The sequence below is a fragment of the Citrus clementina genome, unplaced genomic scaffold (assembly GCF_000493195.1).
Source record: "Citrus clementina cultivar Clemenules unplaced genomic scaffold, Citrus_clementina_v1.0 scaffold_3, whole genome shotgun sequence".
Lineage (NCBI taxonomy): Eukaryota > Viridiplantae > Streptophyta > Magnoliopsida > Sapindales > Rutaceae > Citrus > Citrus x clementina.
The window spans coordinates 7,002,110-7,070,308 of record NW_006262339.1 but is presented as its reverse complement, the minus strand read 5'-3'; the positions used below and the strand labels follow the sequence as shown (position 1 = coordinate 7,070,308).

The 68,199-nt window shown below is 34.9% G+C and overlaps 11 protein-coding genes and 1 non-coding gene across 28 annotated transcripts in view; 7 read left to right on the top strand and 5 right to left on the bottom strand.

The window, feature by feature from the left end:
- Positions 1–9,503: 9,503 nt before the first annotated feature.
- LOC18046474 (bifunctional UDP-glucose 4-epimerase and UDP-xylose 4-epimerase 1) lies at positions 9,504–12,354 on the top strand. The gene is made up of 9 exons (XM_006440509.2): positions 9,504–9,900; positions 9,995–10,044; positions 10,257–10,392; positions 10,634–10,735; positions 10,830–11,057; positions 11,151–11,232; positions 11,433–11,515; positions 11,606–11,697; positions 12,023–12,354. The coding sequence occupies exons 1-9, from the start codon at positions 9,709–9,711 to the stop codon at positions 12,108–12,110; spliced, it is 1,053 nt and encodes a 350-aa protein (XP_006440572.1). The 5' UTR covers positions 9,504–9,708; the 3' UTR covers positions 12,111–12,354.
- Positions 12,355–12,455: 101 nt separating this feature from the next.
- LOC18046473 (CASP-like protein 4A4) lies at positions 12,456–14,168 on the top strand. The gene is made up of 3 exons (XM_006440507.2): positions 12,456–13,396; positions 13,520–13,655; positions 13,764–14,168. Exons 1-3 carry the CDS (start codon positions 13,077–13,079, stop codon positions 13,947–13,949), a joined length of 642 nt encoding a protein of 213 aa, XP_006440570.1. The 5' UTR covers positions 12,456–13,076; the 3' UTR covers positions 13,950–14,168.
- An 82-nt stretch (positions 14,169–14,250) lies between these two features.
- LOC18046472 (DEAD-box ATP-dependent RNA helicase 47, mitochondrial) lies at positions 14,251–17,185 on the bottom strand. The gene is made up of 2 exons (XM_006440506.2): positions 16,960–17,185; positions 14,251–16,340 (listed from the first exon to the last, which is right to left on the bottom strand). Exon 2 carries the CDS (start codon positions 16,215–16,217, stop codon positions 14,532–14,534), a length of 1,686 nt encoding a protein of 561 aa, XP_006440569.1. The 5' UTR covers positions 16,218–16,340; positions 16,960–17,185; the 3' UTR covers positions 14,251–14,531.
- Positions 17,186–17,448: 263 nt separating this feature from the next.
- On the top strand, positions 17,449–19,536 carry LOC18047533 (protein phosphatase inhibitor 2). Its single transcript, XM_024189303.1, has 6 exons — positions 17,449–17,519; positions 17,614–17,631; positions 17,720–17,829; positions 18,741–18,853; positions 18,956–19,117; positions 19,197–19,536. The coding sequence occupies exons 3-6, from the start codon at positions 17,822–17,824 to the stop codon at positions 19,436–19,438; spliced, it is 525 nt and encodes a 174-aa protein (XP_024045071.1). The 5' UTR covers positions 17,449–17,519; positions 17,614–17,631; positions 17,720–17,821; the 3' UTR covers positions 19,439–19,536.
- A 1,500-nt stretch (positions 19,537–21,036) lies between these two features.
- Positions 21,037–23,347, top strand: LOC18047532 (heat stress transcription factor B-2b). Its single transcript, XM_006440504.2, has 3 exons — positions 21,037–21,430; positions 21,648–21,972; positions 22,072–23,347. Exons 2-3 carry the CDS (start codon positions 21,724–21,726, stop codon positions 22,750–22,752), a joined length of 930 nt encoding a protein of 309 aa, XP_006440567.1. The 5' UTR covers positions 21,037–21,430; positions 21,648–21,723; the 3' UTR covers positions 22,753–23,347.
- A 7,056-nt stretch (positions 23,348–30,403) lies between these two features.
- On the bottom strand, positions 30,404–45,205 carry LOC18047529. Of its 11 annotated transcripts, XM_024189161.1 has the most exons (27): positions 44,742–45,205; positions 44,380–44,444; positions 43,640–43,910; positions 43,381–43,447; positions 43,045–43,195; positions 42,061–42,228; positions 41,875–41,973; positions 41,582–41,791; positions 41,374–41,475; positions 40,826–41,056; positions 40,151–40,231; positions 39,539–39,625; positions 39,168–39,353; positions 38,893–39,048; positions 38,062–38,154; positions 37,494–37,565; positions 37,005–37,122; positions 36,171–36,194; positions 35,829–36,001; positions 34,218–34,302; positions 33,257–33,394; positions 32,672–32,778; positions 32,484–32,561; positions 32,309–32,404; positions 31,821–31,916; positions 31,557–31,740; positions 30,404–30,843 (listed from the first exon to the last, which is right to left on the bottom strand). In XM_024189161.1, the coding sequence occupies exons 1-27, from the start codon at positions 44,923–44,925 to the stop codon at positions 30,674–30,676; spliced, it is 3,492 nt and encodes a 1,163-aa protein (XP_024044929.1). In that variant the 5' UTR covers positions 44,926–45,205; the 3' UTR covers positions 30,404–30,673. The 11 variants fall into 11 exon arrangements, 7 of the variants coding, with proteins under 7 accessions (XP_024044929.1, XP_024044930.1, XP_024044931.1 ...); XM_024189162.1 differs by lacking the exon at positions 36,171–36,194; XM_024189163.1 differs by lacking the exon at positions 40,826–41,056.
- Positions 45,206–45,771: 566 nt separating this feature from the next.
- Positions 45,772–50,191, bottom strand: LOC18047528 (E3 ubiquitin-protein ligase At1g12760). 7 transcript variants are annotated; one of them, XM_024188444.1, is made up of 6 exons: positions 49,382–50,191; positions 49,180–49,194; positions 48,563–48,685; positions 48,342–48,474; positions 46,686–46,853; positions 45,772–46,433 (listed from the first exon to the last, which is right to left on the bottom strand). In XM_024188444.1, the coding sequence occupies exons 1-6, from the start codon at positions 49,927–49,929 to the stop codon at positions 46,257–46,259; spliced, it is 1,164 nt and encodes a 387-aa protein (XP_024044212.1). In that variant the 5' UTR covers positions 49,930–50,191; the 3' UTR covers positions 45,772–46,256. The 7 variants fall into 7 exon arrangements, with proteins under 7 accessions (XP_024044212.1, XP_024044213.1, XP_006440562.1 ...); XM_024188445.1 differs by having other exon boundaries at positions 48,563–48,682; XM_006440499.2 differs by having other exon boundaries at positions 46,686–46,850; positions 49,382–50,188.
- Positions 50,192–50,613: 422 nt separating this feature from the next.
- LOC18047527 (replication factor C subunit 2) lies at positions 50,614–53,713 on the top strand. Its single transcript, XM_006440496.2, has 7 exons — positions 50,614–50,920; positions 51,466–51,572; positions 51,672–51,773; positions 52,054–52,249; positions 52,806–52,934; positions 53,016–53,210; positions 53,307–53,713. The coding sequence occupies exons 1-7, from the start codon at positions 50,765–50,767 to the stop codon at positions 53,415–53,417; spliced, it is 996 nt and encodes a 331-aa protein (XP_006440559.1). The 5' UTR covers positions 50,614–50,764; the 3' UTR covers positions 53,418–53,713.
- Positions 53,714–56,563: 2,850 nt separating this feature from the next.
- Positions 56,564–58,311, top strand: LOC18047526 (60S ribosomal protein L24). Its single transcript, XM_006440495.2, has 5 exons — positions 56,564–56,668; positions 57,074–57,149; positions 57,308–57,409; positions 57,604–57,752; positions 57,846–58,311. The coding sequence occupies exons 1-5, from the start codon at positions 56,658–56,660 to the stop codon at positions 57,997–57,999; spliced, it is 492 nt and encodes a 163-aa protein (XP_006440558.1). The 5' UTR covers positions 56,564–56,657; the 3' UTR covers positions 58,000–58,311.
- A 4,227-nt stretch (positions 58,312–62,538) lies between these two features.
- Positions 62,539–66,190, top strand: LOC18047525 (RHOMBOID-like protein 2). Its single transcript, XM_006440493.2, has 5 exons — positions 62,539–63,196; positions 64,253–64,416; positions 64,875–65,038; positions 65,414–65,664; positions 65,885–66,190. Exons 1-5 carry the CDS (start codon positions 62,904–62,906, stop codon positions 65,994–65,996), a joined length of 984 nt encoding a protein of 327 aa, XP_006440556.1. The 5' UTR covers positions 62,539–62,903; the 3' UTR covers positions 65,997–66,190.
- A 386-nt stretch (positions 66,191–66,576) lies between these two features.
- On the bottom strand, positions 66,577–66,650 carry TRNAV-AAC. Its single transcript has one exon. It is a non-coding gene; the product is annotated as a tRNA-Val (tRNA).
- A 768-nt stretch (positions 66,651–67,418) lies between these two features.
- LOC18047524 (protein IQ-DOMAIN 14) overlaps positions 67,419–68,199 on the bottom strand; it is a 3,808-nt gene continuing 3,027 nt past the window's right edge. Inside the window, exon 4 of the mRNA XM_006440492.2 lies at positions 67,419–68,199. This exon is cut by the window's right edge and continues 122 nt beyond it. Within this exon, the coding sequence (XP_006440555.1) occupies positions 67,590–68,199 (610 nt within the window). The 3' untranslated portion in view covers positions 67,419–67,589.

Here is a 68,199-nt window from a genome sequence, read left to right as displayed (position 1 = left end):
CCCTACACGAATCGCATTTTGGTCTCACACGTGCACTATTCATGCGAGGAATACCTATCTTACATGCATGTAAGATAGGGATTACCAGTACGTCGCTTTATGTGAAAATTTGAAAATTTGAAGTACGTCGCTTTATTACCATTAATACCATTGAAAAAGTCAAGTAAATGTAAATATGCTGAAAATTTTATGTGAACATGTAGAAATTTTGAATTACATTAGAGATATTATATTCAATTATTACACATATGATATGCATAGTTTAATTCAAAAAAATTACTAATCAAATGTGAAAATTTGAAGTACGTCGCTTTATTACCATTAATACCATTGAAAAGTCAAAGTAAATGTGAATATGCTGAAAATTTTATGTGAACATGTAGAAATTTTGAATTACATTAGAGATATTATATTCAATTATTACACATATGATATGCATAGTTTAATTCAAAAAAATTACTAATTACATAATAATTTTTTTTTAAAAAAATACACACATAATATTTATGTTTATGTATTAATTGGGTGTAATATATGTCACGTACTATGAAATCTCTCCTGCAGCAAAACTATTCCCTCTCTTTATTGCCTGTTGAAAAGTCAATCAAATGTGAAAATTTGAAGCACGTCTCTTTATTGCCAGTAATACCATTAAAAAGTCAAGTAAATGTGAATTGCATAAATTTCAAGTAGGTTGTATATGGCTGATTAATACTAAAAAATGTACGTGTAATAAAGATAAAATTATTAGTAATGAGCTCATTATTTCTAAATTATCTTAATACTCCCCAAATAAATTTTTGTGTTAAATTAATTCGCAATATGTATATATATATTATAATAAAATAAATAAAGATAATGCATTCCTTGCCTATAAAAGGCAAGGAAATGCAGAAGCCGAGGGCTAGAAGCTGGAGAGAGCTATTTTGTGAAAATTTGAAGTACGTCTCTTTATTGCCATTAATACCATTGAAAAGTCAAGTAAATGTGAATTGCATAAGTTTGAAGTAGGTTGCATAAATGGCTCTTTGCCATAATACCTTAATCTTGTATTTACTAACTAGTAATAAGAATGAATGCAAATCGGAATGGGTTGAAATTGAAATGAAGAATGAAAATTAAAATAAATTATTTACTTTAACTGCGGGAATTGGAATTGGAATGAATTGTATTGCTATTAATGTGTTTACCTTATCTCAAAATTGAAATAGATAGTTACAAGTTATTAAACCGACCTTAGTTTATTATTGTTATAATAATAATAATAATAATAATAATAATAATAATAATAATAATAATAATAATAATAATAATAATAATAATAATAATAATAATAATAATAATAGGAGTAAAGATAAATTAAAATTTTCAAGATTTAAGTGGGGGTAATATATTCACATTAGGGAAATCTCCCCCATGATAATGAGAACTCTAATAATCTTTTTCAATTATAAGTTTGAGTATGCTTTTACATCTTGTGGTAATAATCCAATTGAATGGAAGGGTGATGATATGTTACCCATTATGTTTGTAAACCCAATTCATTTAAAAAAATTAATTATAAAAAATTCATATAAATTTTTAATAATTTAAAATAAAGAAGTTTGGACAATTAATTAATTAAATTGTCACCAATTATTTAAATTTATGGAACAAAAGCATATGATTTGGACAATTTGAATATTTGATGTTGTAAAGGTAAAAGAATCAAATTAAATTATGTTGTAACAATTTTGGTGAGGATATTTGAACCTAATAAAATACTTATAAAACCTATATACTCATTAAACCCATCATTAAAATTAAAAATTAAAATTTTACTCAACATACCCACCTGAATAGGAATGTCAAATAAATTTGGATCCGGATATCGAAAAAGCCAAGGCTTAATCCTGGAAACCACGTGAAGAATAAAAGAAAAGAGGGAAAAAGATGCTTAAAGAAGAATAATTGACTTTTTAAGTGTACAACTCATGTGAATAGTTGGAAAGCATTGACCATTGATTCAAGTGGGCTTCAGGTGCATGGGCTTAAAGTGGGTTACGCTTGGCTTGTTTTAAATCCTTTTGATTTAAGGATTTTGTGGTGGCATTACAATTTAAAAAGAAGCATTAGAAGAAAACAGCTGACACATAAAAATTTAAGAGAAGCAGCCACTACAAATCCAGGACCAATAATGTGGAGAAGTCAATTGCAGGGATTTGGGAGAGACAGCCTCTTGAGTTTTCCTCTTTCCTTTCTCTATTATTTTACTTCAATGTTCCCTATAATATTTATGAATCCTCTTAATATTTAAATGAAATAATTTATTTTATTAGGAATATGACATAACCTAACTATGAAGACTTAATTTCATGTTATTTATAATTTATTTTTTCATGATTAAGTGTTCATTATTGTGCTTAATTTAAATATCTAGCCAATATTTGAATGATTTGAGGATACATAATGAGACCAAGAGGAGATTTATGTATTTTTGCTCAGTGTAATGGATGCCATGAATTGAACGAAAAACATAGATGTGTCAACGTGATTCATGCAGTTTTTCTAAGAATTTCCATAGAGCTTAATGAATTTTTGCATATTTAAATTCACATAGAGATATATTGGGCTAATATGTGAAGGTATTTTTGACATTACTCGAAGAGAATATTGAATAGATTAAGGAAATTCACTGTCAACATGAGTAATAAACTTCAATAACATAGATGGAGGATTAAGTTAGATTAGTTATGGTGAAATCGAATGTTCTAGTATCTTAATCTCTTGGTGATTTTTATTACTGCCTGCATATTTATTTATATAATTTTTAGTTATTTTATTTTATTTTTATTTTTAATCTAAATTTGCCTATTCAATTGTTCAAATAAATTAGGGTTAGAATAATTTTGGTAGCTAATAGGATATACAATCTTTATGAGACGATACTCTACTCTTTATTATATTATTTATGCTTACTAGTATACTTGCTAATTTACGCAACATATGCACTTAAAAGAATTTGCTTAGAAATCAAATAAATGGTTAAAACAAATTAGAAAACTCGTTCTAAGAATTCACTTTATTTGTAGACATTCAAAAAAATATTAGAGAAGAGAATTATTTATTTATGATGTCAACAATTCTAGGGTTTTAAGATAATGAATAATCATGGATTGATGATGATGAGGAAAAAAAAAAGAGTTTTGGGATGGTTATATTGAGTAAATTGTTTCTTTTAATTGTATAATTTTATCCCATATTAATGGACATCATGATAATAAGTATTTTTATAAAAATACAAGTTTATAGAGTATTTTGGTGGATTCAAATACAGTAGAACCTCTATAATTAATAGGTTTGGATCATACAATATCTATTAATTAAAAGAGAAATTAAATACTCGATAAATTAATAATTTATTAATTTACAAAGTTATTTGCAATTCAATTAACATACATCAATAACACTTCAAAATTTCTTATTACAATTCGAGAAGTCAACTTCAGAACATCTAAATGCAAGAAAGAAAAAAAAAAAGATGAGATCTAGTTAGATTTAAATTTTTTTTAAAAAGTAACAATAGAATCATATTTTATATACTTAAAATATCCTAGTCAAATACATTTGTAGGGTCCGGCTACGGTGCAACTGTGGCACGGTACTACAGTTGCACCACATGTTTTCTCACATTTGTAAGTAGGGGTGGGCAAAACCGAACTGGAACCCAAAAAAAAATAAGTTCGGTTTGGATTTTTTATGATTTCAATAAATTATTAATTTATTATTTGAATGCGACCCACAAAGTTATATAAGATTATTTTAGAAAAGTATTATCTTATTATTTTATTAAAATTATTAATTTAGTCCATTGACCCAAGTTAGATCGTGAAAACTTATTATATAATAAAGATTATTAATTTATCGAGTATTAATTTATATAGGTTATACTGTAGCCTCACTTAAACAATGTTGATGATTGATAATGGTCAGGAGACTCTAGGTAAAGAAAATGATATAATTGATTACACTTTTTTTTTACTTTAAAATTTAAAAATAACATGAATTTTTTAAAATGAGGTGGATGTACACAAATCATGAAATCATGGGGGAAATATCCCCACCATCAATGAAAATATAAATTTTCTTGTGTGGTGCTTAAATTGTTGTCATAATTTAATTGTTTAGAGATTTCTTGTTTCCTAGCGAGTTTCAGAGAAGTTTATTTGATGGCCCTACCCTACCCAGTACCCACCACGGCAAGTGAGAAACAAAAAATCATTGTGTCTCAAAACAAAATCGAAATGATAGCTCTTACCTCATCAAAGGAAAAGTTTTATTTAAAATTTTTAAGGTTACTACTAAGTATTGCGAAATAACAAGCCATTACAAAAATTATTGAAAGGCAACACTTTATTATAGTAACTTCTTAAAAATAACAATTTACTATATTTCCATTACTTTCGTTAGTTGACCTGTTGATTGATTGATAAAATACTAATTTTACCCTCAATGAATAACTCTTAAAATAAGAAAAAAATTATACAAATCAATGCCATGTGAATTTGCAATTTTGTCCTGCTCTTAGTGCGAAACAGCACATCATTGTTGCTTAAATTTACAATGATAATTAAATGATAACATTGCCCCTACAATTAATCTGCTGCATGATCAATTGTAGATTGATGGAAATATCTTAAACTTTTATTTTAAAAAAATTAATGTAGTAAAAGTGTTACCTTTTAATAATTTGTGTAGTGATATGTTATTTTGGAATATTTACCATAGTTAAAGGATAATAACTCTAAGATTTATTTTTTTTGAATAATAATAATCCTAAGATTTAATTACACATTTAGGTGTCATTTGATAAAAATATGATTTTGCGATATAATGTCAGTGTGATATCACTAATAAACCCACATTAGTGAGGGAAATATAATAAATTATTATTATTTAATAAGCTAATATAGTGAACTATTTAATAATTGATGTAGTGGCTGATGATTTCAGGTGTAGTAAAATGATAATAAGTCAAAAAATTTATAAGTAGCTCACCCAACACTCAGCACGAGTGCAGTGCACACACGCGACTACAGACCAATAACTTAAAAAGTAATTATATTACATTGATAGTACGAATAGAACTCTACTACGATGCCACACAAAAGTTAACTATATATGTAAATGCTACTAAATTTTATTTGCCTTAAGGACAGAACACAACCTTGCAGGCGCTGCCGAATGTGCACTTGGTTCGAGCCCATATGCGAGCTGGCTTATTGCTTCCGGGATTCACATCAGTAGTCCAGGATGATTTCGGTTCCAGCTGCTTGCCCCCGCCGGGTGAGGCTGCGGCCCAGACAGTGTAGGCGCAGTTGTTTTGGATGTTAAAGGTGAATGCATTGATGAAGGTGAAGGAGTAGAGAGCAATCTGGAGAATTATGAAGGGTAATTAAAGGAATGGCTTTAAAGTTGATGAAGCTCATGCTGCTTCAGTTGCTTCTAGGTCTGCGAGAAAATGGGCAGAGGCATTTATAGAGGCAAAGTGCTAGGTTACGTGACCATATTTGCTTGAAGTATAATCATAGTTTTTTTAATATTGACATTTTTGTTTAATATTATATAATTAATATGTGAATAAAGATCTTCTCCTGATATGAGCTTGAGTTTTTAAAAATCTTGTGACATGTGTCTTTAAGTGATAATATATAAATATAATTTTATTTTTTTATTTTTTTATTTATTAACTATCAATCACCCACATGTATTTTTGCATAAGAAGAAATCGGATCATGAGAGAATTCTAATTCTTAATATAAAGTTATGAGACTCTAATTTTTTTTACAATTATAACGTATTTTCTTTTAGAAATAAGTCATAACTTAAAAATATACATCCAGTAAAGGCAAGATGTGCTCCTCAACTAACAGATATAGGGAAAGAGATTTTTATTAATTGAGTCCCGCCGTGAAGGGACTCTAATTGGAGTTAATCAGGCTTTTGTTCAAGTGGCGAAATACGATAGCCATAGCTTTTGTTTTTGTTTTTTTGTTTTTTTCACTTAATTTGAAAATCAATACGATAGCTAGCTTGATATTGACAACGTGTCGTTTAACGGGAGCCACACTTAGTAAGGAAGTTCACTTTCACTATAGCTAATTCTTTTGAACTCTGAATGTCTAGAAAGCTCAATCCCAGCCAGAAGTTCCATTTGTTTTTGCTTTGAAATAAAGGTTCCCAAAAAGAATGAAAAAAAATGTTAATTTGATGTGATTTTTCTATTTCGGCTTCATGCCGTGGCGTCTCGAGTTTCATTCCTTGGTTCCTTGTTTTGATTTGTTTATCTAAAGATCAAACTTCCCGTGTCAAATCGAAAAACGAGATTGTGTTTATCTAATGATGTCCGATGTCTCATCAATCACACCAATCAACGGGCAAAGTTACAAATACAAAAATATATTTACTTTTAATTTCTTACGGAAATTAGAAACTAATGAATTTTTTGAGAACATTTAAAACGTAACTGAGAATTTTATTAATGTTTGCAATGTTACAGCCACCGTGGCGTAAACTGTTCTCATTATCAATAATATACAAAAGGTAAAAGGCCTCTCTCAAATCTGTTTTCCCCATTTTTTCAGGTAACAAAACGAATATGAAATCTTGGGCCCACACTAGTTCAGATATATGGGTACTGGTGGCCCAACCTAAAATTCTTAACTCACTAACCATTCCATTCCATCCAATAGCCCAATTTTTTGGGCTGAAAAAGGCCCAAGTTATTTTAACCTTTTTCACAAGTGGGATTAACAAAAACATCCGGGCAAGCCGGCCTTTTACATAACGACTTAGATAAGGGTTTAAAAAGAAAAAAGAAAAAAGAAAAAATCAAGACCTCTATGTTTTTAAAATATAAATTTAAAAAATAATAAATTTTTTTTTAAAAAACTTAAAATTATAACAACTAAACTCTCTCTTAAACTATAATTAATTAAAAACATCTTCTTGAACTAGAGAATTAGTAAAAAATTAAATTTATAAATTTTTATTTACGTTATTTTATATATTTTTATTTTATTTTAAAGTAATCATTTTTCTAATTCGTTGTCGTCAATGATTAACTCTTTAAAAGTTTACAATAATTTCAAAAAAATAATTAAAAACCTAAACCCAACCCGACAACATAACTCTTTATATTCTTCCTCATATGAACTTTTACGCTTAGAATCGAAAAAGTCCAACCAGACGACCCATCGATTCACTATCGCTGCTGTAACTGTAATCCATCGGAAGGTTTGACGGATAAGAAGAGCCAGCCACTGTTGCTGTAGTTGGGTCCCGCACATTCTTGCGGATGACAGATTAAGGACCATACTCGTTGATAGTTGACGCCGCCGTGGTCCCAAATCCAACTGACGCATGCATATGATTGATGATCAGTTCTGAAACTAAGATCAATTCATTTTGTGCTCACTGCTGCTTCAACGCTTCAGGAACCATCAATCAAATTGTCCGAATTTTTCTTTTTTCATTTTCTTGCCGAGCTATATGCTAATTTAATTAGGCTGCATGTGTTTTAATTATTTTAATAATAAAGTAATACATGTTATATTATCCAGTCCAATTTAATAATACTACTACATCAAATATTCTTCACTCACTCCAAAAATTTATCTTATCTTCAGTCGGAAAAACAAAATAATAAACTAATTAATCTTATCTAATTGAGTATTAATTATCCTGTTATATATTAAGACGGCTTCTATCAGCAATTCAATTATCATTTGTTTGGATGGATTATCGGTAGTTAATAAATATTACATACATTTCCTTAATTCATAAAACAAAAACAAACAAAAAAAAATTGCACCGAATATTACAAATGCAGCCAAAATGTTTTCGAAAGCGGCAAACACTAATTATTGTATATAGCACATGTATGTTCCCCACACGTAACGTAAGCACGAAGAGCCCTTGCCAATTAATAATGAAGGCAAACAAAACAAAATAATAATGAATCATACCTACTACTACTGCCTACTGGTCTACTGCTCTTGAGTCGTGAGAGTGAGGCAACAATTTTTTCCCTTCGACATATATAGATATATAAAAGCCCTTTTTTCATTGGACAAATCTGTGGTACCACTGTTGTATGGTACCACAGATGGATCCAATCATTAGATCTAACCCACAGTTGTCACCAGAGCTAGATCCAATGGTTGGATCCAGCTGTGGTACCATACAACTGTGACACCATAGCTGGATCCTTTTTCATTTCCTACCACTTCTTAAGGAGTGACCGAACAAGAAATTTAATTGTAAATTAAAGTTCGCCATCGATTCCAATTTCATAACAACAGCATCGCATACATATATATATATATATATATATATATATATATATATATGATCATAATGTCAATAGGATTATATAAATTGGAAATTTTACATATATCAATATCATTAAAACGTGCTTTTTGGATAACCTTATCTGGAAAATTTTAATATAATAATTGTTTAAAAAGTTTTTTGAGGAAGGAGATAGGAAAATATCTTGATCTTCCCATTGGTTTCCCACTCGATCTTCTCTTGATCCTAAGCTGTCACGTCACAACTTGGTCAAAAAGTTCACCGACTTGTGTCGTAGAATTATGGATGGGAAGAAAATGAAAAATAATCATGAGCGAGAATGACGTAGTTTTTTCGTATCTTCAAATTTAAGTACATCGTTTTCCTTTTTGTGTCACATGGAACCCTAATTTATTTTGAAATTATCAAATCGTCGAATTTGAACCGAATACAATTTTTATCTTTTAAAGTAAAGATAGTAGTTCACTGTTCACAATATTTTTATCCCAAGTACTAAGGTGCCATTAATTTTTTTTTTTTTTTTTTTGGGGTCATTGGTAGCAGGATTGCAATTAAATCTCTTCTCTATCACGGCACTTGGGTGGAATTCAAACCCCAAATTGCTATAGCATATATATATATATATATTTAAAAAGATATATATATATATATGCTATAATCAACTAGCACCCCACAGGTGGTGTTCGTCCATGAAACAATTTAGTTTGTAAAAAAATAATATTATTTATTGGTACAATACTCTAATGTAGATTACTACTTATTCACTTTAGATGTTGAAAATCGAGATATTATCTGAGACATATAGTATTAATATATAAAACTGATGATTCAATAATTGAACGTCACCTTAATATTTTGAGAAATGTAGCAACCCATTTGATAAAAGCTGCAGTATCCTTATTTTCTGAGATGGTATAAAATTGGGGATCCAAATGTTATTATATTTCAGCCGAATAACTAAATTAAATTAGTAGGCCTACTGGGGCACGGCTAGATTCGCTTTCCCAGCACCAAAACCAAAAAAAACAAAAAACCTTACTGAGAAAATTAACAAGTAACAGAAAAAGCGCGCGAACAAAACGGGAAAGTACAAAACTACCGAAACAGAACAAATTGAATAATTCTTCCCAAGACTCTGTTTTCTCTTTCTTACACTACACAATCCATAGTCAGTGTTATGTGCTTATCCACTTGATAACCCAACTGTCTCCTTGATTTTCTCAAACACGTCACTCCATTTTTCCCATTTTATAAACCCTTTCTGTATTTGTTGCTTCACTTTATTCATTTTCTTCTTTTTAATATAATCGTCGCTCTCACCTTCTTTCCCCTTCTCCTCCAATCCTTTGCCTTGCAATGGCGTCAGAGAAAAATATCCTGGTGACCGGTGGAGCTGGCTTTATTGGAACGCACTGTGCGCTTCAGCTTCTACATGGAGGGTTTAAGGTGGTGCTTATCGATAATTTACATAACTCTGTCCCTGAAGCTGTTGATAGAGTCAAGGACTTGGCGGGTCCTGAGCTCGCTAAGAAGCTCGAGTTCCATGTGGTATGTGTCTGAGATCCCGTCCTTTTTTGTAATTACTGTTTGGTTCTCGAGAAATTAGCAAATGAATGTTGTTGATGGGTTGTTTTGGTTGCAGGGTGATCTTAGGAACAAGGATGACTTGGATAAGCTTTTTTCTAGTCAAAAGTATGTTCGGGTTCATTTGATGATTTTTTTTTTTCATGATTTATATTGATCTGCATTTTGCCTTTAAAGTATATATTTACTTTGACTAGGTTTGTTTGTATTTAATTGTAAAATCAAATGCGAGAGATCAAGCATCAAAGCAAATCTTTGTACCGAGAAGTTGATATCACATTTCATTTGTAATTTTGATTTTGTATTTCGTAATGCGACAGATTTGATGCTGTGATCCATTTTGGTGCCCTTAAGGCTGTGGCAGAGAGTGTTCAACATCCTTTCCGTTATTTTGATAATAATTTGATTGGTACCATCAATCTGTATCAGGCCATGGCAAAATATAACTGTAAGAAGGTCAGCGCCAATTTTTAATATTTTATTTCTGTTTTGTAGTCCGACATTCTACTGCAATATTTTTCACTTAATTTTTTTTTTTTTTTAAAAAAAAGGCTTAAATCCATTTGAATGATTTTTTCCTGTAAGTAGATAGGAATTGACTCTTCATGATCATTTTGTTTGTAAATCCTTAACGGAGAATTCTCAGGTTTGCCGACTACTGACCCAAGGATTTTTCGCTTATTTTTTCTCCCAATAGTTGGTATTTTCATCATCCGCAACTATCTATGGACAGCCTGAAAAAATACCTTGTGTTGAGGACTTCCCGTATGGTGCTATGAATCCTTATGGACGAACTAAGGTACTGCAACTTTACTTGGGATACGCCTTCTGTTATTGAAATTGAGAGTGGTGAAATGTGTTTGCACTTTCGCTTATTCTTTCCATCTTAATAGCAATGGTGCGAAGAAATTGCTTTTGATGTTCAAAAGGCAGACCCAGAATGGAGAATAATATTACTGAGGTACTTCAATCCTGTTGGTGCTCATGAGAGTGGTAAACTCGGTGAAGATCCAAAGGGCATACCAAACAATCTCATGCCTTACATACAGCAAGTCGCCGTCGGCAGACATCCAGAGCTTAATGTTTATGGTCAGGATTATCCAACAAAGGATGGTAGTGCGGTATGTGAAATTATATGTATAATCACTTTCAGTAGTTATGTAATAGTAATTAATCATTAAAAGTTGTTAATTACAATCTGTTTGCACGAACAGGTCCGAGACTACATTCATGTAATGGACTTGGCAGATGGTCACATATGTGCTCTTAAGAAGCTCTTTACATCTGAAAATATAGGTAATCATAATTTAGCATGTCAAAATACTTGGTGCCACCTGTTAATTTTCTTGAATCTCATGTGTGCCTTTAATTTCTAAGAGCTGATTAAACAAATCTTGGGATTTAGTATAACCTTTTTCTGATAATTGGAATCAATCTGTGATTTTGGTAACAATTTGTATTGCATCTCTGTGTTTCAATCACCTATCTTCTAATAGGTTGTATAGCGTACAACCTGGGGAATGGAAAGGGCATATCCGTGCTTGAAATGGTTGCAGCATTTGAAAAGGCTTCTGGAAAGGTGATTTTCTTATCCACGCTTTTTTTAAGTTCTCCCACTCCAGTACATTCATTTGCTCAAATTTCAAGTTTTATTATAAAATAACTGCAGAAAATCCCAATCAAATTCTGTCCAAGACGGGTAGGTGATGCAACAGCTGTTTACGCTGCCACAGACAAAGCCCATAAAGAACTTGGTTGGAAGTAAGTCATTGAACCATTCTGTGTCATCATACAATCAGTAGCATTACATTTTTTTTTTTCTTTTTGTTCCAAATTTGATGATGATACTTCTTTGATATTGATGTTACATTACATTTATGATTGTGTTATCTAAAAGTACATTACGACAGCTCAAAAGCTGATAATTCTCAGTTGATAGTAACAGTGAATTACCTCAAAAATGAATTAGCAGTGGGGTTTCATTTCAGAACCATTAGTCTCTTTTGGCATATTTTTACATGGCTAATATTTGGCATGTCATTAAAATCTAACTCTGGTATTTCTTGCTGGATGACTTATTTTCCAGGCCCAAGTATGGCATTGAGGACATGTGCGCTCACCAATGGAACTGGGCGAAGAACAACCCAATGGGATACCAGACAAAAAGGACTTGAATGATCTGCTTATGAGCAGGAAATAGAAGTTAAAATAACTTCTCAGTTCACACAGAGGTTCAGGACATCTTCAGTGCAGACTCTTTTATTGTTTATGAATTGACTTAAATGACTAGTCATTTTCTTTTATTCTTTTTTTGTCCCACTATTTTTTTTCTTCTATAGGGGTAAGGGCCTATTGGACGATGTACGTATTATCGTTCCCTTTAAATATAAATAAATTAAGCTTCCCATTTCTCACCAAGTAACATGAGTACAAAAATGTTCAAAGAATGCGGTTGGTCAAACACGTAATGTTTGGATGAATTTGAAACTCTAGCTTTCTGTTCTGTTCTGCACTTCAAATGCCTTTTAAACATTAAAGCAGAACACTTTCAGCAGCCTCAGCCATTTGAAGCGTGAGCAAGTGGCATAATATATTTGTATGCGTTTATGTCAGGTCGAAGAAGATGACCTACCTCTAGACATTGTTATCGGACCAAATAAGCCTGAGTATCTTATTGCTGTTGGTTAAATTATTGCTTGCAGCAGACAAATTATATAAAGATTACAAACATTGACTAAAAGAGAGTTGAAATGTCAATTTCTCTTGCCATCACCTTCCTCGTTATTTTAATTAAACAATCAACAAGATGCACAATCTCATCTCTATTTGCTTATGAGAGCTTAACCACCACCAGGCAGAAGAGAAATTGCATGGAAAAGCATCCCTTGGTTTCCATGCTATCGTGGCTTCACATGATTGGACTTTCCGAAGCTTATTTCAGAAATTTTATTAATTTTATAGAGTCAAACTAATTATATTAATAAGAACAGGGCTTGGTTGTAGCTCCACAAGTAATACCAACTATGTTCTGAAGAGGCTCATTGTAGTAAACAAGCAAGTTTTTCTCAAGAGAGGGCCCCAGTTTCATCCGGAGCAGGTTTAGGAGACGTTCATCTGAAGAAGGCAGCAGTTGAGGGAAAATGAAACAAGAAAGAGATGTTTTGGTGATTGCTTGTGCACCAATGGCCAGTGCCTCGCCTGCAGCAGCAGCCGTGTCCACTGTTTCGCCAGTGATAGCTAGTTCTTTGACTCCACAACAAACGTTTCCAACTCCATCACCTTTCTCTTTTTCAGTTGCCTCTACAAGGTGGAGCTCCAGACCTTCCATTCATTTTTCCAATCTTTTTCTTAGGTTCTTGGCACTTGTGTTCTGCTTTGTCTCTGCTCTCTCACTGGCTGCTCCATCGCCCAAGAAAAAAGGCCAGCAACCTTCTAGCTTCACTGGGTATCCAGAATTAGTGTAAGCCTAAGGCTAATTGAGAAGATGTTACAAGTGTTGCATAAAGTTGTTAATTACATGTAAGATTATCACACTAGTTCTTGTAGCTTTTGATTTTTTGATGTCCTGCTTGTCTTCGTGTAGTTACTCCTTCACTGTAGACATCTTGGCTTTTGCATACTCATCTTTCCAGCTCTTTAAAGGTATCTGTGACATTGCTCACAGAGGCATTATTATACCAGACAAGATTTCTGACTACATTAGCTTCATCCTGGATCAGGTGGGCGTGGCTCACCTCCATTTTATCTTATTCTGTGTTCTTTTTACGTTTTGCTTATTTCAGAAAATTCATCTTTGGGAAGGCTAATTGGCTGCTACAATGTGACAGTTGATGGGCTACCTTCTCATTTCGTCTTCTTCAGTGGCAATACCAGTCATTCAGGATATTGACCAAATGCATTCACTCTGGAAGGCAGCTATCGTCTCTACCTGCATGTCCTTTGTAACTTTTGTCGTCATTGTATCTTGTACTCTTCTATCAGGCTACAAGCTCTGCAAGAGAATCATCTGGTGATGCATCACGTTGCTTGTGTGCAAATAGGCGTGTTTGCATACTTTCTGAAACAGCTCTGCTTCAAAAGGCTAATAATAAGAAATGAAGAATATTGGATATCAAATCTTCTTCTTTCCTTTTTAATTCTCCTTGTACAGAGATCTCGTGTAATCTGTATCTAGAATAATTAGGTGTTGGACTCAAACAACTTTGACTGGTATCTTTTGTTCATTGTCACTCCATGCAAGATCAATTTACTTCAGATCAAATATTAAGGTAAATGGCCAAAGGAAAGCGACAGTAGCAGATTTTGGTTCTTTGTAACGTGGTTAAAATTATAAACTCCCATGATAGAACAGCCACATTTACTGTAATCACATTTCAGGCTGCATATGATTGCTACTACTTAGCTTCATAGAGTTTCAAATTTATCGCAGAAAGATGTATCAAATTTTCCTAACAAATGCTTCATCATTACAATCACTAATCGAAGTAGATAATAGGCCCTAATACATTATTTTAACATAAGTTGTGGGAGACATAATCAGGGAACCTGTCTCAGTCAGCTCTTCAACAATAAGATGTAAAAGAAGAGACAAATTATCACCTGACAGCTTCTAATGTTTTTTCTTCTTCTTTGCCTATAACAAGCCTGCCCTCGGTGAACTCACAAGCCTGAATTGGAACCGCAAGCTGCTTTTGCATCTTCTTTACAACAAATACTTCTGGTTCCTCACATATGGATACCACAGTGCCCCTCCTGCCTAGACGACCTGTTCGACCAGCTCGATGAGCATAGTGAATTGAGTCTGTAGGTAAGTCTAAATTTACCACAAGATCACACTCAGCCACATCCAATCCCCTTGCTGAAAGTTCATTTGTCACCAGAACTCTCACCTCCCCATTCTTAAATTTCTTCAAAGTTGTTGATCTAGCTAGCTTACCAAGATCCCCATGCAGCTCAGCTGCTTTCATCCCACGTGCTTCCAGCTTGAACACAGCATCTTTCAGCTGCCTAGTATTGTTCATGAACGCTATCACGGTCTGGGCATCAAGTGCATGAACGCATCTTCTCAATGTATCAACCTTATGTTGCAACTTTGTGACACAATAGTAGTGTTTCAATGCGGGAGGCAGGCTCTGGTCTGCTTGCTTAGCCTGCAAATTTGAGTTTGAGCTTGAACCAGACATAGGCCCCGACAAATTTCCCGGTCCAGTGGCAGGCATCGATTCAAGTGGGATAACATTTTTTGCTTGAACAAGAAGAGGGTCGTGTCCCCAGCTCCTAGCTGCTCTTATCACTGAAAATGGCACTGTGGCAGATACCATAATAGTCTGCCTCTCAGCCCGCGTGGCAAGCGCACTTTTTGGTTCTCGTGGGTTTGCTCCTGATCTCCTCCCTACATGTTCCACTATCCGGTGCATGGCCTCACGGAAATTAAATGAAAGAAGCTCATCAATTTCATCCAAGACCAAGAAACGACAACCATGGGTGTGAAGTTTCCCAGCTGCACTAATCTCAGCAATACGGCCAGGTGTCCCAACAACAATTGCTGGCTTGTTTTTCCTAAGTGCTTCTTCCTGCCTTGATCGATTTGCACCCCCTACTAGTTGCTGAACCGCTTTCTTGTCTGAAGGTCCTAGCAGCTTCTTGATCTCCCTCACAATTTGCATTCCTAGCTCTCTGGAAGGAGCCACAATTACTGCTTCAATATCTGTTTTCTTTCCAGATTCACCATTGCCATTAGAAGATTTATCCTTAAGTGGACCTACTTTGGACAGTATGGGAAGGAGATACGCCAATGTCTTCCCCGAACCTGTGTACGACTGAATCACAACATCATGGTTCTTGAGAATTGAAGGAATAGCTGCAGACTGAACTTCAGTTGGGACATTAAAGCCTTCTCTCTCTAACCTTTCTAACAATAAAGGTGGGAGTCCAAGCTCCAAAAATGAGTTTGCAGCAAAAGGAGCTGACTCAATCTCAAGGGATTTCTTTACCCCAGCGGCTTTGATCCCATCACTTCTAACAGCCTTCACCTTAGCTTTGGGGATTTCAATAGGAGGACTATGTTTCTTAGGTTTGTTTGATTTATTCTTGTTTGTGGACTCAAACTCACTCTTGTATCCAAGGCTTGCAAGAGTAAGGGGTCCATGATGTTGACCAACTTGACTAAGGAAACGTACGCCATTGTGGCACCAAGGCATCCTAGAAACACATGAAAACTTATGCAATGGTAGTGACTCTCCCACAAGTAGGAGCAGCCGTGTTGAAACCAGCGCTGGCATCTTCAGTAGATTTCTTTTGAAATTGATAAGTTTACCTTTTTACAATAGCACACTCTGGTAGAATGGGAAAATCATTGGCAAGTGAAGAGCTATTGAAATATAAAGTGCTATGTTTTTCTCAAGCTGCAATAACGAATGCATTAAAACAATTAGAATTACAGTAATGGAAACTTTGTAGGTATCCTATAGCTTCTATGCTTGTGAAACTAAACAATTGCTAGCAAGTTACAGATTGATAACGGTACAAAGTGACTTTTATTATCAACTTTTAGTAACACTGACCATTTATGGAACAAAAAAGCTCAACCATATTGATAATGTTCATCTGTAATAGAAAATTTCAGCAGCTTTCTTGACATTTTTCAAAAAATTTCAGCACGATGATATAGCGAATCAATACTAATATTTGCAAAACACAACCATATATATGGAAATAGAAACAGAAAGTCATTTCTACACTACTTTGAAATTCCAAAATAAAAATTCATTAGTCTTTATACAATCATATCCTCGCGAAAGACCTTTACTTTCAAATGTTTTATATCATCACATATATCTAAGATATAAACATTGTCAAATTGTCTGAGGCATTTTCGCAAACAGTAGGAGGGCTTCCGCATCGACAAATAAAAACGCCGAATTTGCCTGTTCCTAACTAACACATACAAATTGGAGCGAAAAGAACTCGCAGTTAGAAATGATAAAACTGTTCCACGTTCATAAGAGAAAGAAACAAACGAACCCAATTTATGTCGTTGCTCGTGGTGCCTTATGAACAGGAAACTGAAGTGGGATGAATAGTTTGCTTTTCCTAATTTAAACCCGACGCCAACGGTAGGGATTGATAGAAAACGACATCGTAAATGCTTACTGAATCAACAAAAAACGCAGCGTTTCTTACGAAATATGAAGAGAACAATATGTGGACCCCACTCCCCCCGGGCCCCCTCTCTCTCTTATTCTGTTATCTAATCTCTAGTTCTAAAATCAAAAGGGAAATAAAAAGATACTTAAAATTTTCAGTTTCCTTCAATTATACAAATTACACAAATTGCTTTTTCTAATAAAAACGATCAATAAAAGAGGTTTCAGATATCACTTAATTAATAAAAATATCCAACTAATTTTATGTTCCAGAATTTTGACCTGCCAGCAGATGAGGCCAACTTGCATTGGCATCTATGTACTTGTATTTTGTCAGACGGCACAGTCTCTCGGTTTCTTACAAGAACAAGAAAAGTATATGGTTTGTCTGGATCATATAAAGGAATAAAAACAATGTGCTAATAGCAGTTTGTTACGGTACCCAGTTTTTCTTTTTTATCTCAATTACGTGCTCTGTCCATTTACCGATCGATTACGGGCCACTGAATTTCATTTTCTGCCTATTTTGCAGCTCCCTCTGTTTCCCAAGGTATAATTTCTTTCCAACTGCTATATTCTAATTGAACGTAAAGATTATTAATTAATTTTTCTGTTTCAATTGTTGAGAATTTAACTAGGAGTTCATTCATTCATTTTCTGCCAAATCGGATCAACTTTGGTAAGGTCTCAGCAGCATCTCCTAGTCGTTCAAGGCCAACAACCATCATCACTTGAACAAAATGATCAAGTAATTTTCACATACGTACTACCCTTTTCTTTATTTTTCGATTTATCACTTCTCTTGGCTTCTGCTTGAAGCCGTTGATCAATTATTATCTCTGAGCCCGTTAATTTGTTTCTTCGGCCGCCAAATATATGTGGGAACTGGGTATCTGGGATATCAGAGTAGGGTGATGGGGTGCTGTTATGAACAAATTGTGGTATCAAACAAGCATCGATTTACATTGTTCTTTGACGGTTCATCATGTCCAAAGAGAATTGAGGACACCGATGAAGCAATTTTGATATTCTTTTAAGAAACAAGTGATCGGCGTATGAGCCCGGGGGAATATATGCTTTTGGTATCATTGGTTATTAGACTTTAGTTTTTAGCGATATAATGAAACTGTGAAGTGACCCTCCGTTTAAATTGCTGGTGACGAGAGTCTGACAGTTGCTTTGCTTTTGGTTTGATGTACTATTCCCTTGCATTCAAGATTCCCTTCAAAAAGAAAGAACAATGGTTTAATAATGAATAAAAAAACTAGAACAAATCATGACGAACTGGAATCACTATTCTTTAATCTTTTCATTTTTTTTACTTTAAATGACAAATTTGTACTGAATGAAAATCATAAGGTATCCCATGTGGAAGGTGAGCCGTTAAACCGTTGAAATGTAATGGGGTTAGCAGTGAAGCAAAGATTTCTTCATTCATATTCATAGCTGAGTTTACTAAAAGACACAGTATGAATTTTTCAAAATATTTTTATCTACATTAATGAATGATGAGGTGAGAAGATGGTTAATAAAGTAGCATTTGGTATCATTTTTTTCTTGTTGATTTGATGTTTGATTGCTTGGGAGGCCTAATCGGTAATTAAACACAAGTTAACCAGATTTTAATGTTATCCATTGATACCATTTCTTTGGGTGCAGGGGACGAGTACGTTGGGATGAAGCTAATCTTAATGAGATTGAGGCCGATAAACCTGTTAGGGAAAAAATACTTGAACCCAAGACGCCGTATCACCCTATGGTGGATGATGATGGTAATTAATTAGGAGAAGAACGCATCAGCCACCAGCTGTTTTTTATTCTGAAGTTTGACAAAACAAATTGACTATTATGTCTGTTATTGATGATTGTCTTAGGTTTCCCTTCCCCTGCACTGGATTCATCTGATAGCAGTAGCTACGCCTACGCTGCACATGCCGAAGCCATAAGAAGTGCATTAAACAAAGTGGCTATAAGTGAAAAGCACTCTAGGCCATTTGCGGGATCATCATCATCATCTGAGGATGAGGCCGATGAAGGTTCTAAAACTTCATTATGGTATGCAATGTTCAATCATTTGCGAAGCTAACCATTATCTGTTTTCATTTTAATTTTCAGGGGATGTCAGAGAAAGGCGTGCTGTGAACTTCGAAGACCACAGGAGAGCACATTACGACGAGTTCAGGAGAGTAAAAGAACTGCAGAAAAAGGCTAATAATTCCTTGCTGGGTGACGAAGACGATTACTCCGACAATGAGGCGGGATGTAACTCATCACCTTCTCTTAGCATTGGCATTAGAGATATAGATATCCATAGCGACGATGAAATTTTGAAAACAATATACATCCAGGGAAATTAGTGAAGAGACTCCCCCTCAAAAGCCCATAATAAAATAAGACGAATGTAAAGACAGGGTCACGGCTCTGTGTTGCTGTATATATATAATGACAACGTACGTAATTAAATTAACAGTAACCAACAAAGAATGTGTTGCCAAGGTAGAAAACTTGTTACGCAACATAGAAACTTATGCTTGTCCGGGCTTGTTTGTATATTATTGATACTGTAAAAGCATTTTCTTTATTTCTGAGATATGAATGATTAGATTAGAAACCTTGTGTTTGGTTGCCAACAGTGGGCCCCGGGCAACATGCGCGATTAGTTATTAACTCAAGCCTAAGGCCAAACGAAAAGAAGCAATTTTGGCATATGCTTCAGCCAAATTCAATGCGGTGAGGTGATGTGGTTTATGCAAAAGTCCACCGATTCAATTTTTATTTCAGGATGCTTTCATCATACGTCGGACGGTAGAATATAGGGAGCTGATCAAATCAAAGTCGACATAATTGGATAAATGAATGGATTATGTATGCGGGCAATAAATTCAATTTTTTTTAAAAAAATTTGATTCGTCGTCAACGTGCCGTGTCATTAGTCTTTAGACTGGTCTACAGCAGCAGCCATCGAAAAAAGTTGTAAAATTTTCTAAAATAGGTAGGACTTGGCATGGCTCACACAGTTCATGCGTACATATGGTGGGCTAAAAAAGGGGTAGTGGGCATGATATGAGTGAACTCATTAGATGGACGGAAAAGTTTGAAGGTGAATCATCATGTTTGTTGTGTGTGTGTGTGTGTGGGTGGGTGCGTGTGTTATTATTAGTATTATTATTTGCACTTGCGTGACAAACTATACCGATATAAAAACTTAGATTCATCCTTCTATTTCATTAATTTGTCCATAAATGCAGTCTCTTCATCTGTTTTTAACTCACATAAACTGATAACGTTTTCAATCGAACAAAAATGGATAATTTTATTAGAATCGAATTGTTTCAGTTCAATTAAACAATGAGTGGCACACAATTATTTACATCTTTATATAATATTAATCGTCTCTTTAGATATATTCGATATTCAACATTTGATTTTCATTTATGTAGTTTTGATACGATTCTTATAATTACATTAATCAAATTAAATCCAATCATAAATTGAATTAATAATAAAATATAATTAACAAGAATTTTAACCCATATATATATATATATATTTAATTCATAAAATCTTCTTGCGCCTTCTCGAACTGACTTGCCTCTTTAATCACTCCCACAATCATCCTATCATTTATTTATCCACCATGAATAATATCATAAATTGGTAAAATGAAAAGTCTTAACAACCAAAATTACCACGAGGCAGGAAAAGAGGCCCGAGGAATTACGGCGACGATATCTCCCATGCGGGTGATACAATCACAACCTTAAATCAGTATCGCTGAGAACAATCCCTTATCCTTACTATGGAGCGTGGTCTTCCACATCCGAACCGACACGTGTCGACGGACCCGGATAGACAGAGGTAAATAAAAACTAAAGAAGGGGAGAGGGAGAGAGAGAGAGAGAGAGAAGCTTCTGGAAAAGACCTCGCATTTCTGGCGCCTTCCTATCCTGTTCCAATGTGCAGGGCCCCACCGCTTTTGCCCTTTTTCTCTTTCCCATCCTCTTTTAAATTTCCCTTTCCTTCTCGAACACACGATTTTCTGTTTCTCTTTTTCCCTCGCCTTATCATTTACTCCACACAGAACCTTCTAGAAACAACAAAACCTAACCCAACCCAACCCAACACAACACATGCGAACTCATCTCTCTCTAGCTCCCTCCCTCCCTCCCTCCCTCGCATGCTCACCGTTTGAGGTCATCCATCATTTCTGAACCTCCTGGTTTTCAACTTTCAACGGCGTCTGATCGAGTTCCAACTTTCAACGCTGCACGTTGAACAGTGGTTTATTCTTCGCTTGTTAGGTTTGGTGAGAAAATAATCAAAATTCCTCTTCATTACCCAACGTACAGGTACAATGATTCAGTCCTCGTTTATTTATATCTCATACTGTGCTAACAGATTATAACAGAAAATAACGTTTTCCAAATAATAAATAATAACAATAATTAATAAAAGAACTGTTATTTCATACTAATTTCCATTCGGAATTTAACTTGATTGAAATGGAAGAGGATTATATTGTGTGAAGTTTACGTTATAATTTTATTGTTTTTTTAACTGATTCAGATTGAGCGTTAGCAATTAGCAGAAGCGAAGAGAGAGTTGCAGGATTGATAGGGTTGGGATCTGAGGTATTGACCCGATGGCTCCGGTTGAGCAGACGAGCGAATCTCCTGCAACAGGAGGAGACTCGCAGAGATCTCTTCCGACGCCGTTTTTGACCAAAACTTACCAACTGGTTGACGATCCTTCGGTCGATGATTTAATCGCGTGGAACAGCGACGGATCGACCTTCATAGTCTGGAGACCAGCGGAATTCGCCAGAGATTTGTTGCCGAAATATTTTAAACACAACAATTTCTCTAGCTTCGTCCGCCAGCTCAACACTTACGTAAGCAATTTTTCTTTTCCTTTTACTTTTTATCTCTTACAATTAGTTGTAAAGAAGAAAAAAAAGAAAAATTCTAATTAGTTTCCATTAATTCAATAGGGATTTAGGAAAGTAGTTCCGGATCGTTGGGAATTTGCAAACGATTGTTTCCGAAGAGGTGAGAAAGGTCTTTTACGAGACATTCAGCGTCGTAAAATATCACCATCTCCTGCAGCTGGCACGGCGGGGACTGTGACGGTCGCTGCGGTTGCACGGTCGATTTCGCCGGCGAACTCCGGCGAGGAACAGGTGATATCAGCTAATTCGTCGCCGGTGGCGGTGCCGACTACGACCGTGATTAGAACTACGAGTTGTACGACGATGCCCGAGCTTCTAGAAGAGAACGAAAAGTTGAGAAAAGAAAACGCTCAACTGAATAACGAGTTGAGTCAGTTGAAAGGATTGTGTAATAACATACTCGCTTTAATGACGAATTACGCGTCCGGTCAGCTGGACAACGTAAGTCTGCCGGAGGGGAAGTCGGTGGAGGTACTGCCGGCGAGGAAGGCCGATGAAGGCGGCGCGAAGGTGGAGGAGGCGGAAGAGTTGGATCTGACTCCGAGGTTGTTTGGTGTGTCGATTGGGGCGAAGCGTGCGAGGAGAGAAGAGGAAGAAGAGCAGAATCAACTGCAGCAACAGCAAGGTGAGAATGAGCCGGGGTCAGATGTTAAATCAGAGCCGTTGGATGCCAATAATGATCATCATCAGGAACCTCCTTGGCTGGAACTGGGTAAATCGTGAGAACTGACGACGATATGGATTAATATGGTTGGCGCACGTGGTGACGGGGCCACGTGATGATATGTGCGGATCCGGTCAAATTGTTTGCTTATTAAAAGGCAAGCGCTTTTTGATCCGAGGAAGGTGGGGAATGTGAAAGGAGTGCGGAGAGCAGCAAAGCGGCTGAAAAATGAGAGAAGGCAAACTCGTGAGACGACGACCAAAAGGTAGAAGCAACTGATTCAAGTTATAGGTTGCTCCAGCACAATGTGGATTGGTAACACTAACTCGGACGAAAAAATCAAGGTTTAAGCTTTGTAAATGAAAGCTCGAACGAGCATCTAGTGTTGTTAGATTTCATAAAATAAATATGTAGTCCTTACTAATTATGATTTGTAGTTTTGTAGATCGGTGGGTTTATGGGGAGTAGTATGGTCATGAATTCAGGCGAAGTATCCGCAAAATTATTTTGTACCATTTGGATTTGATCAGCGTACTGTCTAATTAGTCCGTGAAATAATTTTCATCCATGCAAATATGGAGCTGCTGTTGCAATCTAGGAAATAATTCCGACATCAGAGTCAAATGGTGATGAATATCGATATTTCTTAGCCTTTTTTTTTGGCCTTTTTTGGGGGTTTACACGGCTCCAATTTGCATGTGTAGGGGAATTTTTCCAATTTATCACTTGGGACCCTCAAAAAGGATGGTTCGTTGATGTATTATTGGATGGAGAAGGAAACACTAACTTCATCATCATTTCATAATAGTAACTGCTGATGTGTGTCCGTCTTGCTTGTCGACATTGGTCCTTAACCTCTGTTTGGTAATTGCTTTGTAGAATTCTATGGAGAGACCGTATTACGTGTAATTCGCTGTCGGTCTCTCCGTCACAACGTTGGGCTTGCACTATTTTTGACAGTGTCACTTTGCTGCGATTCGTGCAGCCAAATATGACATAAGGTACAAAAATAAGTAGTTGTAAGCATAGATGAAGTCACTCAAGTCTAAAATTGTTGGTGAGTCATGAGCGGTGAATGAATCTTGATCCGCTGTATATTGATTTCATCCACACTGACCACACCACATGCGCTTAATTTTGGCCCAAACATTATAAGATGGGCCAGACGGATAGTATTTGCATTCGGCTTAGTTTTCCAGTGGCGGTGCCGGCCCTACGTAATTGGTTCAACACATTCTATGCTGCTTCTACAAAATCCCCCCGAAAAAAAATGTTTTAGATATCTTGCGCAACCTCGACGAATTGACTGATTTTCGTTTTTTCCATTTCTGTAGAGTAATTCATTACACTATACTAACTAATAAATTTTCAAACATCATCAAGAATGAAGAATCTGAAATAATCATTTGGGAATTGTAAATAGTTTGAAATACAGAGTGTTTTTTTGACGTATTCGAATAGCGACAGGAAAAACGCAGAACTTGGACAAAGAGGAGAGAAAGGAAACAGCTAATCAATCCATTCCATGCATTGGAATTTGCATGAGTGGGGTGGAGGTGTCGTTCAAATAATTAAGTTAGGCCTGTGAAAATGTCAATGAAAGAGGTTCATTTCGTAAATCACGCTGAGGAAAAATAATCCTGAATCACACATTCAGCTCAGCTGGACACAAGTCCAAATGAAGCCTTTGGGCGCAACTTTCAATTACGAGCCGATTTTTTGGACCTTGTCTTGGACATATCTAATTCATATCATTTAACACAGCTTGGCTGCTGTCTCCTGCCCGCAGTATTTTAATGCCACTCATTATAATGAGCTCACCAAGACTTTCCGGGAAATTTTATACAACCCAGAAGGACAGTTTCCAGGAAGGTTAATTAATTAATTAATTAATTAATTAATTATTAAAGCAAATACAAAATATAATCTCCCCTACCCAGATATATCAGTGGTTAAAGAGTCAAATATGAATATTAAAGATAAAGACACATGAGAGAATTTGCATCTTTATGGATCTCCAATTTGTCAAGTGTATCTCCTTTGTTGGGAGAAACAAGCTTTCCTTCCTTTCCTAGTTCTCACTTTTCAGTATGATATAGTGCAATAATTTTACCAACTATCTCTTGCAGTAGATGGATCACATGCTAATCAATCTTGACGAGTATGTAATGTTGGATCTTCAATTGTACAGTAATTTGGATTTGATTGTTATCATCTGATTTGCATACAGACACTCAGTGATGATTCTAAATTTATATATATGCATCTTCCCTGACACTTTTTCAAGAAGAGAAAGCATTTCCTGCACGTAATGTGGCTACCTACCTGTTCAATTAAATATACTTTCCTTGCATAATTTATTCGGGTAATTTTTAAAAACCTCTCCTGAGATTTGGATTTGTTGCAAGTAGATGGCGAGAATTGATTTATTTGTAAAAAACCTCCTACCGTCAGTTAAGTTTAACATTGACCGTTAGTTGACCGTGCAAAGACAATATTACCCTTAACAATAGTTTATAAACGAAAATAACTAAAAAAAAAATTAAAATTATTAGCTATTTTACACTTTTTAAATTATTGATATTTTTTTAAAGTTCTTATAAAAAATTAAAATTAAAAAAATTAAAAAATCCTCTTTAAATTATTGATATTTCCTTAAAATTCCTACAAAAAAGATAAAATTAAAAATTTAAAAATGAAATAGTTATAATCTTTACCTATGATATTGTAAATTTTTAGAATTGACAAGGATAAAATTGTCAAAAAATAGGGTTTGTGCTTTTTGCACCAATAATTTTGGTTTTTTTATAGTTATTTTCGTTTACAAACTATTGTTGAGGGTAATATTGTCTTTGCACGGTCAACTAACGGTCAATGTTAAACTTAACTGACGGTAGGGGGTTTTTTACAAATAAATCAATTCTCGCCATCTACTTGCAACAAGCCCAAACCTCAGGGGAGGTTTTTAAAAATTACCCTAATTTATTCTAACAGGACGAGGACTAAGGACAATGGAAAACTAAAAAATGAAAAAGTAGTTGTTATGATTCGGCCATTGAAGGCGTGTGGCTGCGGTAACGAAGATGCTTTCTGGAAACTTAATAATAATTTTCCTCCACTTTTATTGTTTCCTCGCAATCCACTCTCGCTTACAAGATCATTAGAGAAGCTGAGAAAGATACCTCGCGACTTCCTTTTGCCTTGCTTTGCTTTTTAATTTGACTCGGTAAAAAAGCCTAATTTTCAGCCAATTGCGGTGATAACAAATCTTGAAAACTTTTGGAAAGCAATTGCATAAAGCGATCAGTGGGGGATGATTAAATAAATAAATAATCATTGAAGAGGAAGGTGACAAAGCAACCGGACAATGACTTCCAATCGCACCGTTTATTGACCAGACTCTGGCTGGCCGCTGGCTATCAGTTGCAAAATCCAAGAAATGTCCCAAAAATATTAATCACGCCCGGCTGGCAAGTGGCGACACGCCATCAATTTTTTTTTTGTTACATTACACAAATATTTACAACAATTATCAAATATTACATTGATATTAGATATATATGATTAAGACTTATATATAATTATATTCAATTTTATAGAATACATGTCTAAATAAATTGATTTTATAGACGAAAAATACCCATATTTCACTTGCATTTCGCAAAGAAGAAGAAAATATAAATGTTTAGCCCCCACAAAAATATTGTGGGGGCTTGAACCGCTGCCCTCCTGCTTGTAAGGGCAGCAGCCCACCACTTCGACCAAGGCTGAAATGGCGACACGCCATCAATTTTCTAATGTGTTGCATTGCATTCTTTTTTTTTTTATCCAATTAATTATTTTCAAATTGATTTAACAATTAGCCACGGTTCAAAACATTAGTACGTATGTTGCTGTATTTGATTGAAATAAACAAAAAGTATTTTTCTAAAATTCTAAATTTAATTTGTAGAGTGTTCTTGAGATTAGAAACCTGGATGGATTAGAGAGCCAATCTTTATCACGTTCCATTCACTGACAAATTATTAATTACTTACACCACACTTCTTACGCAAAATTATAATGTTAATTGTATCCAGATTTATATATAACCATGAGAACGTATTAGAATTTAGAAATGATATGATCTCATTAATTTGATTTATTCAAGTAATACGATACCCTCCCAAATTTGTCTTGATGCAAGTCTTTTTCAGGGCCGCCTGACTTCTCTGCAGGATCCTGCTGTCGTTAAGTCTACCTAATTAGCTAGGTGCATCCTGACATCTAGAAACATTTTACAAAAAACACTTTTATTACATAAATAATATGGGATATAATTCTAATTCTTTATTTAGAAAGATAAATTTACTCCGATCATGAGTGAATATAATCAAAATTATTATATTCTTGATAAATTTTGCTTGTGTAATATATGAATAAAAATACTTTATTTGGCCCATCGATATTTTCATGTATTTACTTTTTTTAAGTCCTATCTTGATAAGATTTAAATTTAAATGACCATTCAATCATTATTATTTAAAAATCACTCGATAAAATACTTAAAATCAGTCGTCTACGTTATTTAGGCTTAGTCAAGCAGTATTAATTAATATAAATTGAGATTCTCTCCTGATTTAATTTTCATATGAGTAAATTATGTTGATATGATTGAAAGTTAATAAATTTAAAAAATAAATAAATTTTAATTATTTATTAATATTAAAATATAGATAACACAAGATCGATAAAAGATGCGGACTACTCCCGATCCAATTAATATGGTTAATCACGGTGCCGTCGCGTCACTCACTGGTAGAAATGTAAAATAATAAATGAATGAGGGTGTGATATTCTGATTAGTTGACTTATATTTTTCTATATGGCAGTCGATTTCGTCCCCAGAAGGAAACTGCAGCGAGTGGCCCATGAAACTCCCAAGAAGCCAATAACAACTCTCTTACACTCTTCCTCGCCACCTTCATTCTTTTTACTGACGCTCCTCTCGATACATATATAAAAGCTAACCAAATCTCTCCTCTTATCCCGCTCGATATACTAGCTGCAAAAACATTTCTTTTATAATCCACTGGACAGGCTATATCTACACAAATATCTCCTTTATAATTTTTGAAATATTCCCAAGCTCCATGGAGATCACAATATTATCAGCTCAAGGCCTCAAGAACACTTCTTTCACTCTCTTTTCAAGTCGTATCAGGCCCTTCGTCACCATCACCACATACCCACCGGCCACCACCAGCGGTGATAAACACTGCCATGTGTACAGAACAAGAGTTGATGATCATGGAGGTGTAAACCCTACGTGGGGTGACAAGTTTTATGTTCCCACAGATTGTAATGCGTTCTTTGCTAATAGATACGCTTGCATCTATTTACAATTATACACCAAAACGCTCATATCGGGTCAGACTCTACTGGGTTGGTGTCAGATTCCAGTCAACGACATTGGGTTCCCTCCGGGCGGGTCTGTCAGGAATCTCAGTTACAGGCTACGGGCTAGAGACGGTTCAAGGGGCCATGGAGTTGTTAACTTGGCCATAAAATTAGAACCTGTAGTCCCGGATACTTCTTTGGACGCGTGTCATGTTATTGGCATACCGTTAATCTGCCAAAATCGGTTAGGTGTTAATTGTGAAGAGGAGTCGAGATTGAGAAATGAAAGAGAAGTAAGCCCAACATATGGCCTAAATCTAACTAACAGATGATTTACTTCTTGCTATCGAGTGTGCTCATGGTATTTTGAGGGGAAATTTTTAAATGTATTTAACAGACAAACGGTTGTGGATAAATTACCAAAGAGTACTTCCACTTCTAAAGTTTGCAATATAATGTACAACCAATCCCCAGTTATTCAGGAATGGATAATAGAGAGACCCTTTTTAGTTTGGCAGTCACAGTCAACATCGTTTTATCCCTCGCTCTTTCTGCGAAAAACATTATAAATAAATGAAAAACCCAAAACACTAGGAAATTTATAAAAATAACCTTAAAATTTTTATAATTTTTAAATTTAACCCACCTAATTTTTTTTAATCATAACTAACCAAACACCCTTTTTTGGACTAAATTACCCTCACTACTTTCATCAAATTTACAAAGGTATGCCTCTTGAGAAATTCCAACACAACTAAATGCTCTCGACCTCAACAACTTAACAAACCTTCATCACTTTCAATATACAACAAATTCTATCAAACAAGCATTGCATAATTGAAGATATAATTATTAATTGGAGAGTTTCTTAAAGTTAGTTTATTCTCTTACACAATATAAACCTTTAATCTATTGATTTTATCAACTAAGTTCGAAATTAAAGTGGATTTTATTGTAAATATTGTTATTTTTCATTCATAAAATAATGTGATTTGTTAAAGTACTTAGTTTGAGTTGAGAAATAAAAATAAATCATTGAAAACACTAAAAAATCGAGCAAAAAACAAAGCTTAAAACAAGTGAGACAGACAGTGAGACATGTGTCTGCCTCACATAAACCCACTGCGTTTGTGTGCGACATGCACATGTCCCACTTGTTCAACATGCCTGTCTCACCAAAATATGTGTGACGGGCAATGGGACAGGTGCATGTTGCATATAAACCTACTATGGATGAGATAGAGTATACGATTTTGGATTTGATTTGTCTCATCGTAAGTTTTGAAACGGTATATTATGCGCCTAAAACTGACACATGTAGCCCAAGTTGCGACTTTTGAAAAATATCTAAAATTTAGTGAGACATATTAATTTAGTGAGATAAACAGTGGGACTGGTGCCTATCTCACGTAAAACCAGTGGGTTTATATACGACATGCAAATGTCCTACTGCCTATCTCACTTGTTCTGGACTTCATTTTTTGCTCAATTTTTTAATGTTTTCAATGATTTATCTTCATTTCTCAACTCAAACTAAGTACTTTAACAAATCACATTATTTTATGAATGAAAAATAACAACATTTGCAATAAAACTCACTTTAATCTCGAACTTAGTTGATAAAATCAATAGATTAAAGGTTTATATTGTGTAAGAGCATAAATTAAGTACTTTAACAAGCTCTTCAATTGATGATTATGTCTTCAATTATGCAATGCTTGTTTGATAGAATTTGTTGATTTATTGAGAGTGATGAAGGTTTGTTAAGTTGTTGAGGGTTGAGAGCATTTAGTTGTGTTGGAATCTCTCAAGTGGCATACCTTTGTAAATTTGATGAAAATGGTGAGGATAATTTAGTCCAAAAATAGGGTATTTGGCTAGTTATGATAGAAAAAAAATAGGTGGGTTAAATTTAAAAATTATAAAAATTTAAAGCTATTTTTATAAATTTCCCAAAACAGCTAACAAAAAGGAGTATATATGTCCATTTATAGAAACGCAATTAGTTTACCCATAGTTGAAGACAAGCCATTCGGATAATGCTCGATTGTCCTCGGAATGGCTCGTGGTGCAGATTTGTGTCACAAAGTTGATTAAGATAGTTTTTGTTTGCTTGTGTACGCAACAAATTGACAACCAGCACACCTCATCAAAGTTGATGTTATCTTAAGCTTGGCGAATCATCACTGAACGAAATTGACCGCAAAGCACTTCCCCCCAGCGTGTCAAATGTAACATGCTCCTCTTGTTAACATAACAAATGTAATGTAATTAATCACATTCAGGATAAGTACACAGTATCGTTGCTGCTGACTACGGAGTCTCAGCGGATTTAAGGGGAACAACATGAAATTTTCGTGGCTAGAACATAATGATTCACTGTTGGAGCTACAAATTTCTATTCATTCGTGTAAACATGAATCTGTACAAATTCAAGGTACAGCTGTTGATCCACTTGCTGTGGCGTTAGTTATGACCTTAATGCGAACTAGAGAAAAAAAAAAAATCTGAAAGCCGAGTCCCAAAGACCATTAGATCATGAGGGATACAGGGGAAGAAAAAAAAGAATTGTCTTCACAAAACACCATCTTGATGTACCATTTACCAGGCTGCACTTTTTAGTTCCGATGTTACCCTTTGAAGTCTCTTCTTCATTATTTTTAAACCACTCTGCCCACTCTTGGTCCAATGAATTGAGTTGCTTCTCTTAAGAAGATCAAATGCAAGGGGAGATCTCAAAGTTGAATTGCTTGATGGAGTGTCATCATACTCTGCACAAAGAAGCGGAAAAAGAGATCAAAATAATATCCTGATGGACCACTTATAAGAAACATGAATCAAAAACCTGATCCACAACTAAAATGGCTTACAGTTTATATGGTCAACTCCCACCCAGAGAGGAAACAAACATGGCCAGGATTGACTATCTTGGCCAAATAGCCATCCTAGCAAAAAAGCAGTTCAACTATTTTTTTGTCCCATGTCACCATGGTTGAAAGACTGATAAAAATTATCTGCCCAAATGCAGGTGAGGAAAGGAACAGATTGCTTACAAGATTTCTTTCATTTAATTCTTTTCTTCTGATAAATCTAATAGCATACCTACCGCTATAAAAATTATCTGCCCAAACGCAGGTGAGGAAAGGAACAGATTGCTTACAAGATTTCTTTCATTTAATTCTTTTCTTCTGATAAATCTAATAGCAAACCTACCGCTATAAAAATTATCTGCCCAAACGCAGGTGAGGAAAGAAACAGATTGCTTACAAGATTTCTTTCATTTAATTATTTTCTTCTGATAAATCTATTAGCAAACCTAGCCCTGGTAAAATAACTTTGACAAGTAAATATGAGAATGCATTAGTTATTCTCAGGAATCATACCATTGGCCACAGTACATTCTCACTATGCCCAAAAAAAAAAAACCCGAAAATTTTGTATTTCATATTTTAGCTAAAGTAGTAATATTGGATCAAAATGTCACCTGAAGATATGGGAAGATGATATTGTTGTTTCAAAAACTTGGAGGACTGTCTATCTTTCTTGTGGCATAAGACTCGAACCAAAGTGTTGGCATCTTCCACATGCATGGGACCGTGGTTTTGTGGATCTAAGTCCAGTGAAATATTTTCACTTGCACTCATCAGCATCCTAATTAGAGTTTCACTCTGCCAAAAGAGATATCATCAAACTACTGTTTTAGCCCTTCATTTACAGCAATACAATGTTTCATTATCAGTTACCAAACCTGCAGAGTAAACAAGCCAAGTATTTCTTCAGCATATTTTGCTTCTCGCTCGACTAATGAACGGGGTAGACCTTCTCCACCAGCTATAAAGAATTCCTAAAAAGCAGGCAGCATAGAGCTATCAGTGAGAAAAACACTGTATGATCTAATGACAACAAAAAGCGAAGTACATAAATTTCAAGAAAGATGTTTCCATGCTTTATCACTGTTTCAAACAATATGATGAAAAACTCCACTTACAAGTTTAGGAATGGCATCTAATCATTGCCACCTTATAAATACAGTAATTTGCCAAAATCAAAATTAACTTAAATAATGTATGAGACTTCATGCATGGAAAACCAATAAATGATGTTCATGCAAGCAAGTATATGATACAAAAAGAAATAAGTACAACATCTACCCTTCAGAAGGGGGAAGTTTGATACTCATAAGAAAACACCATGCTGAGATTCCGTAGTTCCTTTTATGTTTGTCTTTCAATATACCTTCAATGTATTAAGGTCATCTTCCATCATGGTGATGTCTGAATTAGAAAAAGCACGAGAAGGACCACCATCCAACAATACCCAAACATAGCCTTCCTGCATAATGGAAGTATATACAATGTAAGCCACTGAAGAAAGGGTTTCAGCAGATTACATAATGGGAAAGAGAACCCACCAATGATGCTCTACAAATACTCAGAACCACAAAATCCCTTAAAGAGTCATCAATCAAACTACAGATATGGTCAAGGACCTGCAATCACTTCCTCGAAATTAGAGAATATATCCTGACAGAGAAAAGCAAACTGAATTGTCTTTTTAAGTTCCTTTCAAAAAAAGAAAAGTGTCTTTTTAAGTACTTACAGTATCAATATGCGTAAGAAAACTCTCCAAACGAGCACTTTCCACGCTACCACGATATAAACAACAGAGAAATGAGTCCCTCAGATCCCAAAACACAACTCTTGCTCCTAGGAATTATAATTGAATGAAATTCAGGTTATTACTGTCTGTGCTAAATGCAAAGTTGAAGGAATGGTGTAAACTTAGAGAAACATAATATGATGCTACAAGACTATTACGTTCTTAATTGGGTAACTGATCCAGTCCTGAAAAGATAAAATAGTAAAAAAGTGAACATTGATATCTAAAAGTTTATTTTCTTGAAAAATAACAATGTTGATTTGTATTCATGATACTTGACAAGTGGGTGACCTATACCAGCTGCTTTTCCACCCCATGAAGAGAGCATAAAAAATTAATAAGAAGCCATGAAACTACATGTGGAAGACTAGTAGCAAGATGATTACGGACACGAAGAACCTTGAATACTAATGTTATCACAAAACTATAAACTAAACATGGTGTTGTTAAGGCAAGCCTAATGGTGGTGACAAAGAATAATTCATAGGTAGAGATTGTGAATGCAGACAAAGTTTATTTGCTCACCTATGAAATCGCATATTTTTCTGATAGCACCAGTTGCAGTATCCCTAATGATGTTTAAGGTGGTGATGAACAGTTCATCCACTGCTTCACTGCTTGTCAGAAAATTCCTCTCCAAAGATTCTTCAGTCTCCCCTTCAGCTGATTGAAAAATAAAATGACTACCAAGACTATAACAGAATCAGGTACTTTGGTGGTTAATAGATTCCATCAAGCAAAGTAGGTGGAAAAAAGGTTATTGATCTCATAAGAGAGGATAAAGCAAAGGAAAAACACAATGCACGTCAATAGTTTCAACTAACCTTCCTCAAAATCTACAGAAGCAGTAGCATAAATATTAATTCAAAAATAAGCAAGGTGATTATCGTCTCCAAACCAGTACAAATTCAAAGTTTATAGCTCTTTATTCCACTCAAAAGAAAAGCTTTTTGTTTTTCTAGCACTTCTCACAACACTCTTATTAATCCTATATTTAAAAATCTTGAGTCTCCTTCACATGCTGATCTAATACATACATATACAGAGTTGTGATGGGGGACCACTGCAACCATGCACAAGCAATTGCACAAACCAATCCTGACCAGTCCGATTATTGGTTGGTACATCTAGCACTTATGGTCTGATTAAGATATTGCTAACAGAAATTACCATGCATAAACTACCCAATGATACTTCAGAGTGTATAACAAGCAGAGGAAAAGTGAAGGAGATTTCCACTGGGACATCATAGTACCAGTTTTAGCCAATCCTTCTCCTCTGTCCTCAGGAGATTCAAATATCATATACCATTGCACCATTTTAGCTCATCCCGTAAAGGAAAGCTCATCCTCCAAACCATAGTTTGTGTCAACTCCCTCAATCCAACAACATTATCTAGACAAATTTCTAGCAACTTAACTAGAAAAAGCCATTAGGAAATTTGAAATGGAGGTTTCTTTTCAAGAATTACATCAAAGAGTCTTACCCCATGCTTGATCAACAGCTGGTCCGACAAGTGCCCAAGATTTTCTAATGCCTTCTTCTAGAACACTAACTTGTTTCTGAATGTACTGCAGAGTGAAAAAAAAGTTACCCCAAAAAAAAAAAAAAATTCTAGTCATGGAGTTAAAAAAAAATTCCAGCCATGGAATTTAAAATCAATTTTGTAAATTTGAGATCAAAAGGTTAGATGAGAGAAACCATAAATTTTTCATATCTTGCAACCACCAATTTCAAGGTTTTTCTTAAAAACAAAAAAAAAAAATTCAGAAATACAAACTTGCTGTACAATGAATGGATTATGGTTCCAGGAACAAATGAACAAGCACAAAGATATCTCTGCAGATATGGCAACAACTTTGGCTGTTTAGCACTGAACTATCGGCATTTGTGGCCCTGGATTTTGAATCTTGGATGGAAATGGGATAAGGTTTCTTTACCAACTCACATTCACTTTAGCTGGGCGAGGTTGTGACATCTACGACTGGAAGAAGAAAGGCTCAACCAATAATTTTTAAATAACGTTCCATAGTAAAACCTGTTCATGACATTCATAAAGATATGTACTTGCTTGGAGTATCAAATTACATTAGGGTATAACATTTATGTTAGAAAAGCTTTCTGGACTACATGGACTATGCTAGATGAAAAATTGCAGTTTAATTAACCAACAGTTATAGGATTATTATTCAGTCAATTCAGAGTAACCTTACACAACTGAACCAAAAATTATCTTAACTAGCCAACCCAAGCCTAAACCAAGTCAGGAGAAAAACAAAAATTAAAAAAAGAAGTGAAAAGCAAAAGCAAAATAGAGAAAGGGGCCATAAGGGCTGGACTAAGTAGCCTAGCATTTAATCTCCTGTAGAGTTGGCTTAGGTACAAACGTCAAGGGTTTAAACCTCTCATTGAGCCTAAGTTGGCCTCTACCTTAACCTAGCCTGCTACAGTCATGTAATCCTGATATTTGAGCAGAAAAGTTGAACTCAGCACAGTTCCAGGGTTTAAAACCTTACACCAAGTTTGACCTCTACCCTTACTTAGACTAGCCTGCCCATGTCAGAATTCTGCAATTCAATTGATAATATACTTCAACAAGAGACTAAATCACACCCCAAAGCATGGATAAGGTAATCACTAATCGTATGTCAAGGATTTGAATATTTTTGTTTGAAAGGGGACTAAATCAAAAAAATACAAATAAAAATAAAAAATTGGTCAAAAATATAAAAGAATTCAGATGAGCTTATTGGAGAGCAAGAATTGTTGCCTCCAAAGAGTGGATTTTTGATCCTTTAGAATCACTTTTAGCTTGTAGAGTTTATCATTTGATCTGTGGGTTATTAGGCTCACTGCCACGAACCAACAATAGTTGGTCTGGCAATATCATCAACTAAACTTTAACTAACAACCACATCCAATCATATGAAACCATCTGTAGGAAGAGAAAATTTGAGCCCATGTCTGAACATTCTTTTTACTCTTTTCCAGTCAAGTCCTTATTGGCGTTACTCATATCGTACTCATACGCATTCCCTATATAATCAACAACAATTATATGATTGAATAACATCAATAACTAGACAGACATACTTACTTGAAGAGTGTTCGACCTGATACAGAGTTTTGGAATAGTCAATTCATTCAACTTCTCACTCACACTTTTGTCTAAAACTGTAAACTCAAGCAGCTTTTTCTTAAGCATTGGAAGAACTGTCTCCTCATACCGAGTCAAAGGAGGTGCTGATGGATAGAGATGCTTTTGCTCAACTGCAATCATAGAATGCATTATGATCAATTAGACAAATTATAAAAGTTATTGAACTGTCCCCTAATACCGAGTTAAAGGAGGTGCTAATGGATAGAGATGATTTTGCTCAACGGCAATCATAGGATGCATTATCATCAATTAGACAAATTATAATATTGAAAGACTTACCATTAAGTCTCTTAATCAACTGCACTGCAAAGCAAAATTAAGATGAAAACAAACAAACAATTATTAAAATGACAGAGACACCCAGATTTCACCTACGGTGAGGAATATTGCGTGAAAATCTGCTTTCCATACTATATCCATATCTGATAAGAGAGCAAATTCCTAGGTAAAGAATGCTAAGAAAGCCTTTTCTGTGTTGCCATTATTCTATTGCTTGTTTAATCTCTTAAATTTGGTAAACTAATATTACAATCCATCATTCTCAGTTTGTCCTGATCTTACAATCTGTCAATTCTTGACTTCTCTTTGTTTGGAGTCAGTGCTCATGTGCTCCCCTCTAGTAAAGTTGGTGCTACATAACTAACCTCATACATGCCACCCAAGCTCAATACTTCAATGGTAAGCAGAAAATCAGCAGAGTCTATTCCAATGCATTTCATGATCATATAAACCTGGAAACTTCTCTCCCATGATTCTTCTACCAGCCAAAAGAATGTTATATTTGGCAAGTTACAGCTGCATGAACTCCATACTTAATCATGTGAAAATATGGACATTCAGCTTTTAAACGGCACACAACTCTCGAATAGTCATCGTAAATGATATTCAGTTTGTTACGGGAAGGCTTGGGGTAGCTACCGGAAACAATTTCTGGAAACCATATGAGCCTTTCATCAGCTACCAATCCCAAGAGACCAAGTCCAATGGCAGCAAAACCTCTTCTGAGTTCTATTCAACCGTACACTAATTTTGTTTCAAGCAAAACTTTAAACTGAAATCACAATTAGCAATGTTTCTAGCCATAAATATGCTAGTAGATAATGAGTACAATACCTAACTGGTTGAGCAACCTCTGCAAATAGGCATCCAAGCTATGGAAAATAATTGATAGAAGCGCTTGTAAATGTATTATATCCAAAGGGAGATTCATGCCAAAGAATTGATCCACAGTCTGCAGGACAAATTGAATACAAAGAAACACAATGAGATAAGAATACAGCTACAGTAAATAATTAGAAAATTCAATGAGTAATTTTAGTAACATTGTAGAAGCAAGAAGTGCATCAATAAACTACAATTGTGATGCAAATACTATTCCTATATTATCATATTGTTTACAGTTACAATAATTAGAAAAAACACAGAGATTGTGATCCTGAAGAGAGAAATTCCCAGTGCAGAAGGAAAGACAATTGTAGCGAGCAACTTCTTTGCAAGCCTCTATTTGAATCATCTTGTGTTCTGAAGTGATGGAAGTCATCTTGCAGATATTTTGAAAATAATTGTTGCCAAGTAACTGTATTAGAATTAAGGAATACGTACCTCCTCTATTATCCTAAAAACTTCAATTATTGATGCTCCCTGTCTTTGCTGAAATGATAAAGGCTCCCAATCCTACACATCCATAAGCATTCAACTTTAATATTCAAAATTTCAATAATAGATAATACTGATAATATTATGATATCCAACCCATTCCTAAAGTTTTCAGTCTTCAGCCATTATAGCACATTTGGTGAAAGATGAAAAGGATTTTTCTCAATCCTTCTCTTGTAACTTGTTCTATTTAGAGCTGGTATTATGTTTTCTCAGCCACTTCAATGTGAATTCAAATGACAAGTTTTTGCTTAAGTGACACATATCTTCCGATATGTTTATCTCATGTATATGCTGTTGAAACCATAAAACAATAGAATACTGCTAGTTAGAGTAATCTTTAGTTTAGTTGATAGTTCTAGACAAGGAAGTTGCACAAATAACGAAGAAAAATCCAGTTTATTTAATATCAACAAAACATTAAGGAAGACAGATGGTTGAAGCCTAAATAGAAAGAAATGGGAAAAGTAGCGCTTGCAATCTGTATTTCTAGCCAATGTAGAATGAAACCAACCTCAAGATCAAAGGCACGTCCGGTCCACTCCAAAATATGAGCATGCTGAGCAATTAACCAATCAAGAATGATTGGTCTGCAAACTTCTCCAATCTGCCCAAAAAGGAACATTCTTACCCACCAAGTTTTGTTAAAACAAACGAAGCATCATATGCAATAGTCAACATTTAACACAATCATTTCCCCCAAGAAATAAAAAAATAAAAATTTACACCCAAAAACAAGTGCATGTGGGAACATTTGACAACCAACATACAGTAACCATGCTATATGTGACAAAGGACTTGGGCCATAAAAAATACAGGACAAATATTATGTCCGATGATATCAGATACAGATTAGACACTTAGCTTTCCAGACAGGAGAATGCTTGACACAACAGTGCACCAAGAATAAATAAGATCCATAAGAATGACAGATGTGCTCTGAGAAGCAGCACCCATTTCAATGATCAATGCCATTTTTTAAGAAAGATCAACAATGCAAAATGCACCATGACTTGCGTCCAACGTTAGTAAATCCTGGGCTTTGGCCTAATTCCCATGAAACAATGATCAGTTCTCATCAACTTATCATGATCTTATTGACAACGCATACAAAGCAAACCGCAGCAAAACAAATATTAAATACCATTTGACTAACAATAAGCAATAGCAATTGGAATTAATCACCAAAGGATTAAAGTATGGGAAACAGCCAAGAGTCACATGAAATGAATAATAAGATATAAAAACCAAGCAAGTCCTATAGACTTATATAGTACATCATCACAAAATGCAACACAAGTAACACTAGTCCCTTATGACATTAAAAAGTCAAAATAGATGTAACCTGATAGTGTTCTAATTGATTCATATGGTGGTGGGACCCTTTTTTTTCACAAGCAGAAGTATATATCTGAGTCAGGTACTGATCCAACTTATTGGCAGCTGAAAGCACCAATCTAGCATCTTCAGACAGAGATGTCACTCCCTGGAGGAATGGCTTCTATATATTTGAGAAAAAACATACAGTTACAGATATTAATACAAGATAGAGGAGTAAATAAATATACCAACAGTGGATAGACTTGAAATAAATCGAATTAAGGAGTTTAAGAAACGAACCAGTATTTCCCTATAAAAATGGTGCAACATTATGGCTGAGATCGTCAATGCTTCAGAGCACCAATGACAAATTACCGGCCAAAACACAGTGAGCTCCCTCTCAGCAATCGATCTTAGTTCATTTGCAAGCAGAGCCAATGGATGACTCCTTTGTACTTTTGATTCAAGATCTATGGTACTTGCGACCTAAGAATAAACCAATTAACCTCATATAAAGTATGAAAAGGGCTACAAAAAATGTGAAATTGGGTCCAAATACTGCATAAATCAATAGTATTTCTACTTAAACAATAAATGATATCTAATTCACTAAAATTATCAACGAAACAAGCAAATATTATATACAAGGTCAAAAAACAAAAGTGGCTCACCTGCCTACATGCAGTTTCAATGGACTTCTCGACATAACCTTTAACTTTTCTTGCAGCATTATCATTTGACGTATGCAATTTGGTTAACTGCATGCACAAAAACATTATACAATAAGATGACAATTAATAGTGGAAGCACTGTCATCTCCACATACTAAACTAGTATGTAAAATAAGGCGCACCATCAAAACAAGAAACTAACAACTTGAACACCAAAAATAAATAATGTCCCTCATGAACCATTGGAATCAAATTTCAGCGCAACTTTCATTCGCCAACAATTCGTACAATTTTGTTTCCCAAAATCAATAAATTTTTTTTTTCAAACACACAAAGAGATTTATTCATGACTGCTGAAAAGAAGCAAGTAATAGCAAGAACGGGGGGAAAAGGAAAAACAATCCTTGAATCAAGGTAAGATTTCTATTATTCTAGAAACAGCAATTAGAATGAACAAACTATCTTGGTCAAGATAATATTGAAACTTTTGCCAAGGATTCCACATTATAACCACATGCAGCAAAGGAACTTAAGACATATCAGCCATGGACCAGATTAACTCATTTAAATTACAATATGTTCATAGAGATAATATACTGCAGCAGACCTAACCTTAATTTCAGCACAATCACCAGGAGTGAATACTCCAACTGTTGATGCCAAGGCCATCACCCTTTTGAAGTTAGAAGGTTCCTGGAAGAATATAATCATTATCAAAAAGAAAACCACCAGGAATTGATGCATAAATATTGTTGAAGCTAACATAGGCAATACTAGATTTCATGAGCTGTAGCCTAGCAACTATAGTTTGACTATGAGTCGTGATTCCTTTCTTATTTTTGTTCTAGTCCTATATATCCTCTACTTTTCTATGTACTAGAAAGACAATTTCAGTCACTCACTTTGTCTCTTGTTTCTTCTTTTCTAGTGCAAGCCAACAAAAATAAATCATATGTTCAAAGGGGATAAGACGATCACACAAAAAAAATACAAACTATCAAAGAGCCCAAATGGGAAAACGGGGAATAAAATACAAGGTATTAAGAATTTCCTACAACAGGAAAAACTTTAAGTTAAAACATTAAATACAATAACTAATCTAAAACTTTATGCCTTTATCGAATTAAAATGAAATTAAGCAGTGGTGATGAAATGACAAAAATGGATTGGCAAAATTTAGCAAATAGGATATTGCTTATATTGATGTAATTAAAAAAAAAAAGGATATTGCTTATATTGGAAAAATAAAAGAGAATACAATAGAACAACTGATTGGCAGCAATTAACCTGACTAAAATGTCGGTGGTAGTCTTGCAGTTTACTGTCGCACCAAATACTTATTGAGACAAAAATAGCCTGCAACAGGCTTAAATTGTCTTTTCTGTCATTTAATTTTCTTGAACAAATAATATTATTAATATATTGCACTTCCTTCCCGTCATCTTCCTCTGTTGGTGAAACTTTTTGCAACTCAAGAACTGCATATTCCAGTAGCATCCCCTCCCCTGTCCCAACAAACTTCAACAAGCACAACTTTCTTAATCCAATGACTAAAAACCACATTAAGTCGTACCTGTTCTAAGCAAGTAATACATCCATCAAAGTAACTTTAACATAATGCATTATTCAATTTCAACATTTCCTAAAATTTTGTGGGCATTTCACTGATCTTATCTGAACACACCACCACTCAATTAACACTGTATATAAACTATCTTGACTACATGAATAGAATAAAGATAAGTGATTAGTTCCATATGTTCAAAGTTGGACAAATATAGTTACATAATACAAACTGTCATATGAATTTAACAATTATGGTAAATAAAATATACCTGCTGGAAAAGGACCCATGCAAATATTCCATAATGCATTTTCTGAGTGATGCCTAAAGTTGGCCAGGTCAATTTGATAAGTGACATGATAGCATCGGCTTCCTAATACAAGTCCGAAGCAAAAAATTTGAGCATCATTCAAAATAAAACTACATGCAAAATATCACAGCAACTGCTAAATTCAAGAACAAGATATGAAAGCTTCAACCTCTATGAGCTGACATTCATCAAGAACATCGAACATGCCAAAAAGTAATTTCTCATAAAGTCTAATGTTCAAATGATAGGCAGCAGTCCAATAGTACGTTTCACTTTGGATACCAAATTGTCCAGGTAGAGATGACAACTTTAATGCCACTTGTCTAATTGATGATAGAACCTCAACACGTCCTGAGGCAGACATTTTAAAGTCCCATTCCTACAAAATTGATATGCAAGTAGTAAAAATCAGAATAAAATATTAGGTTGCCAATTAAATAAAATAACCACAAAGAGGCCTACCGTTGTATCTCTTATCTTTTCAAGACAACTTCTAACATTTAGATGTTCTGTTGTTGTGAAATTAGTAGAACAAGACAGAAGTTCTTCTAATATATTTGCCTACAATTGCAACAGCAATCTGTAAGGTTGGTACTTTAACAAATAACTAATCTATTTGAAATTGACAAAACCTAAAGGAAAGCTCACCTGTCTATTTTTCCATTGAATATAAGCCTTTTCATTAAGAAAATCAGACTTGAAAATGCCAATCAGAAGCCCCAATGAAATTTGAGGAAGATCAACTTGTCCACGTGTTTTGGTTGCAGCCAATTGAATCAAATTTCTCCTAATGCATGCATCCAATGCTTCTGAAATCTAGTAAGAGGGCAATTTGTACAACTGATATCAAGATGAGGTAAAGCAGAGCTCAACCAATTGTGTTGTACATAGCAAATTACAAATGCTAATAATTTCCAAACAAGAAAATTTCTAAAGAAGAAATAAAACAATCACACCCCCCCCCCCCCAAAAAAAAGGAAGGGTGTGGTGTGGAAGAAATAAAAAAACCCTTCATCTCTTCTCAAACAAAATGATTATTATTGTCTTATAGAATGACCAAAGCCAGCTCAACATCAAAATTAGCTGAAAAGTGATATTCAGAACTCAACAGAAATACTAATTTTATCGACCTAACAACAGAGTAGAGCAAATCCCTCGAGTCAGCTAGGTGATTCCCATCCTCTCATGTAACAAATCATACTTACGAAAGTATTCTTTCACCCTTATTGTTTTATTTTTCAAAGGCAAGTGTTCTCGCTGTCATTTACAAATTTAACCATCAATAACTAGGGTATATATTCTTCTTCAGTAGATGATGCCTAGGGTTCACACCCAAAAATAAATAAAAATAAAAAATAAAATAAAATCATCATGTCAAATTCTCCGCCTCAAGTGGAGAAATTTGTTTGTCATTAAATAAACACTCATTATAAATGAGGCCTGTATGATATCCATACCAAATGTCTTTCAGACTTGAAAACCCATAGAGTGATGTACTTAGAAAAGGTTTTATTGCATTTTATTGGAATTATGATGCTATAATAATAATAATGATGCTCAATAACAAAAGTTCAACATGGAGCATATCAGAGTAACAGCTCAGACTAAGAAATGAAAGGATCTATAGCTTGCCTGCATCTGGCCACGGACAATGTCAATGAGCTTGGAATGGTTTCCTGAAGAATGGGTCTGTAAGTGTATCTTTTCCTTTTTACTCTTCAATCCAGTCAAAAATTTAGGACTCTTTTCTCTTTTTTTGTCCTCAGCTGAATAATCTCCAATCCTGATAATGGGAAGAGTGGAAGTAAACAAAATTAGAAGCAAGAAAGAGAAATTGATCCAAGAGATGCACATCAATCAGAAGTATAAAACAAGCAAACCCAGGCTGGCTTCAAGCATGCACACAAATATATAATACAAAAGCACTCATGCACAGATAGATAAATATGTGAGAAAGATAAAAATTACCCAGAAAATAACAGCGATGCAAGAAATAATTCGTAAGCTGTTTCCCGTAAATCATCATCCGACAATCCTTCAGAAATCCTGAAATTATGTATCAGTTTACTTAAAAGATGAAAAATGAACTAAAGATTTAGGCATCCATATAATATATAGGGGCTAACAAAAAATAAAACATAGGCATAAACTTTTCCCCAAATCTTGTCACACCTTATTGCTTCATACTTTTAACGTCCTAAAGAAATGTACGTAAACCAATCAATACCTGTCTTTAGGCTAGGTAATCCTAATGGAGGAATTCCAGAATCTCCTGCAGGCCTCATAGGTGAGGTTGGAGATGCTTTGTATTTAAGGCCATAGTCATTCCTGGATGTTGATAAATTTTCAGCATTTGCAGGATCCCGAAAGCTAGATGAGCATGGTGCATGGTTTGCAGTTTGTTTCACATAAATTGGAGGAGGCACACGTCGAGGAGGAGAGCCAGACAAATCTGGATCAGAAGAAAGAAAATAGGAATCCCCAATTTGAGAATGAACCTGCATTTAATGTAAACAAAAATAAGCACAAATATATATATATATATTAAAAAACATAACAACCCAGACATAAACAAAATCTTAAGAAAACTTTCTTCAATGATTCACAAAATGACTCATTTCAGTAGTTCTATTTTTACTCGATTCTACCAAACTTTATCAGGATTGCATTTTGAAACCATATTATTGATCAGTACTTACATTCCGAACCCAACAGTACACTTCAAACCTTGATAACAATAATTTTACATTATGAAATTGATTTGAAATGGAGGAAAAAATAATAATAAATCTTATATCATAACTTCCAGTTTAGTTCATCTATCTTCCATGGCCGAACGAGAAGTAAACCTATCTATCTTCTGCTGCGTAAAAACAATAAATGCAAAACTACAGCCTTATTCACACACAAAACAAGATGGAAGATAGCACACTCAAGACCTTGCATGTGACAAAAGATTTCACTTACCATTGTCGGATAAGTAGATTCGTCTAAGTACTTCTTACTCGCTTCAGAAACATCAACCACTCCACCTGCTAACAAGAATACATTTGTTCAGCGGAAAAAGAAAATTGTAGATAGACAGTAGAAAAAATCTGAACTCTGTTTGGCTTCTAGAAAACCTTGACAAAATAAAGATTGAAAAAAAGAATAAGAAGAAAAGAAAAGGCTTTCATTTCCCTCTCCAAGTTGTAAGTAATGTCGTTTTTAATTTCTTCCTATATCTTATTGGCAGCCAAGCCAAAGAAAGCACAAATATCTTTAACTTCATATTTTCTCCACTTCTGTTTGTTTCTGACGTTTGCTTAAAAAATTTCATACAGCGTTACCTGATTTCACGCAGTGGATGATATAATCGGCGCTGAGAGAGTCGAAATCAGCGTTGGGGAGAGAAGTAGTGGGACCAGACGGAGTACGAAGCTCTTTGATCAAGCCTGACGATAGTAGAAACTCTATAAGCTGCCGACGATCTCTACGGTACCGTTCTAACAGAGAAACATGCTGCTGATCCATCGTCTATGTCTATGTGAGCTGCTTCCCCACGCACTCAACGTATGAACGGGAAACAGCGAGTCGTCATGCTCCTACGGTAGAATAAATTTAAAACTGTCCGTTTCGAGGAGCGCGAAAAGCCGGACCCAAAGCGACAAGTTGATAGCTCTCACGCTTTGAGAGATGCTTTTTCGTCACTTTTGCCTCCTCTTTTCTTTCTTTTGATTTTTATTTTGTCCCCATCGTCGCCATGAATATGATGATGGCTTCTTTTTTGCCTTTTCATCTCCCGAGTGACAACTTCGACAATGTTTTACTACACTACAGTATTGATTTAAAAATAAAATATTTTATTATATAATTTTTAAAATTTTAAATTTCTTTATTTTTCAAGTTTTATATTATTGCATCTTTTAAGTTGTAGTTTCTGTCGAAAAAATAAATAAATAAAACACCTCGCCGTTGCTAAATAGCAATAATGGACTTACCCTCAGTTTCATGATATATATATATATAAGTTGAATATATTCAAAAGGCTTATGATTATTTGGAAGAAAAACATTTGAGGTATTTTAAACATGGCTACCGAATGGTACCAAATGATCCCTTTTAAGAAACCTTAGTATTGTTTTATTCAGCAGCTGTATTAGACAAAAATATGCTACGTTTCATTGCTTAATTAACCATATAGAATATCCATTAGTCAAATCAAGACTTAGTTAACAACGAAGAATATCCATTACTCAAATCAAGACGACTTGACAAAGAGTATAAGACAATGAAATGCAATTTCTTGAACATACAACATCCAAGAATAGAAAATCATTGAAGCCTACATTATTACACCACCAACTGCATCGATTTTCGATGAGCAAGAAAGATTTATTAACATTATATACTTTGCTAGCCTGAATTATTACACCACCAACTGTATCGATTTTCAATGAGCAAGAAAGATTTATTAACATTATATACTTTGCTTGTAATCACGCTTACAATAGTTTGTTTAATGAGGGGTCATGAAGGAAAGACACTTTACACCGCGAAACTATAGGGACACACAGAAGCCTCTACAACAGGGAAATTACAAGTCTATAGCATTTACCCTAAAATCCGTACAACATAAATAAAAGGTCAAAGCAATGCCTTGGCTGAGTGCTGCTGCGGACACTGTGCAAGGTAAATATACACAAACAACTCTTCTGAAAAGCCAGTGCAAAAGCAAACACAGCACAACTGCCACCACAAGCATCAGAAACTACAACCACTAGGTCCACTACCGCAAAAACAACAGTAAAAAACTTCTCAAGCAATGATGGGATGAATGGCAGGCACAAATATTTGAGATTCTTCTACACCTCCTCCCTATCTTGGTTGCTACTACTCTTCAAAATGTTGTATTTGCAGAGAGGACAGGTAGCGTTTATGTATAACCACTTATCCACACAGGCACAGTGAAAATGATGACCACAAGGAAGCTCCCTTAGCTCAACTCCATCATCATAAGCAGAGAGGCAGATGCAACACTCCTACATGTTACCACAGCACAATATTAGTTTAATACAAGTTATTGACCCAGCACGAGCTTTTGTTAATCCACAAAATTATAATTATTGCAAATAAAAAAACACAAATAAAATCTGTGCCTGTGACATTCATGTATCTAGCTAGTATTATATATGTATTTTTTCTTTCTTCAAGAAATTAATCATAACAAGCAGATATAGAAGAATAAAGGCACCAATCTATTGAAAGAGAAAGGCCAAAGGGTTGAAACTTACTGCATCCTCATTTGAAAGCACGTGCTCATTCGGTGTTTCTGTGCCACATTCAGTCATTATTCCTCCTTGAGAACCTTGTCCATCATCAGAGAGTTTCTCAGTATCCACCATTCTTCGAAATTTGAACTTTGACAGCCGCTCAATATCTTCTTTGGAAGCTCCTTCCTGCTTTAAACAGATCAAATAGGTTGCATCAAGGCGAGGAAAAATAAAAAGACAAACAAAGATTAATTATATGTACACAAATGTACAAGGCAATTACACTACATAAAATAAAATATACAAACCAAGTGAAGACTGTACAAAATATCAAACAATGATCGGCATGAGGTAATAGATCAAACGAACAGGTAGAATGGTAAAAAACCAATCAAGAAACAAAAGTAATTGAAAAGCTTGGAAGCTCCCAGTCACTATTGATGCACAAAGAAAGTGGTTAAAAAAAAAAAGAAAAAAACTCGTCAAAAAGAATATTTTGTTAATAGTAATAAAAAATCGACAATACTAGGGTTTTAACTCTCTTTTATACCTAAACTGTAAATAATGTGAATTTAGCAGTATAGGTAAACCCAAGTTATCTTGCATCACAAATTCTATTTGCTAAAATAAAAATAACCAAAAAAAAAGCACTTAAACCAAACCCCCACCCCCCCCCCCCCAAAAAAAAAGAAGATAAAGTTCCAACAAGTTTCCCAATTTTTTGTTTTAAAAAAAAAAAGAGGGGGACATCAAACAGCCTTTTGAAGCACTAATATTTGGCCAAAAACTGACAAGCCCCGTCAAACAAGTTGGCTATGGCTCTTGTTCCTCTCGATTAGAACTTCAACACAACATATTATATGCCCAATCCAACATCATTTGCCTCATCTAGCTCTTGTCAAAACACGTCATACATCAACTATGAAACAAAGAGTTAAGCATGAAAAATCAAGAAAGGCACATCAGAAACAAATTAGAGGCCCTATGAAGTAAGTTAGTTTGAAATTATAAGAAAGCTTGGATTTCCACTATTGTGAGGTGGACTAAACTCACAGGAAAAGCCTCAAAGATGAACCATTAGCCCGTGCCTAAAAAATGGGAGGATGCCAGCATGCACAACCTAAATAGTAAACATATACCTCATACAGTAATAGCTAAAAAAGATTTGGCAGGTAAAACTAAATTTACAAGGAGTCCTAGTCTATTTTGCATTTATTATAATATTTGATTTAATTCAAGCTGCTCAGCTAGTGGATTGGCATTCGTGAGAGTGACCAGTTAGTGGGCGTGTGCCCAATTAATCATCAGGTCTGCATTCTGGTCGGTATGCTGCACATTCGAGCCATAATTCCATGCATAAACACAAATTATATATGGAGAGAGAGTGTGAGTGAGTGAGAGAGAGAGAGACATTGAAGATTATAATATTTGGACAGTATATTTGAGCCTACAATCCAATGAACATGCATATGGAAAGAGCGAAAGAGAGAGTCATTGAAGACTATAATGTCCGGACAGTATTTTTGAGCCTACAATCCGATGAAAATATTTGAGCCTACAATCCAATGAACATGCATAATCACACACATAAAAATAGAGGGATACAAAGTTGTTAATATTATAAGTTAACAGTATAAATACCACAGGAATAACATGATGGGAGTAAAAGAAAGCTACCTGGTCTGCCACAGCATATAAGATTGCAATAATACATGGAAGGCAGCAGCAAACAGCAATGCCAATTATACAGGCAAGAGCGACACAAAAAACGACGAAGAATACATCAAACCCAAGGAAAATTATACAAAGCCTGCAACAAGTCACATTGCAGAAGTTAGGATTCCATAAAGAAACGCTCATTAGAAACTGCACTAAGAAGGAGAAAGATAAGGACTAACCAGTAAAGCAGAGGAGAATCACGTGCCAAAGCTTGACCACCTGCAGATACCCAGTAGAACCCAATGATCCACCAGATGAATGAAAACATTGTGTTTGCAGACTCCAGATGTTTTGCAACACTGCTGAGAGAATAAAAGCAAAATCAGTGAGCATTGTTACTGATGCTCTGACATATCCATACAGTCTTTCCTATTAAAGGAACAGGTTAAATTTTCCCCTCAGTCATGACCTTCCATGAAGGTTGAGCCACTTTATAGTTTCATGACCAAGGCAAACAGGATATTTAAAGTACAAGTTCAATTCTGCCAAACAATGAAGTTAATAATCTCCACTTCATGAAAAACAACTTAAAAACGAAGGAAAGAGTAATTTGAAATTCATATTGTACAGCACTCATTACTTAAGGAGACAGAGAAAAAAAAGGCCAGATGCCAAATCCAATTAAGCAATAATTTCAAATTGTACCCAGGACACCTGAAAACAAGAAGTGAGCATATGCGTCATGCTCATATATTTCCACATCAAAACCTCTCAAAACCAAGACAATAAGTTGATCACTTCACAGCACAGTCTCAAAGCAAAACACCCTAACAAACTATTTTCATTCGTGACTTACCTCCAGAAGTTTTTCCTGTAAAAATGAAAAGTAAAACTTCAGATCAAATTAAGAAAACACACCAAAACAGAACCAAAAGTACAATCCATTTGATCAACATAAGTACAAGATCCTGAATCCAATCTACTAATTAACTGATAACCAACAAAATTCCATAAACTTGATCAAAGGTGCTCCCATACAATTTGAAAAGTTAAAATACCTCGTTCCCTCTTCCTCCAATTGATTTGCTAAAGAAACATACTCCCCCGAATCGCCTCTGGTTGTCCCCGAATTCAAATTCCCTTCCTCGGCCCCACCAAACGCCGAAACTCTCCGTCTCCTCCTCCGTTTATACTCAACGCACACACAAACCATATGCAAAACGCATTGTATAGCGTACCCAACAATCCACAGCCCGAGCGGCATATTAGGCCGCTCATTTCGGCTCAATACCATAACCGAGAAGGCCACCGCCACGAAAGCCAGATTCCAGATAATGTCGAGAACCACCACGGGCTTCGAATACGCCCAGTCGCTCTGGCGCTCCTCTAACTGCTCCGCCGCCGTTTCCCGCACCATCATCGACGGCTCCCGCATCGTGCGACGGCTGCTGGCGTGCCGAAGGAATCGGGCAGCCTCGCGGAGGCCCTGTCTCCTGATGGATCGGCGGCTCTGACTGTGAGTGCTGTCGTCGTGGGAGCTGTTAGAGGATAGAAACGGCGTCGTGTCGACGATGTCGTCCGTGGATTGGTTTGTCGATGTAGACATTGCGGTAGCAATTTCAGGAATTTTGGAATTTTGGAATTTTTGGTAAATTTAAATTTAAAATTGGGAGCAATTGGTATGGTATGGAATTAGGCTGAAATTTTTTACTGATTGATTTGATTGTATTAGGGCTTGGGGTCCTGCTCTCTCTCTCTCTCTCTCTTTTTAAATTAAAATTATTTCTTTCGGTTCGTGTGTGGAAGGCTTGGGATAAAACGATGAGTCGATGAGGATGAAAAATTCGTTTATTGATTTGTTTTGTTTTTTCTCAGGTAAAGTTTGTACGCTAATTACGGTTAGTAAAATGTAAAAATCGATATGGCACGCCATGATAATGCTACTGTGGGAGTGTGTTTAGTTTATCTTATAATATTATATTATAATTAATTTTAAAGAGAATTAATTAAATATTTTATAAATTTTATTTTTTATTATATATATATTAATTTATAATTAAAATAAATATTTTATATCATTAATTTTATAATAAAATGATCACTCAGCAAACAAACACTAGACTACGTAATTTTATTTTTTTTTATACAGCGTAATAAATACAATGTTCTCAAAGTATAAATAAGCAAAATCGGCTCATTGGTAAATCTGAATTTTAATCAAATAAGTAGAGAAGGGGTATTTAAACAAATATACAAGCAAGAATGTGACTCTTTGCTATTTCTTCATATTGCAGACCCTCAAAGAGAAAGAGAAGTAAAAAAAAAAACACAAAATTGAGGAGAGCAAAGAGGGGGGTAGCCTTTGAGGATTGAAACAGTCCCAATTTCCCTCCATTTTGCAAGAGGGTGCGAGGGTTTCAAAACTTTTATTGGAGAAAACAATGGCTTCGTCTTCATCGAGCAGCAGCGCCTACGATATCCCGTGGGTTGAGAAGTACCGGCCGACCAAGGTATGCGACATCGTCGGCAACTTAGATGCCGTCGCTAGGCTGGGTATCATCGCTCGCGACGGAAACATGCCAAATCTAATCCTGGCTGTACGTTTCCTTTTACTTTTCTTTGTTACCTTTCCTTCTTGCCTTGTTAAATCACTTTGTTTCTTGAGCCATGAGTTTTCTTTCTTTCTTTTTTTATTTAATATTGATTCTATTTGGAATGGGTTTTTGGTGAAATTGTATTTCTGTGATTTTTTAAAATTAATATATCAAACCCTAATATGAGTTTAGAGCGGATAAAATTGAGTACTTTATCAAGAATTGAAGTGTAATACGAATAGTATTTAACTATTTATGCTGTATGTGGTAATGTGAGATTTTGGAAATTGAGTTTTGTATCATTGGAAGACAGTTTCTAGTTTCATTTATTTACAGTGGTTGAAATGCAAGGAAAGAAGTAACTGATGCTTTTGATTTTCATGGTACTATATTTATTAACAAGTTGTATTGTACTTGAGCTTAACTGAGGTTAATAGTCTGGTAAGAATTTTTCAGTTTTGTTGAGTCTATAGTTTTTCTTGATTTCCAAATACAGAAAACATTTTTTTTTTAGTTTATCTGCTTAATTTGCCTCAAAACTTTTTCAGGGTCCACCTGGAACCGGTAAAACAACAAGTATTTTGGCTCTTGCACATGAGCTGCTGGGACCAAATTATAGGGAGGCTGTAATGGAGCTTAATGCATCGGATGACAGGTTGGTAAATATTGGAGAATTATCTTTACGGAATTAAGATGTTTCTGTATTACTTACTGCATTCCTCATGTTTGTAATTGCTCTCATTTTCTTGTACAGGGGTATAGATGTTGTCAGAAACAAAATTAAGATGTTTGCCCAGAAAAAAGTAACGCTGCCTCCAGGAAAACACAAAGTAGTAGTTCTTGATGAGGCTGATAGGTAAGCGCTGATAGCTATGGCTTTCGATGTTGATGGCCTAACTTTTATTTTAAAGATTTTGTTCGCTCTAGCACACAGGCAAGATTTCATTAATTAGTATATTTTAAACCTTTTGGTACAAAGTTGAAAATTAAATATCAGCAAAAGTTAAATTCTACTGTTTTTGCCTCAGGAACATGATTGGATTTTGAGAATTTTTATTTTTTAACATTATTTTTGTTTACAGCTTATTCATTTAATATTCTGTCCCTATTTTGGCTGCATATTCGACTGAATTTAGCATGACAGCTGGTGCACAACAAGCACTGAGGCGTACAATGGAAATTTATTCAAACTCCACTCGGTTTGCTCTTGCCTGCAATATATCTTCTAAAATTATCGAGCCTATTCAGAGTAGATGTGCCATTGTTCGATTTTCGAGATTATCTGACGAAGAGATACTTAGCCGCCTCATGGTGGTGGTTCAAGAAGAAAAGGTACTGATTTCTTCCATTTGTGATGACATTTCCTAATCCACATATATTAGCGCAAGTGTTAATCTTTTTAAAAGCTCAGAACAGCTAGTATTCTGATATAGTGATATAGGTTCATTCTTGTTGACATAGTGTTATGCTTTTAACTCGATTGTTGGGATTAGGAACATAAATCCCTTGCAGCTATTAGTGTCTGTGACAAATTCAGTATTCATTTTAATCAAGAAACTGCATCTGTTTGCCTTTTCAACTTAGAAAGACATGTTTTGTTACTACTAGTAATGGGTAAAAAGGCCAAAAAACCTTTGGGCTGGAGACCACATTTCTTGACAATGGACAAAGCATTGAAACTTCTGTAAATTTTGAGCTCCTCATGTGACATGTTATTAACTGAGACTGGATGATGTTCAAATGGGAGAATGTGCATTGCAGGGTTTCTTCTTGTTCAATTTATATTTCAAAGAAGTAACTTTGTTAGAAATTAGAAATTTTACCTTAGTCCATGGAACATTTAAGTGTTGATATTTGATAACAATGGACCGGTCTTTGTAAATTGAAGGTTCCTTATGTACCTGAAGGTCTTGAAGCAATTATTTTCACCGCTGACGGTGATATGAGGCAGGCATTGAACAACTTGCAAGCTACATACAGTGGTTTTCGGTTTGTTAACCAAGAAAATGTTTTCAAGGTTAGAATTTTGAAAACCCCATGATTTTATAATAAATATGTTATCAAAGGAACTTAATAATATGGTAAATTCGTTTTGTAGGTCTGTGACCAGCCTCATCCATTGCATGTGAAGAATATGGTCCGCAATGTGCTTGAGGGGAAATTTGATGATGCTTGTTCTGGTCTAAAGCAGCTCTATGATTTGGGTTACTCCCCTACCGATATTATCACAACCCTTTTCCGAATCATTAAGAATTACGAAATGGCTGAGCACCTGAAATTGGAATTTATGAAGGTACAAATATCTTACAACACAATTAGAATAATCTACCATTCTCTAAAGCATCCTTTTTTGCCACATTCTTAATTGTTCTTTCATGTGAGCTTGCAGGAAGCTGGGTTTGCCCATATGAGAATCTGTGATGGAGTTGGCTCATATCTACAGCTATGTGGTCTCCTAGCTAAGCTTTCTATAGTTCGTGAAACAGCTAAAGCAGTATAAGTAGTTGCAACTGCAAGTAGAACCCACTATTATCAGGCTTTTGTAATGTTGAGAATCAATGGGTTTTCTATGTAAACATCCCTATGGGCTTGATCTCCAGATGTATTTTCTGCTTTGAAAAAATCTGAGCTGGTTTTAGGGAATTTATTTGGCATGTAACTATACTGCTTTTGTAAGTTATATCCAGAGCATTTTAAGTGATCTCTGAGGTCGAGGGGGCTTTTTTGTTATAATTCACATTGCACTGTTACTCAGATTAATGAAATTTAAACTGTCTGCCGGACTGAATTGCCACAGTTGTGAAGTTTTAGTAATTTGAATTCGGTTTCCAAAGATGTGCAATTGACTTAGGTTTCGTTCGGGGTAGTTGGAACTTATAGTATGTTTACTTTTTATATTAGAGAATTAGAATTATTGACAGCATTTGATTTGCAAAATGGAGGCGGAAATCAGAATCGAAATTATGGGATCCATCACAATTTGAGAGTGGGGAGTGGGAGATTGATTCCTATGGGAGGGTTGGAAATAACTGAATGAGTCTCTCATTTCCTAAGCTTCTAATTTTGTCCTCATTTACATTTTAATATTTTCAAAATACCCCCTTAAATAGTAATATATTATTATTATTACACTAATAATAATGATGATGATGATGGTGTTAGTATCATTATTTTAATATTATTTCATTCAAAATTATTTATTTTAGTATTTTATTAATATTAATGTTGTTAAAATTTATTAATTTAATTATTTTTTATTATTGTCATTAATATTATTAAAATATATTAAGTTTATTAATTTAAGTATTATTAACTATTGTTATTATTATTTTTATTAATATTATCATTATTAAATTTTATTATTATTGTTTTAATTAAAATTATTGTCGTTATTATTAAGGACTTTTTAGTAATTTGTAACAATCTAATTCATTAATATTAATATTAATATTTTTATTAATATTATCATTATTAAAATTTATTTTTATTATTATTGTTGTTGTTGTTGTTGTTTTAATTAAAATTATTGTTGTTATTATTAAGAACTTTTTAGTAATTTGTAACAATCTAATTCATTCCTAATGCAATTCTTATAATTTAAGTAAACAAATTATTTTGATTCTTATTTCATCTCATTCTCATTCTTGTTCATTTTGATTTCATTTTAATAAACACACCATTAGTGTCGCTATAATGTGTTTCTAGCAAAGAAATCGGATGCATGCAAGTCTCTGTATCTTCTTTTCTTTGAGGGCTTCTCAACATATTTGAGGCATTGATGGAGAGTAAAGGGCAAATGGAGGAAAATCTCTCTTGGTGGCTCAATCCTCATTGTAATAATTATGCCAATTTTGCCTTTAAATATCTTCAGTGATCAAGAGGAAGGGAGTAACAATAACAAGTGATTGAGTTCAATAGTTTCTCATTTAAATTTATTTACTTTAGAGATATAACAATAAGAATAAATTTAAGTTATTTCAAACACGGACATAACTAGAAACGCCTTTTATTTTAAATAAAGGACATGAGTTATTCGAAATAGAATGAATTGAGACTGTATTTTGCAAATATGTAATTATTTTGAATATGTTAACTTTTTTTTTTCAATTACTTGGAAGGGACAAAGAAACATCCTCTTTTTTCTTCAACAATTTATGAACTCTAATAGGTCTCTCATTGGAGCATTGATTTTTGCAACCTTAATGCTTTTTGTTGGTTGGTTCCATTATCACAAAGCTGCTTTAGTAATAGGGGAACATGAAATTCATTTTAATTCCCCTACCCCCTAATTAATTCTAAAGAATAGTGCTTTTTTATCTTATTTTATTGAGAGAGAGATGGTACGATTTAAGATTTGTACATGTTATTAATATAGAGATATCCTATAACAATTAGAATTCATATTTAGACCCAGCCAACCTTGACCAGGACTCGAAGGCCGAGCTTTATTTAAGAGAGAATGGGGAGTGAATCAAAAGGTTTTTGTTTTCGTTCTTCAGTTTGGGGGCTGCCTAGTACTGTTTTGGCTAAACTGCCTTTGCCACTAGTGCTAGTCAACTACGAAATGATTATGATATGTCATCTTGATAGAGTGGTTCGATACTTTGACTGGCATTACACACCAAAATGCTATCTCCAATTCCCTGGATATTTAGACTAAACATACCAATAGTCATTATATTCATATGAGCTACTAAAGAGTAAGTGATAATCTTCTTAAGGTTCATCTGTCTTAAAATGGTCAAAGAAGTATATATTATAGTAGTCGTGCTTAAAGTATGAATCAAAGGAGTGAAAAAAGTGTTATTTCAGGAAATATGAATATTGCTCACAGAATATAAGTCCGAAGCAGCTATGCCACCCTTAATTATGAAATTAACATCTAAAATAATTATAAAACATATATTATAACGAGAAAGCCATGTCTTCTGCTGAGATATGTATACCATCTTCCTTTAGATTTTAATAATTTATATGCTCAATTGAATATAATTTAGAAGTATCACATTATGTGTACACCATATAGAGAGCATCTAAGATATTTTTAAAAAATTATAATATAATAATGATATTCTTATAAAATTGGGATATTCAAATGATATGGTATTTGTATTAATATTTAACACATTAATGATATGATAATCAAGTTAGTTATTACTGAACACATGAGAATAAATTATTGACGATGCATCACCAAATTTGTAAGCTTATTATCACTTGTAAAAATATTCTATTGATGATGTGGGTAAATTTCTAGTTACATGATAGACTACAATATTTTTTGTCATGAAAGATTATTTTTTATTTTTTATGTCTCAACTATTTTTAGAATAAATATCGACCGACCATTGAAGTTTAACATTTAATTAAAAATATATAACACTTTTTTTTCTTTTGTAGCGGTCACCTGAAGTTTACTAAATTGATCAGATATCTACTCTTCATTAACCGCCATGAAAATTGATGATGTCATAGGGGTATTATAGTCATTTAGTTTGATAAGGGTGAAACTTAATGATTGATGGATATTTGCTTTCTAATAAAGCCGGCAGATTATTAATCAGGCCAGATGTCTTCGGCCCACAAACTCTCCAGGCCCCTTTGGAGTCGGCATTCCAGCCCACTTATCAAAGCTCTGAAAAATTTTAACCTACATGCTGCAGCCATAGACTTTATATTGTGGATGCTTGGGTTTTAGGGTTTCTGAGGTAGCTGTGCCGCGCAATCGACATCAGAAACCATGGTTCTCAAGTGCGTCTCTCTCTCTCTCTCTCTGCGTGTCTGTTTCGTTTGAATAATTCCGTGCTTTACTGTCTGTTCATATCTTGTATTTGTCTTATCAAGCCTTTAAACCCCTGTTTTTTGGTCTGTATATATATTTAATGTTTTAGTTATTTTATGCACTTGATCTCAAAAGCATGACTTAACATCTGTAACTATATGTAACAAAAAGCTCTAGTTCAGGCAAAAGAAACTTTGATGTCGACAATGTGTAATGGTAGACTTGTTTTGTTATAATGTTACATGTTTGACCGAGGTTTTGTAGGAGTTGAACCAGTACATTAATATTTTGATTTGTGGCTAAGTTTCATTTATTTACACTTTATCTTCATTATAACAGAGAGAAGTAATCCATTTATTGTTTTGTTGTAATAGGACTGAACTGTGCCGCTTTAGCGGTGCCAAGATTTATCCTGGCAAGGGTATCAGATTCATTCGCTCTGATTCCCAGGTGGTTGTTTTTCATTTTTGTTTTTAAATCTTTGTAGTGAAGGAATCTCATTCTCATTTCTATTAATTGCCTTTAAGTGAATAACTCCTAATTTATGTGAAGTAGCGGTTTACTGTTTTGATAATTTGTTACTTATGCTCCCTTGGTTGTGGGTGAAGGTTTTCCTCTTTGCCAATTCAAAATGCAAGAGGTACTTCCACAACCGCTTGAAGCCATCAAAGCTTACATGGACTTCCATGTACAGGAAACAACACAAGAAGGTATTTTCTTGGGCTGAATTTCCCTTTCTGTGTATTTTCTTGCATTGAATGTCCCTTCACATACATGATTGATTTTTTCTTGTTGTCATTACAAAGAACAAAATTTTCCTTCAGAACCAGGATCTTTAGATTCCGTCCCATGCATATTTTAGATTAGATGCTATCTGTTTATATAATTTGTTTTCTATCTATAGGATATTGCTGCTGAGGCTGTAAAGAAGAAGCGCCGCTCCACAAAGAAGCCATATTCAAGGTCTATTGTCGGTGCAACCTTGGAAGTCATACAGAAGAGGAGGACTGAAAAGCCTGAAGTTCGAGATGCTGCTCGTGAGGCTGCACTTCGGTAGGGTTATTTTCCATCTGTTATGTTATATCAATTGGGTTTCAAATGAATTTCCACCTTGTTGTCTGTTGACTGATATTTTGTGGTGGTCAGTGAAATTAAGGAGAGGATCAAGAAGACCAAAGATGAAAAGAGGGCCAAGAAAGCTGAGGTGACATCCAAGTCAAAGACTCAAAGCAAGGGTAGCATGCCCAAGGGTGCCGCTCCGAAGGGCCCCAAGCTTGGTGGTGGTGGTGGAAAACGGTGAAGTGCTTCGTCTCTTCATTTCTTCCTGACTACTATCTTAAACAATTAATATATTTATTCCATATTTTGTGAATGGATTGGTCAATACTTGAGGGCAGATCTGTTCGCATGTTTCTTCAAAATTTTGTTTTGCGGGTCCAAATAAACTTCTGTTCACTTAAATCTTAGTTTTCCAAATCATATTCTGTTGGCTGTTTGAGTAGTAGCCTAATGGTAGTTTTTTGTTTTTGTGTTTTCTTGTTTTATGCCAGTCTGCTTATTCATTGCTTTCAGTTTTGTGCATTGATCAATTACAGAAGGAATATTTTTTTCATCTGGTTGATATTATACTTCTTTCAGTAACTGAAAAACCCGTTGCTTCTGGTTTTTAACTATGTGTACCAAGAGATTACAAATTGCCCCGTTCTATGAACTTTTACCCGAGCTTTCAATCGCAGAAATAGAAATATGGTCTCGCACATTGCCCATATTATCACAAAATTTATGTTGAATCGGTTCATTTTTTTCAAAGATTGAATCAGTTAACTTTGCTCTAAATTTGATTGTATACAAATTGCTGAAATGGAAAGCAAATGAGAGCGAGGTACCTGCCAATTCACAATGGCTTATTAAACATAATTACTCTCTCAAGGCTTACTAATCACGCCTTGGCATCTGTCTACCCTCTGTGGAAACTACCCACTTGATGATCAACAACGTAAAAATGATTAAATAAATCCCCATCTTCTTTGGTGCCATCAACATGGCACATGTCACCAATCATTACTTTCCAAAATCCCTTATCCATTTAGACGGCTATTGTGCCATCTCCGTCTATCTTGTACCCATCACGAACAAATAAAAAGTTCCACTTCACATATGGCACCGCTGCTTTCTTCAACAGCGCATCACCTACTTTTGAAAGTTCGAACTGAATATCTGCTGGAGTAACCATGTCAAGCAATATCGTTAAAACCACTGAATATCTGCCGAGTAACCATGTCAAGCAAATATCGTTAAAAAACAAAACAAAGGCACAATTCTTTTGGTAGATGGCATGGCCTCTGGTGATGGTATTGTAGGCACATTTATTTGGGTTATTATTGCCGTTGCCAATTATAATTACCCAGTTCAATTTACCCTTAATGGCATTGCTTAGTTTGAAGAAATGAAAGGAAAGGAGAAGAGAGAGAAAAGAAATAAGTAGGAGAACAAATGAATTTTATGTTGCATTTACTTGTCAATAATTGGAATGAGCTAGAATCAGAATGAGCTAAAATGGGAATGAGTTAGAATGAGAATCAAAATAAATTGTTTACTTGAGATAAGAATCAAAATAGTCTGAATTGTTTCAAGTTATTAAAATACTCTTCGTTAATTATAATAATAACTATTATTATTATTATTAAAATTATTGTTAATATATTAATTAATTATATTCATATATTGTTGGTTTATTAATTAATTATAATTTATCATTAATGATAATAATAATAAAATTAATAACAATAATCAAAATAAAAAATATCATCATCAGCAAAATAATAATCCATTTCAAAAAATAATAATAATCATAATCGGATTCATCATCATCAACAAAATAATCCATTTCCAAAATAATAATAATAATAACAATCATCATCATCAAATTAATCCATTTCCCAAATAATCATCATCAACAAAAATAATCCATTTCCCAAAAAAAAAAATAGCAACAATCAAAATCTCAATTGTCATCGTCATCAACAACAATGGCAACAACAATCATCGTCGTTAACAGTAGCAGCAGCATCATATCAGAACCATCGCCATTAAAGACGAAATCGGAGACGAAATGAGATGGGGGCGAAATCGAGACGGTGACAAAATCGACACGGCCCAACGGAGACGAAACCGGCGACGAGCAGGTGTCCACAGCCGACGAACCAGGACGTCAAAGACGGTGATGGCTGCGATGGTGATGGAAGCAGCTCTGATGGCATTTGATTGGGAGGCACGGGTGAGAGAGTTTAGGTTTTAGGGATTTTTTTTATTTTTCGCTTTTTATATTTTTTTTATCTAAAATGAGGGTATTTTTGGAATAATACAAAATTAACATGGGTAGAATAAAAAATGCAGGGAATGGGAGTCTGATTTCCAAGTAAACGTAGCATTATGTTAAACTAAACAATGGGTTGGGAACTTGGGATTGATTTTCTTTTTCACCCATCCTTTATTATCCTCTATCCTTTCCATTTCTCTCCACCCCTCACGTTCCTATCAACCCATATGGGCTTAACGTAGAGCAATAGTCTATTGGAAATTTTATAGAATAGAAGTGGCGTATTGGCATTTTCATAAGGCCGTTGGACAGAGGAGGTGGGCGTTGACAGTTTAGATGGTAAGGTAGCTTGTCTATTCATGACCACAATCTAGTAACCTACATACAACACAGTAATAGTCTTAGGTTGTAGTTAGGTTGGTGGGTGATGTATCAACTTGATTTGAGAGAGGAATAAACTACATAGAAAATTAATTAGAAACGAAGTGAACCATAAATATAATATCAGACCATGCTGGTCTTAATCTCAGGTGAATTTTCAATAGTTAAAAACCCCACTCGGTAGATCCATAGATGATGACGACATAATTCTTTCAAAATTTAGAGAAATGCAAATCATATAAAAGTTGGAAAAATGAGTATGAGAGTTATCTTTCCTTTATCTCGTTGGGAAGATGAGCGGGAAAAGGATGAGAGGCCAGATGGCAGTCGCACAGGGAGTAACTTGTAAGTAAGCAAAGCAAAAGCATATGAAGCGAGCCAACAAAAATCGGCAAATCGCTGTCGCACACAAATTGATTGACCAACCTACTCTCATCATCCCACCACCATTACGCGTAAACTCACTAGTTTCCTCTTCTGAAATGACCAATATACCCCTCAAACCCATAAATAGAATGTAGAAAGATTTGAGATCGCTATTTCAGGACATGCCGTATAAGTTGATTTTAAGGCAATTTTTGGTTTTTTTTTTTTTTTTTGAAAAACACTTCTGTACTTTTTTTTGTAGTGCAGTTGATTAGAATTGCTGTAATTGGACGGTGGATTATCGTGCACAAAATGAAATCGAATTAGAGAAACGTGACGTCTACTTTTAATACTACTTGAAAAAAAAAAAAAAAAAATTGTTTTGGATCCTTGTCGTCGTCAGTCGCAAGCCGTGATCTATTTACTAACTCAGCTAAATCCAAACTGAGTTGAAGAGAAAATTAAAAAGTTACAGTCAACGTTTTAGAGAGTAAGCACACGACATGATAATTAATAAACGGGGAGAAGCCATAGCAAAAGTTTGCTCTTCTTCTTCTTCTTCTTCTTCTTCTTCTTCTTCTTCAGTGTGGCAATCATTTTGTCTCTTACATATGTCTCCATTTTTTATTTGCTTTCTTTGAAACCGTGTGGACTGGGGGCCTTGTCCTGTTCATTCACAATTTTTCCTTTCCATCGTTGCCGAGTAGCTAAGCTGTGTTTGATTGAGACTAATGATCACAACATTCCTCTAAATGTTCAACACTTGGCAAACCAAGGAAACAAGATTAGTAGTTGACACAAAGATTAATTACAAGTCCACATCAAGTCATATTAGTTAAGAGCGCTACTAATAAAAACTATTATTTAAAACAGTGGTATCAAAAACCTCTTAATCTTAAACATATATTTTGTTTTTTTTTCTGGTTAAATTTATATATTACTTTTTTTTAATTAATATTTAAACAAATCTACATGTTTTAATAAGTATGAGAATTATCTAATAGTTGGATATAAATCACCATTTTATTTAATTATTATTTTTTATACTGAAATGGAACTCAATCTATTAACAAGAGTTTTCTAACGATTTTGTGTTCATATATTAATTAAAGCCGTGCTATTCAAGAGTTTGGTAGATTTGTGAAATATAAAACAACCGCCATGGTTGTCATGATGATGGTAATTTGACAATCTTTTATTTTTCATTCTTTTTTAAAAATACACAAGTGTATATATATATATATATTTTGCTCAATTCTACCTTAAATTACATTTTTTTACTTTGGTTCACTTTCGTCTGCACACAGTTAAGATAACTAGTGGAAAATTAAATAAATAATTTTTTTATCCTCAAATGTAAAATTACAATTTTATCCAAAATAAATGCCAAAAAAATCAGATTTAATAATGTAGTTTTAATTTTCATCGATAAAATTAATTCCTTTTAATTTATTCACATGTTTCGACTTAACATCCTTCAATGTCTTCTTTAATTTCTAAGATTTTTATGAACCCAAGTGGAAGAAAATGTAACCCTTATTGTGCTGGAAAAATGACAATTTTACCTTGATGATGTCAGCATGGTTATAACAGCATGTAGATAGATGGGAGTGGAAGTGGATCCGTGGAAAAAAAATATAATTTAAGGTGAAATTGAGTAAAAATAGATGGTGGTGGGTGGATAATTATTGTTTATTTTATTTATTTATTTTTAGTTTATTATTGCGCTCATCGTTATAGTCATAAGAAATCATAGGTAACTTTATAAGCCCTTTCCAGCAGCAGGGAAAAGCAAAAGCCTTTAATTATAAAATTAATTAGAATTGACGAAGCAGCAGTAACTCTTGCAAACAACTGTTTCATTTCAACGGTTATATGATCAATCGATCTCTATCCTGATTCCTGGAGTTCCTGTCTCTCACTCTCTCTCTCTCTCTCTGTGACAACCTAAACAGCAAACTCAAAAACACGAAGAAATTCTCCCTTACAAGACACTTCTTGTTCGATCTTTTCTTTTCTTTTCTTTTTTCTTTTTTGTTTCCTTGACATATAAATAAAACGAACGACAAATACCCAACAAAGCTAGCGCTCATTGTATAACAAACTGATATTGTCTCGAATAGAAGAGAATTCAATTGATGGCGAGCGGGGATCTGGAACGAGGAAAGAATATTAGTAACAATAACAACAATAGAAGCAGTTACAGTTCAGGCTCGTATTATGTAGAGCCAGCGAGTGATCAGCAATGGACTTCTTGGCTGATCCCAATGTTTGTCGTGGCCAACGTTGCTGTTTTCATCGTGGCCATGTATATTAACAACTGTCCCAAGAATAACTGGGAAGGTGGCAGGGGTTGTGTTGCTAGGTTCCTTGGCAGGCTTTCCTTTGAGCCTCTAAAAGAGAATCCTCTCTTCGGCCCTTCTTCTTCTACGTGAGTCTCATTTTCTTTCTACTTTTTATGTGTTGTTGCATGGATTGCTTTTTATGTATTTCCCTTTTACCTGCCGTTTAGTGATTTCGGTTTCTCTCAGTGGTGGGGTTTTTTAATTCGGAAGGTGAGAGTAGAAATCTGACTAATGCAATTTGATTGGGATAGTTGTTTTGTTCCATGAAATTTGTGTTGTATGTTATTGAATGTTTATTTATAATTCCCCCAATCTAACTGTGTCTAATTTTTTGTGGATTTTGATTAGTTGAAGTGAGTTTCATGGCTTAATTTGTCGTTAAAATACAAAATTTGGGACTAGACTTGGTAGGATTAGGAAATTTGTTTCTTGTTTACTGATGTTGTGGACGGGGCATTCTGTTATCTGAGTAGATCCAGATGAGCGTATAAAGGTAGCTTAAGTGTGTTCGTTGATTCTTCTCCATCTTAGTTTGTGAGTCTATTGCTTATTTTTGTTTAAGAAAATTGAGTTGGGATTAAGGTAGGTTATAGGGGAATGTAGGCTTGCAAGTAATAGCCACTAGAGGGGGGAAGTAGGTCTACCTGTTGCTGGCCTAAAAGTCTGCATCCGATGCAAGTTGGGAAATATGTACTGATTTGCTTTATGAATACCTCCATCGACTGTGATAAGTTTGTGCCAATAATCTTGAGAACATACCTGGAGCTTTAACAAATATTGAATTTGGGGATTTTTTTTTACTCTTTCCGTTACCTCATGTATTTGAAAATCAACAACTAATTGTTTTTGGGGCAAATTGTTGGTCAATTATTTTCGTTTTTCTGTTGTCTGAGACTTACTTAGTAAACTGTAGGATTGCTTTTTAGCCATTACAAATAAGTTATAATCATGCTGCTTCTTTATGCTGGAAGTGCGTGGCGGAAGACTGTGAACCTAGTTCTTTCAATTTGGTCATTCTGATTCTATATTCTGTCAATTGGAATTGAGGGCTTGGAAGTGAAAACTTTATTTGTTTTGAGGAAAACCCTCCTTTAGAACTGTGATTCTGGTTGATTTTAATTTATTTCCACTTGCTTGTGCAGATTGCAGAAGTTGGGAGCTCTGGAGTGGGACAGGGTTGTGCATGAACACCAAGGATGGAGACTCATCACCTGTATCTGGTTACATGCTGGTGTCATTCATTTACTTGCAAATATGTTAAGCTTGGTCTTTATTGGGATTCGCCTTGAACAGCAATTTGGATTTGGTATGTCACAAACTTTCATGTCGTTAAATATGAACTTTAGCCTTACTTACAAAATAGTTTGGTATTTCTTGTTGAATTATCTTTCCCCTTATTTGTTAAAGACATATTGCTTGACTTTGGTGCTTAGGTCTCTACTCTTCTGAAAGGGGCAGTAACATGTCATCAGGAAAAGTTAGTGGCATTGATCTGTATGCACTTGGTTGTTGCATTAGAATTGCATTTCCTGACTCATGATATTAAACAGTAAATCTGTGACATTCACTGGAACTACTATCTCATAAATGAATATTTCTTTTGCACTCAGCACTAGACATTAACAAAGTGGAAGTATTTAATACCATGGCCGAAAATTATGTCAGTTTCTCCTGATTCTAGAATTTTCTTGTCAATGCTTATATTGTTTTATGTAGTTGCTATGTATTGTTGCTGAATTCTAACATCTTTTGTAACATGGGCAGTGCGCGTTGGCTTTGTCTACTTGTTGTCAGGATTTGGCGGGAGCATATTATCTGCTCTTTTTATTCAACGCAGTATCTCTGTTGGTGCTTCTGGTGCTTTATTTGGACTTCTGGGAGCTATGTTATCTGAGCTTCTAGCTAACTGGTCAATTTATACTAACAAGGTTGCTGCTACCCTTCTTTTATTTGTGGAAAATGCACATATTAATTTTTTTTTTTCCTGTAATGAAGAAACAGCAATATTTTTTTTTTTGGCTTTTAATTCAAATACTGGCGCTCAATTGTTATTTCTTTTTGGCTTTTACTTCAAATACTGGCACTCAATTGTTATTTCTTGAGTCTAGAGCTACTTGTCCTAGAAACCTGAGACCACGAATTTTAGTTACTTGCAAAATATTCAGGGTAAAGGAATTTGAATTTTGAAGCTAATGTGCCAAACTGGAAAAATGAAAATAAAAGAGCTGTGGACTCTGGATTAGAAATGAAAATAAAAGTGGTAGGTTTCTTATGACAATTTTGTTGCTTTCCTTATCTTGCAGGCTGCAGCTCTATTGACTCTTGTGGTCATTATTGCCATTAACTTGGCTGTTGGAATTCTTCCTCATGTTGACAATTTTGCACACATCGGAGGTTTCATGGCTGGTTTCCTCCTAGGGTTTGTTTTGCTACTTCGTCCTCAATTTGGGTGGGCAGAGCGCCACCAACTTCCTGCTCAAGCCCGTGTGAAATCTAGGCATAATCCTTACCAATATGTGCTCTGTATCGTGGCCCTCGTTTTGCTTATCGTTGGGTAAGTCCAATATCTCAGATCCTAATTTATGATCGGAGAGCATCACAGAGGACTGAAAGAATTTCCTCCGTCTCTTTTCCGGTGACATTTGTAGCATCTTCCATACATTACATTGGTTTCATATAAACGAGTTTTGATGTTAGTTTTAAGGTGTAAATGAACACAAACATTCAGCATTTGACAAAATCTGACGGCACAATTTTCATATTGAACATTGCAGATTTACGGTGGGATTGGTGATGCTCTTCAGAGGAGAGAATGGAAATGATCACTGCAGCTGGTGCCATTACCTAAGCTGTGTACCTACCTCGAAATGGAAATGCGGGAACTGATTTTACTAAGTAGTGCTTTGTATTAACCTTGCCATATTGCCTTTTTTTTTTTTGTTTGAATTATAATCATTTGTTTATTACTTTTTACTTTTCTCACTTGTGTAAATGCGTAGACTTGGATCATGGAAAATTTGATTATATCGGGTTTATAAATTTATATCATATGGGAATATCATCCCATTGTATGTTACGTATACCATTTAGAAATTCTACAAAGATGATGTATTGCACATTTATTTTTAGGTTCAGCATTATATTCTTTTCCAAGTATCAAGAATCCATACTGCATCTGTTACTTGTTTTAAAGAACCCGTCAAATTATCGGAGAAAATTATGGTGCAACGGTAATACGGTACCACCGTTGCACTCAGCCATTGGATCCCATTGGATTCATTCATCCAAGTGGATCTAACGGCTGGATGCAACGGTGATAACGTTGCACCGTAGCCGGACCCTTATCGATTTTTCTTCTATTTTAATAAATCTTTTTTTAATTAAAATTTTAAAAATTAAAATTGTTCGGTCAATTTCAAGTTCGTCAAATAATGACGTAATGTGAAAAACGGAAAATTGAAACTTCTGGCGTCGCCCGGACTCGAACCGGAGACCTTCAGTGTGTTAGACTAACGTGATAACCAACTACACCACGACACCTTACTGGCATTTTATTTTCCTATTTTAAGAATCTAATCAAAACACTGGCATTTTATGTATTATTTATACACCTATTTCTATGTAAGGCATGATAAAATAACTTTAAAAACTCAAATCATAGGAAAATTCTAATCTATTTTTAATATCCTACCATCCAACGTTGACCTTTGCATGTGGACTCTAGGTAGCCTATCCAAATTCTTTTCATTGGATACAATTTCCTCAAGTTCAATTAGTAAAATCTGCTTTTGGTACGTAACTAACTGTGGAAAACGTTTTCCAATAAATTGTTGTTATTACCATTTATAGCGGGGAGTTGCCCAGCCTGGCCGGCTAGACAACAGCACATTTTCCAGTTGACCGGATACGTTGGTTGAGATTGAAATCTGAGGGCCATCACATCACCTGACAGCAACCAAAATTCAAAGCTAGTGGCAGGACACGGGCTCCATCGCTTGATAATGAAATGATGAACTAATCTCTCTCCATTTCATTCAAAATGTAAATGCTTGAATCTTTAGAAAATACAGCCACACGTGACCGACCGCGGCTCAACCAGGCTGGCAATGGCATTCGCTTCAATTTCAGTTATTCATCTATCCCCACAACCGACATCATCGTTACCAAATTGTACTTTGTACGCTTTCCCGGACAATATGAACCTTCCAGACTCTTAATAAAAATTTTAAGACTGTTTTGAATCAAAGCACTAGCATACATAATTTGCAAGAACATGCAGTAATATAATGAATGGTAGGGTCCAAAGGCGGCAAAAGTTACATTCATTAGATATTAGACGGTCACAGTGAAGTGTGAGATTCAGATCCATAATTAAAATCCTGAACGGAGGAAACTCGATGTCTCTTGGACAGCGGACAACACAAGCAAGCTAACTACAAAAGTTAATACAGCTTAAACGCTACAAGGAGGAGGATGTATTTAGAATCTCTGCCCAACAGGCATTCCGAAGCTGTCAAGACGACCGGATCCTGGATATGCTTTGTTTGTAAAGTTCGCATGCAAAGCAGTAAACCTCTGGGCACTTGATTTTGATTCGGCAAATGTGTGAATGGAATACCGTTTTGCTGAACTGGATCTTTCGTACTGTGGCCTTTGTTTCGGAGCACTGAGAGACCTCACCTTGGCTCTTGATGATTCTGTGTAGGCCATGTAGTTTGGATGGTCTGAGTAACCGCTTAGACAGCTTTGTGAACTGTAACTCTTCGTGGGAGTGAAGGGGCTTCTCTTTGAACTACCACCTCTTGATGAAGCAGAATAGAATTGTGGGCTATTTTCTGCAGTGCAGAAATCCTCAACCTCATGAGAGAATTTCAAGGGGCTTAAAGATTGAACTTCACATGAAGATGGACTTGGTTCAATTTGGTGGGCGGTTGAGTCTTTCGAAGAAGTGAAGCTATGACTATAATGATCTGATGACACTGTAAGATGGGAAGAGTGAAATAGGTTTCTGCGTTTGGGTGTAAAGTGCATTTTCCCAGTATCAATTTCAAGGATTTTGTCACTCCTCTCATCATCTATAGCACCAATC

What these genes read in the sequence shown, in the direction of transcription:
- LOC18047532 (XM_006440504.2), top strand. Translation starts at nt 21,724, where the DNA reads ATGGCTCCGGTTGAGCAGACGAGCGAATCTCCTGCAACAGGAGGAGAC. An exon ending in TCCGCCAGCTCAACACTTAC is followed by an intron (nt 21,973 to 22,071) that starts GTAAGCAATTTT and finishes TTAATTCAATAG; the next exon opens with GGATTTAGGAAAGTAGTTCC.
- LOC18046472 (XM_006440506.2), bottom strand. Translation starts at nt 16,217, where the DNA reads ATGCCAGCGCTGGTTTCAACACGGCTGCTCCTACTTGTGGGAGAGTCA.
- LOC18047533 (XM_024189303.1), top strand. An exon ending in CCCTATGGTGGATGATGATG is followed by an intron (nt 18,854 to 18,955) that starts GTAATTAATTAG and finishes TGATTGTCTTAG; the next exon opens with GTTTCCCTTCCCCTGCACTG. An exon ending in TGAGGATGAGGCCGATGAAG is followed by an intron (nt 19,118 to 19,196) that starts GTTCTAAAACTT and finishes TTTAATTTTCAG; the next exon opens with GGGATGTCAGAGAAAGGCGT.
- LOC18047526 (XM_006440495.2), top strand. An exon ending in TCATTCGCTCTGATTCCCAG is followed by an intron (nt 57,150 to 57,307) that starts GTGGTTGTTTTT and finishes TTGTGGGTGAAG; the next exon opens with GTTTTCCTCTTTGCCAATTC. An exon ending in GCTCGTGAGGCTGCACTTCG is followed by an intron (nt 57,753 to 57,845) that starts GTAGGGTTATTT and finishes TGTGGTGGTCAG; the next exon opens with TGAAATTAAGGAGAGGATCA.
- LOC18046473 (XM_006440507.2), top strand. Translation starts at nt 13,077, where the DNA reads ATGAAACAAGAAAGAGATGTTTTGGTGATTGCTTGTGCACCAATGGCC. An exon ending in ACTGGGTATCCAGAATTAGT is followed by an intron (nt 13,397 to 13,519) that starts GTAAGCCTAAGG and finishes GTCTTCGTGTAG; the next exon opens with TTACTCCTTCACTGTAGACA. An exon ending in TTAGCTTCATCCTGGATCAG is followed by an intron (nt 13,656 to 13,763) that starts GTGGGCGTGGCT and finishes ACAATGTGACAG; the next exon opens with TTGATGGGCTACCTTCTCAT.
- LOC18046474 (XM_006440509.2), top strand. Translation starts at nt 9,709, where the DNA reads ATGGCGTCAGAGAAAAATATCCTGGTGACCGGTGGAGCTGGCTTTATT. An exon ending in AAGCTTTTTTCTAGTCAAAA is followed by an intron (nt 10,045 to 10,256) that starts GTATGTTCGGGT and finishes GTAATGCGACAG; the next exon opens with ATTTGATGCTGTGATCCATT. An exon ending in ATCCTTATGGACGAACTAAG is followed by an intron (nt 10,736 to 10,829) that starts GTACTGCAACTT and finishes CCATCTTAATAG; the next exon opens with CAATGGTGCGAAGAAATTGC.
- LOC18047528 (XM_024188444.1), bottom strand. Translation starts at nt 49,929, where the DNA reads ATGTCTACATCGACAAACCAATCCACGGACGACATCGTCGACACGACG. An exon ending in TATATGCTGTGGCAGACCAG is followed by an intron (nt 46,854 to 48,341) that starts GTAGCTTTCTTT and finishes ATCTGTTTAAAG; the next exon opens with CAGGAAGGAGCTTCCAAAGA. An exon ending in TGCTTTCAAATGAGGATGCA is followed by an intron (nt 46,434 to 46,685) that starts GTAAGTTTCAAC and finishes GGTAACATGTAG; the next exon opens with GAGTGTTGCATCTGCCTCTC.
- LOC18047529 (XM_024189161.1), bottom strand. Translation starts at nt 44,925, where the DNA reads ATGGATCAGCAGCATGTTTCTCTGTTAGAACGGTACCGTAGAGATCGT. An exon ending in ATTTTTATAGGGAAATACTG is followed by an intron (nt 39,049 to 39,167) that starts GTTCGTTTCTTA and finishes TCAAATATATAG; the next exon opens with AAGCCATTCCTCCAGGGAGT. An exon ending in TTGGCTTGTTTACTCTGCAG is followed by an intron (nt 31,741 to 31,820) that starts GTTTGGTAACTG and finishes CTCTTTTGGCAG; the next exon opens with AGTGAAACTCTAATTAGGAT.
- LOC18047525 (XM_006440493.2), top strand. Translation starts at nt 62,904, where the DNA reads ATGGCGAGCGGGGATCTGGAACGAGGAAAGAATATTAGTAACAATAAC. An exon ending in TTCGGCCCTTCTTCTTCTAC is followed by an intron (nt 63,197 to 64,252) that starts GTGAGTCTCATT and finishes TTGCTTGTGCAG; the next exon opens with ATTGCAGAAGTTGGGAGCTC. An exon ending in GGTCAATTTATACTAACAAG is followed by an intron (nt 65,039 to 65,413) that starts GTTGCTGCTACC and finishes CTTATCTTGCAG; the next exon opens with GCTGCAGCTCTATTGACTCT.
- LOC18047527 (XM_006440496.2), top strand. Translation starts at nt 50,765, where the DNA reads ATGGCTTCGTCTTCATCGAGCAGCAGCGCCTACGATATCCCGTGGGTT. An exon ending in CTTAATGCATCGGATGACAG is followed by an intron (nt 51,573 to 51,671) that starts GTTGGTAAATAT and finishes TTTCTTGTACAG; the next exon opens with GGGTATAGATGTTGTCAGAA. An exon ending in TGGTGGTTCAAGAAGAAAAG is followed by an intron (nt 52,250 to 52,805) that starts GTACTGATTTCT and finishes TGTAAATTGAAG; the next exon opens with GTTCCTTATGTACCTGAAGG.